This window comes from Desmodus rotundus, chromosome 7, assembly GCF_022682495.2.
Source record: "Desmodus rotundus isolate HL8 chromosome 7, HLdesRot8A.1, whole genome shotgun sequence".
Classification (NCBI taxonomy): domain Eukaryota; kingdom Metazoa; phylum Chordata; class Mammalia; order Chiroptera; family Phyllostomidae; genus Desmodus; species Desmodus rotundus.
Genome location: NC_071393.1, coordinates 60,102,997 through 60,175,085, shown reverse-complemented (window position 1 = coordinate 60,175,085; position 72,089 = coordinate 60,102,997).

Below are 72,089 nucleotides of genomic sequence, written 5' to 3'. Positions count from 1 at the left end.
TAAGTGTGAGTTTGCTGTCATTTTTACTGTTCATATTTTTATCTTCTTTTTCTTAGATAAGTCCCTTTAACATTTCATATAATAAGGGCTTGGTGATGATGAACTTCTTTAACTTGACCTTATCTGAGAAGCACTTTATCTTCCCTTCCATTCTAAATGATCACTTTGCTGGATACAGTAATCTTGGATGTAGGTCCTTGCGTTTAATCTTGGGTAATGTAATGATGATGTGCCTTGGTGTGTTCCTCCTTGGGTCCAGCTTCTTTGGGACTCTCTGAGCTTCCTGGACTTCCTGGAAGTCTATTTCCTTTGCCAGATTAGGGAAGTTCTCCTTCATTATTTGTTCAAATAAGTTTTCAATTTTTTGTTCTTCCTCTTCTCCTTCTGGCACCCCTGTAATTCGGATGTTGAAACGTTTCAAGATGTCCTGGAGGTTCCTAAGCCTCTCCTCATTTTTTTGAATTCTTGTTTCTTCATTCTTTTCTGGTTGGATGTTTCTTGCTTCCTTCTTGTCCACGCCGTTGATTTGAATCCCAGTTTCCTTCGCATCACTATTGGTTCCCTGTACATTTTCCTTTGTTTCTCTTAGCATAGGCTTCATTTTTTCATCTGGTTTTCAAACAAATTCAACCAATTCTGTGAACGTCATGATAACCAGTGTTTTGAACTGTGCATCTGATAGGTTGGCTATCTCTTCCTCGCTTAGTTGTATTTTTTCTGGAGCTTTGAAGTGTTCTGTCATTTAGGCCTTTTTTTTTTTTTTTTTTTTTTGGTCTTGGCATGTCTGTTACTTAAAGGGGTAGAGCCTAAGGTGTTCACGGGGGCGGGGTAATGCTGGTCACTGCGCTGTGATGCTGTACATGGGGCAGGGGCCAAGAGGGAGCAATGGCACCTGCTCCACTCTCCACGTGACCTCAGTCTTTCACTCTGCTACCCACAATCAAACTGGGCCCCTCTGGTGCTGGTTCCTGAGTGGGTGGGCTTGTGCACGCCCTAGGCCCCTGTGGGTCTCTCCAACAACCTCTCCTGTGAGGCTGGGAGTCTCTCCTGCTGCCGCTCCAACCCCCATGGGTGTTTACAATCAGAGGTTTGAGGCTTTATTTCCCCGTGCTGGAGCCCTGGGTTGCGTGGTCTGCTTTTCTCCCTGCCGTTTTTCCGGTTTATCTGTGCACGAATGTGGGGCCGCAGGATCTGCTAGTGGTCAGACTGCCTGCCCCGTTCATCCCACACTCCGCCAGTCTCAGTCCCACCACGGCCAGGCGAGTCCTCTCCGCCCCAGTGCCCGTCTCCGCCCCTCCTACCAGTCTGGATGAATGTTTATTTTTTATTTCCTTGGTGTCGGACTTTCTTGCCTTTCGATTTTCTGTCAGTTCTGGTTGTGCAAGGAGGTGCAGTGTGTCTACCTACACCGCCATCTTGGTTCTCCCCTAATTAGTGATTTTTAAAAAAATTTTCAGATAAATACCCAGAAATAGAATATCTGGGTCTTAGGGTGGTTCTATTCTTAATTTTTTGAGGATTCTGTTTTCCATGGTGTCTGTACCAATTTAAATTCCCACCAAGAGTATATCAGGTGTACCTTTTCTGTACATCCTATCCAACACCTGCTTTTTCTTATCTTTTTGATGATAGCCATTCTGACAGGTATGAGGTGATGTTTCACTATGCTTTTGATTTGCATTTCCCTAATAATGATGTCAAACATCCTTTCATGTGCCTGTTGGCCATCTGTATGTCTTTTCCAGGAAAATGTCTATTTTCTGACTAGCCAAAGCAATATTAAGAAAGAAGAACAGAGTGGGAGACATTACACTCCTTGATTTCAAACTATACTACAAAGTTATAGTAGTTAAACCAGCATCGTATGGCATAAAAACAGATATATAAATCAATGGAACAGAATAGAGCCCAGAAAGAAACTCACACATATATGGGCAATTATTGTATGACAAAGGAGCCAAGAACGTACAATGGAGAAAGGAAAGTCTCTTCAATAAATGATGTTGGGAAAACTGAACAGCCAATAGCAAAAAATGAATTTAGGTCACTGTCTTACACTGCATGCAAAATTAACTCAAAATGGATTAAAGACATGAATGTAAATCCTGAAAGCATAACATTTCTAGAAGAAAACATAGACAGTAAGCTCCTTGACATCAGTCTAAGCAATATTTTTGTGGATCTCATTCCAAAGACAATGGAACAAAAGCAAAAAAAAGGGGGGGGTGGGACTACATTAAACTGAAAAGGTTCTGCATGGTGAAGGAGGCCATCATCAAAATGAAAAAGGTAGCCTACTGAATATAGAGATATTTGCAAATCGCACATTGGAGAAAGGGTTAATATTCAAACTATATAAACAATTTATAGTATTTTATTTTAAATTTTAGTATCTGCATTTGGAACTTAGAGTGGTTTTTTGCAGGCAGAAAGATCTTTTGTGTTATCTGATGCTGATATGGAGGGGGAGAAAGTACAAAGTTAAGAAGGAACTTTCTACAAAAGGAAAAGAGTGACACCAATAAACATTAACTGGTAGAAGTTCCTGCTTAGGAAATATTTCTCTTTGAATGAGATGCACAATTGGTAGATGTAATGCTTAAAGGAATGCTATATTCCTTTCAATGTTATTTCAAATACAATGACAATTTTATAAAGTGCTCTATTTTAGTATGACCTTGAGCAAATCAGCCTAAGCCTCAGTTTCTTCATCTTTAAAGTTAAGAGTTTGGACAAGATGAATGTAAAGTCTCTTCCAGGAATAAATTATGTGTTCTACAATATTTTTCTTTTTATTGAAAAGTTACATATTGCATTATTTGAGGTTCCTTTGCTGGCAATCAAACTATGTGAGGTTTTGTTAACATAATGGGCACAAAGAGTGAACTCTATAAGCATAATACAAAAAATGCAAGTTGAATTAGTGAAGATTTCTAGGATTTATGCTACAGTTATTTGTTATTCTCACTTACAGCTGCTTTTTATTCACTGTGTTTCAAATAGAAAAATGTTATAGCTCAATGTAACCCTGAATATCAATTCATGTTAACAGAGGACAAACCCAAACCTTTCTACCCTTCTTTGGATGCTGGTTGAGGCAGCATGGTCACCAGAGGTTTAGTACTACTTCTGTTGATAACTAACTGGGAGACCTGGAATAGGTCATGTCATCTCTCTGCTTCTTGATTTCGTATGTTTAATACAATACTTACTTTTTAATTTTTACTTTGTCTGTTTAGAAAAGTAAATGTATACTCAGTGTGGAAAGTGCAAATAATACCAAAAGGTATAATTGAAGAAAGAAGAAAGAAAACCAAATTTTACACACACAACATATACTAACACACACATGTGTGTGTGTGTGTGTGTGTATACTTTACTTAAAAGTATCTCCTAGTTGTATGCTAATGATTGAGGCATCTTTGTTAGAGGATACTGACTGTCTCATTTAATGAGATCTATTTCACTAATGAAACATTTAGGTTTTTTTTTTTGCTATTACAAATGACACAGCTGTGAGTATATCATAACACCTTTCTTATAATCTCTACTTACAGTGAACTCCATGGAATAGAGTTGTTGGGTCAAAGGATTTAACATTCAATTCATACTGTCATGTTCTCCAAAATGATGTTCATATTTTGTACTACCACCTACTCGGCCTTAGAGTACCTATCTCCCCACACCCTTGACCACATAAGATATTGTCAATATTTTCACCTTTGTGAGTCTGGTTATGACAAATGATATCTCACCATTATATATTATTATTGTTATTTGAATTTTAAGAGTATATTTTGAGAGTATAAGGTAATATCTTTATGACAATTATTTTTAACTTCTGCTGATAATGAGACCAAGGTTAGAGTGGTTGGGATAAAATTTTTTGTTTCTTTGTAGATTACTTTCAAAGGCATATATCTAGCAATTTTCTTTTCATCCTTTCCAGGGATTCAAGAATGCATTTGCTTCCTCTGTATGTGGCACACAAGTTCAAGATATTTTCCAAAATATATTTTCGGTCACCTCATCATGTCAGAGCACCACATGATTAGGTTGTATTCTTGTAGAGATAATGTCATACAATGTGTGCCCTGATCTGTGGAAAAACCAGATATTGCTTGTTTAAGTATCTTTTTTTATTTGTTATCCTATACAAGTATAAAATAAAGTGTTTATTTCTGCTTTAACAATATCTAATTAGTGACATTTCCTTCACAAAGTTTCTTTTTTATTGGCTCTAGTTACACTGTTTTATATGTCCTACAAAATGTCTCACATTATTTTTTTATTTCTTTAAACTTCATTATCCTTTTGATGACACAGTAATTTTCTTTTCATCTTTTATCTCCTTTTAGCTGACATCTTCACAACTATGGAAGCACTTATCCATTTGTTTTGGAAACTTTTAATGGAAAATTCAATTTCTATGAAGTATAAGCTATTATTTTTAGAAATACTTAATTAAGTTCTGTAAAGGTCAAGTGAGTGGATTAAAGAAAAATAATGTATAAATGTGGCAAGTCAGCTTCTTCATGGGAATCCACGAGGGAGGATTTGGGGTAAACTGACATTCTGTTTTTCATTAATGTCTTTCCAAGAAAGGTTCAGAGAATCTGTTATGTGTTCTTTAAATATGAAATTCAGAAATATTCATACATACTGAAGAAAAACAGGCAGTATAGGTAACCATACAAAAAAAAAAGAAAGGAGCAAAAAATAAAAAGCAGGATGGCCCTGACTGGTGTGGCTCAGTTGGTTGTCTGTTATCCTTTGAAGTGAACAATCACCAGTTTGATTCCCATTCAGGGCACATTGCTTGAGTTGTGGACCTGGTCCTAGGTTAGGGTGCGTGCAAGAGGCAACTGGTTGATGTTTCTCTCACACATCAATGTTTTTCTTCTTTTCTTTCTCCCTCCTTTCCCCTTTCTCTAAAAACTAAATAAATACAACCTTTAATAAAAGTAAAAAAGGGTAGTCAAAACAGCATATTGGTTTCACAAACAATAATTAAACATCTTTGCAAATAACTTTTCAGAAATTTAGGCCTATCAAAAACATATTTGACTTGCAATTAGTTATTAAGGTTCACTGAGCACCTTTCTATTGTGGAAAACATATTGGATTGGGAGCTAGGGAAATACTATATGCCAACACTCATCTGTCTTGTTTCTTCCAAAAGGGCTATTTAATGATATCTTTTTCACTCTTTGATCCTTCTCTTTCCTCCTAATCTGATACCATTTTGATAACAGAAGGCAATCAGATCTGTTAGTTCCATCTGCAAATGTTCATATGTCTTCCAGAAATACACAACTGTTATTTAATTTCAACCAAAAGAAAATAGAAAGGAGAGGAGGAATAGGTGCAGTATCTCCTTTGTTTATGTAGGCAATATTTAATATATTCTGAAAACCTATTGGAACAAAGATGGTCACCTAACTAAATGAAGTAGAAGGGAGGAAGCATTATTGAAAGCAGAGAGTGTTTGAAACCAAATTAGGGTGATGGCTATGGAGACTAACTCCACCAATGATGAAATATTGGAGAAGAATTATAGCATGGTTGTCAAGATTTTGTATTCTAAGGTCAGTAAGATCTTTCTTTGAACACGGTTTTTCCCTATACTAGTTGAGTTTACCTATTTGAGCCCCAATATCCTCACCTGTAAAATGCTGTAATAATACCACTTATCTCATATTGAGAGATTAAAATGAAATAACACATCTACATTATTTAGTATGGTGACTGATACATAATTGTATCCCTAATAACATTCATTCATTCATTGATCACTAGATGTCAGTTACTCTTCCAAAAGCTTTCCATGTATTCTCCCAGTAAATGCTTAATTAATGTGAGATCTTCTAATCCTTATAATTATTAGGAAATAATTATATATAATAATATGCAATAACTATTATAGAGGTTCCCAAACTTTCATCTTTTTTGTAAATATATTACATGTATATTTGTATATATGTGTATGTATGAATAAATCTATGTATATCTATATATTTGAAAAAACTGAAAACATATAAGATCTGAAGTTTCCTAAAATATACAGGTTATTGTACATCAGTTCTTTAGTGTGTTTATTTTCATATTTAATATCTTTGTATAATACTTGACATCTATATACTGAGGTAGACTTTAAACAAACATTTCCAAATGCTGTTCTTATATGCCTACAGTTTTTACTATCTGATCAACACAACTTCTTGGTATCTTTTAGGTCGTAGTCATATTTTAAGATTTTATTTTCAAACCATGACATAGAAGTAGTCTTAAAATGTAATACATTAAAAATCTAATGTTTATATAGACACTTAACTGTGCTCATTTTTTGTAATATAATCTTCTTTAATCATACCACCTCTAGGAACTAGATATTATTATTATTCATAATCATAAGAGGAAAAATTGAGGCTTAGTTATCACAAGTACTTTGCTATAATATGAGATGGGCAAGTGGTGATGTCAGAATTTGAACAAAGAATTGTTCAATTTAAAAGATCAATTTATCACTACCAGTGCTCCTTTAATATTTCCTCTGAAACATCCCCAGAGCAAAGAACACTATACTCTGGAATTACAGGAACATGGTCTGAAGAAGTGTAATACAAATATTTTCTGAAGTCACTTGTCTGTCTTTAAATTGTGTAAATTTTGTATTCTCTCTCTGGTACTTTTATGTTAATTTAATTTTATTTTTCTTAAAGATATTATTTATTTATTTTAAACAGATGGGGAAGGGAAGGAGAGAGGAAGGGAAACATCAATGTGTGGTTCCTCTCCCGTGCCCCCTACTGGGGACCTGACCTGGCCAGCAACTCAGGCATGTGCCCTGACTGGGAATCGAACTGGCGACCTTTTGGTTTGCAGGCTGGTGCTCAATCCACTGAGCCACACCAGTCAGGGCCTTTTATGTTAATTTTAAATAAAACAATTATTTTTCTTATGTACTGTTACCAGCTGACTTATATCCCCTTGAAATTCTTATGTTGAAGTTCTAATCTCTAGTAGCTCAGAATGTGACCTAATAGATAGGGATATTAAAAAAGTAATTAAGGTAAAATAAGGTGATTGAGGTGGGCTCTAATCCAGGATGACTTGGTGTGCTTTATAAGAAGAGGAGATTAGGTCACAGACAGATACACAGAGGGAAGACCATGTGAAGATACTGGAAAAAGATACTAGGCCATCTCCAGGCCAAGGAAAGAGGCACTTGGAAGAAACCAGTCTTGCTGATACCTTGATCTCAGACTTCTAGCCTCTGGAGTGGTAAGGAAATATATTTTGTTGTTTAAGTCATCATGTCTTTGGTATTTTGTTATGGCAGCCCTGGCAAACTAATATATCTGCTATCTGGTAAAAATGATGCTCAAAAAAACTATGCTGTTTTAATAGTAGCTTCATGTGTCTTCAGTTACACTGTTATATTTTTCCAGGAGGTTAATAAAGAAAAGATTATACCTTATCGCCCTCCTTGGAATCAGCAGTCAGTGTGGAAATAAATGGATAACAATACTTTGAGGCACTGTTCAAAATATGCATTAGGTAAACTATATTAACTTGCCATTGATAGTAATGAGTTTTGGTTCAGAAATTCAGACTATCCTTATCAGGACTTGATTTGTTTTTCAGCAGATGCCTTGATGCCTGTTTAAAACTTGAGCATGTACCTAGTGCTGCTACCAGGCCCTTTAGACCAAAGCCAAAAAAGCTAGGTGATAGGGCACTGCAATATCCCTGATACAGAAAGGAATCTTATGCTTATGTATAGAACACTAGAACCTTTTATTCACTTGTGTTAAAACCAATTCATGCAAATATCTGTATGCTGATTTTAATTACTGCCAATCAGACCAGAATGTTCTATCTAATAACTAAATTTTTTTGTGAACTAACATTCAGTGACCATGTATGCTGGCCTTATGTCAAAGAAGCCTGAATATAGCGGTGGCACATAAAAAGAAATCTAGCAAATGGAAAGAAATTGAATATAAGAAATAGCACTGAACTGGAATAATAGTGTTATTAAAGGAGACAGATGTTAGATCAACAAATATGAGAGATATTCCATTTGGATATTTTTAGTAAGCACTCACAGTATATAGATGTGAATTGATCAGCACTTCTCTATAATAGAGTGAATAAACTTAACTTTCCTGCAGACTTGGGAAATTATTCAAAATATAAATATAACAATTCATTTATTGACTTTGCATACTAGGATATATCAAGAAGAATTGTCTAATATGAATGTGGAACTTAGGCTTGCTAAAATCAATATTTATCTCTCAGGTCAATCAATTTATTGATTTCATTTCAATGAGTAGTCAGTATATGTATATTATCACTGTAAACTAAATTTCAACATAGAAACGTTAATACTGAACTTAGTTTTGCTTCCCAGAGAATACCACCCACACCCCCACTTTATATGGTTTGTATAAAGTCCAAAAGAAAAACTTTAAATCTATTAAATATTTTAGGCTTTTTGTTTCTCATTCCATTTAGCAAAGCAAAAAATATTGGCTATAAATTGTTTAAAATGACAACATCCAAAGTAAACTCTCACCAACTTAATTTCTCATAGTGAAAATTTTATAGGGTGCATAAAATTATTCAAAGCTATGAATTAAAAAGAGTTTTGCAAAGAAATGTTGCCATGACTTTAAAATCAGTAACTGAGAGGAAGTGTGGTAAATAGAGGTAAAAACTCCTAAAATACTTTTTTTAATGGCAACCATCAACTGATAATTGCAATGTAGAAATTACGTTTTACATATGAATAGAGAATTCAAGCTAATGTTACAAGCTAATGAAAAGGAGCAGATTTGCAATATATTTACTTCACTCATTTGTTGCTTGAGCTATTCATTTTTATTTTGAAGCTAATGTCTACCTTCATTAGAGAAACTGGTGCCTGTCTTTAAATATATTTGATTTGTTTTCCAAAATTTACTTAAATTGAATGTATTTTTCTTTTTATAGTAGGGAACCAAGTATTTTGAATATTTATGTATATTCTTGTAACTAATATGTGTCTTGCTTAAACTACCCATGATAATAATACATAAGTGACATAATCATACCTGACTCATTAATTACCTATTTATATTTTTCCTTTGTTGTGGATAGTGGCCTCACTTCAATTGCTAGCTGTAAGATACCCACCAAAAATTTACCAATCCATTCTTTTCTGTGGAAAGATCTTAGCTGCTAGAAAGTGAAACAAAACAAAACAAAAAAAACCCAAAAGCACTTATAAAAGCAAATGCACTGTCAAGAGTTCTTATATACTTGATATATCAGTAATCATGAATGTGACGGACTTCAGGTGAGCCCAGTGAATTTGGCATTTACTTGCATATTTCTAGTCATGTGGAAGTGGAGACATCCAAATAGAATCAGGTCCTAAAGTTCCTCTTTTTTTCCTGCTGTAAGCTGTGAGGCAGAACCATTGCCTTACTTCTCCCATTGCCTGCATTTTGACAGTCTGTTTATGTAAAAGGAAAGCAACGCTATTGACTTGACTATACAACTCACATCTCTTTTTCTTTGATTGATTTTGACTACTAGTTTTGCCCCAACTTGCTTTCTTTTATTGTTTCTATTTAACTTCAAATTCTGAAGCTTGTATGATATCACTGTAGTCTTTCAACTCCTCTCTTTGAATGTTTTAACATTGATGTTTCCATCATTCTTGTAGCCTAATTGTAATTAACTTTCCCATATTATATCTGCAGGAAGAGCTAAGAACATTTTCCTGGCTCTTCAGACAACATTGCACAGCAATATCTACATGACACATTATATAAATCATCTATGATTATTTTTCCTTTCGATTTTCATATAAAGTATTTTTTCTTCAGGTTATAAATTTAGCTAATTTAGCTTTAGATTGTGTCTTCTACATAAGCTAGTCTTAATTAAGTTTAGTTAAAACATGTAACACTCATTTAAAGGTCTGTTTTAATTTTTTCTTGACCTTTTTAATGGAATTTGCTAGTTTTTAGTTGATTAACTTGTTTCCTATAGAAACAATCTTAGATTTCAAGCAAAGATTTTTCTGTTTTTCAATACAGAAATTCTGATAAATACAGGGTGGGACAAAAATAGGTTACACTTGTTTGTATGGAAAATAATACAGTAATTATTAAATAATATAAGAATAAAGTTTTCTGCATACTTATACCTATAAAGCTACTTTTGTTCCACCCTGTGTATTTTGTGTGGTGAAGCACTTAAAACATTAACTGATTGAATTGACATGGACAAATAAATTTTGGATGAACAATTTTTGGAAAATTAAATAATGTTGATGCTTTCAAAAATTGGGGTTTTTATATTCCCACTTCTTCCCCTACCTCTACATTGGAATACTTACTTGTATCATTTGATTTCTTTTTGATCCCTACTATTTTCCTTTGATGTAATGATCACAATTTATAATGATATACTTGTTTATACTTTTATTTGTTCAAAATTTGCCTTCTCAACTAGTTTGGTAGTTCACAGAGCTCAGGAATTATGTCTATTTTGTTCATCAGTGTAAGTCCAGGACATATAGAGTACTTGGCATATAGTGAGTGTTCAGTAAATGTTTGTTGAGTGAATTAGTAATTTTAGTGAAGTAGAAAAAAAAAGATTAAGAGAAGGAAAAGGAGGAAGAAGATAAAGAGGAGGAAGGGGAGGATAGTTGAGGATGAGGAGGAAAATGGTGACTAATTTTTATGAGTTCTCATTTTATACTAACTATTCTATCCCCACAACAAACCTTAGATTGGTCTCCTGGAATAAAAAGAGACACAGAAAGTTAAGTAATGTGCTTGTGCTTGTGGTCACACCCAAGGTTACAGAATTGGATTTTGATTGCCGACTGTATGACCCCAGTCTAGCCAGTTATACCCTATTCTGAATGGAAAGACTGTGGCCTTTTCCCTAGATGCTCATCTCATGGATGCCATCTTTTTCTAAGGCAGTTGTTGCTTATGAAAGTAGGTTTGCATACAAGTAGTGGTATGTTGTTGTACAGTTCACTGAGCCAAGTGTAGCAACTGGATTTTCAGGCATTAAATAGATTCACTTTATGCTCTTAGTGAAAAGATGTTAGCTAAGGAAACTTAATTACAGTGGCAGCAATTGTTCTTCTTGGGTCCATTTATCTTCTGAGTCTGTGGGCTATACCCTTACATGCCCAGTTATTTCAGATGACATTCTACCCAGAATTCTCTGCGGTTTTAAAATTGTTGTGTGAACCACTGATAGGACATAAAATTATTACATCTGTATATTACCTTAAAGCCATGAGGTGGTTCTATGTTTTGCTAGTAAAGAAAAAGGCCAACATACTGCCCTCAACTTCCTTCTCTTCCATTAAATTGATTTGTTCTTGGACTTCCAAATTATTTATCCTTTGTTTAAAGTGAATGTGTTCATAGCAGCACAATTTACAATAGCCAAGTACTGGAAGCAACCTAAGTGCCCATCAGCAAATGAGTGGATCAAAAAACTATGGTACATTTACACAATGGAATTCTACACAGCAGAGAGAAAGAAGGAGCTTATACCCTTTGCAACAGCATGGATGGAACTGGAGAGCATTATGCTAAGTGAAATAAGCCAGACTGTGAGGGACAAATACCATATGATCTCACCTTTAACTGGAACATAATAAATAGAAGAAAAAAGGAAACAAAATATAACCAGAGACATTGAAGTTAAGAATAATCTAACAATGGTCAGGGGGGAGTGGGGAGGGGACAGTGAGGAGAGGGGATTACAGGAACTGCTAAAGGACACATGGACCAAATCAAGGGAGAGGGTGGAGGTGGGGGAGGGAGGGGGGTTCACCTGGGGTGGGGTGGAGGGATGGGGAGAAAAGGCACACAACTGTAATTGAATAACAATAAAAAATTAAAATTAAAAAAAATAAAGTGAATGCGTTCCTCATTTCCAAAGCTAGTCCCTTTATTCTTGATTGAATTCATTTTTGTTATTGATCGAATTCATTATTATTCTCAGTTCTATAATTCTTGTCCCATAATTTATCACTCAGTTTAGATCTCATGTCTTTATTTTCAATAGAGTTTCTCCAGTCAACAAACACCATCAAACTCCCATATTTCAAATATAAACAGAACAAAAACTCATTGCCAGGCCCTGTTTCTCTGCCAAAATGCCACCTTGTATCTCTTCTTAACTTTATTAAATTTAATTTTTTGAAAGAGTATTTTAAGTTGCTGTTTCATTTCTTTATGCCCATTAACATGTTTTTTTATTGCCTCTGTCTTGCACACTTTACTGAAACTGCTGTTTCAGAGGTCATTAGTAATGTATTATTTGTCATTTCTAGTCATTCTTCTTAGTCCTCAACTTCCCCAACATTTCTACTGTATTTAGCCACTATTGGCCACTCTTCACTCTTTAAGCTTTCTGCCCCATTGATTCCCTGACATTGATCCTTACTTCGTTTTATTGTATTTCTTTTTTATTATTGATGCTATTACAGATTTTCTGCATTTCTCTCCTCCCCCTCCCCACCCACCCAACCCCCACTTCCCCGCTATGAACCTTCACCACATTGTTGTCTATGTCCATGAGCTATGTGCATACATGTTCTTTGGCTAATCTCTTCCAGTCCCTCCCACACCCCTTCTCCCTGAGATCTGCCAGGCTGTTCCATGTATCCATGCCTCTGGTTTTAATTTGTTTTTAATTCTCACCTGGGGACATTTTTCCATTACTAAGTGGGAGAGGTGGGGGGGAGAGAGAGAGAGAGAGAAACATTGATGTGGGAGAGAAACATCGACTGGTTGCTTCATATATGTATCCAGACTGGGGAAAGAACCCTTAACCTACACATGTACCCTTGTGCCCTGACTAGGAATGGAGCACCAAACCCTCGGTTATGGTACGGTGCTTCAACCAACTGAGCCACACTAGCCAGGGCACATGCCTCTGTTTTTCTTTTGTTTGTCAGTTTATTTTGTTCATTAGATTCCACATATGAGTGAGATCACATGGTATTTGTCTTTCTCTGACTGCTTATTTTGCTTAGCATAATGATTGTCAGGTCCATCCATGCTGTTGCAAAGGTAAGAGTTCCTTCTATTTTTTTTTATAGCCACATAGTACTATATTGTGTAAATGTACCACAAGGATTATATTTCCTTATTCTTGATTTTAAAATGGGTCCTTTTCAGTTTATAATCTTTCTTATCACTCCTTATCTGTCTGCATCACTGTTTCTTCTTCCTTTTATTAACTCTCAACTAGTAATCTTTTCCTATGTTTCTGGCCTAGGTCTTTTATTATTTAACACTTCTTTTCCCTGGGAAATATTCTGCCCTGGCTTCTAGGCAATAACTAGTAACTTTACATTTTTTCCCCCTGAAATCCTAACCCTAATTTCCAAGGATTTGCATGATGTCTCAAAGCCAAATTAAACTCAATCCAGTAGAGCTGGTACTTCACCTTCCCAGTCATGCATAAGAGGAACCTCAATTATCTTTGTGTCTTTCATCACCCTCACCACTGCCACTAATAAATTACTAAACTCTATTTGTTTTACCTGCACAATGCTGCTTCATCAGTTTACTATCTATCCTCTCATACCGCAGGCAGTGACATCATCTCATGCCCAGAGTATTACAATAGCTTTCGAACTGGTATCTCTGGATATGTACTTTTAATATACTATTCCACCTTTTAAGATCATTCCAGAATTAGCTTCTTAAAATGTAGGTCAGATGCATATATTTTTTTTAAATAAAAAACTTAGATGTCTTCCCATGGCCTATAGAATATAGTCAGATTTCCTAAAATGGCATTCACAGACTGCTACAACTGAATTCATTCTGTCTGTTCAGACCATCTCCCAATGAATTATTCCATTAAGCTTAACCATTTTGTAAGTAATTCAGGTACTTTTACACTCATGTGCTTTTGATCCTGTTGTACTTGGAATTTTTCCCTACTTTCTTCCCAGTCACTGAAAACCCATCCTCGAAGGGTTAGGTTGATTATTTCACCTTGTATTATGATTGGTTGTCTATCTCCATGTCCATTTTGTAAACATTTCTAAAACAGAAATAAATTTTTAAAAATTGCATCCTTCACTCTATCTCCTATAATGCACAATACATAAATTCTCAATCTCTTATTGGTACATAGACAGTATTCATTAAAATTTTCTAGAATATTATTATGAAGTTACTAGATTTCATAGATTTGTGAAGTCAGTTTAGTACTTTAATATCTAACTTTTTATTTAGGATTATTACATACAGTACAGATTTTTGGTGAAAAAGGCAGGGTTAGTCCTTTAAGAGGACCCTGTTCATCAATTCTCTTTTCAAGAGTTTGTATGAAGTGCTTGATATTCACATATAACTGGCCTTCACTGCTCATGGCTCTTCACTAGAGATCGTACACCGAAACCATTTCTTTCAGTATATTGCCTGCAGCTGATAATTCTTGACAAACTTTACATGAATCACTGAAACTTCGCAAGTGTTTGCTATTGCTGCTTGTTCTTTGCTAGTGAGTAGTGGAAGTAGTAGAAATAGTGTGCCTGGAAAGGCAACAATGGAAAGATTATTGAACAGAATATTTATCAAATGCCAGAAAACCTTTTATAAACATCAAGCTGAAAATGAATAAAAATCAAACTTACTTGTAAATCCAATACTGCTATTATTAATGAAAACTCATATGTATCATCTCAAAATATGTTTATCAAAAAGTCTTTGAAACTTTTAATTTAATTTTAAACATTTTATTAAAACAATAAGAAAAATTTGAAAAGAGATGAATGAAAAACTAGACAAAAACAGGTTTATTTATTTATTTATTTTAGATTTTATTTATTTGCTTTTAGAGAGAGGGGAAGGGAGGAAGAAAGAGAGGGAGAGAAATATTAATGTTTAAGAGATACAGCAAATGGTCACCTCTTGCACTCTTTCAGCTGGGGATCTGGCCCGAAACGCAGGCATGTGCCCTGACTGGGAATCGAACCAGCGATCTTTCTGTTTGCAGGCTGGCACTAAATCCACTGAGCTACACCAGCCAGGGAAAAACCTTGGTTTTTTAATTATCAGGAAATAACACTCTATATATCTGCAAAGATACTTTTTTAAAAACAATAATGTGAACTTACTCTGAGTTTGCTTTTTTAGTCAACAACATATTTTTAACATCTTCCTACAGTATTAAATGCAATATTATTTTTAGTCATATTATCTAATTACAGTGATTTAATCTAGTTTAGGGAATCCACAAATGGTCAGTATCTAAAACTGCTATCATGTAAATAGTTTTATAAAAATTTAGATAGATAATTTAGTGGAATATATTTGGGAGGACAAGAGTGTCAGGGAGGAGAGGACTTGAGAAGACTCACTAAATCCTGAATCCTCCTAGGGCATATTTCTAGCTCCAAAATCTCTGACTCACCAAAAAATGGAAAAAATATAATATAAATATATTAAGCTTGAACATTCAACTGATTTAAAGTCCTTTGATGACTCAAAGCACAATTCCAGACATCAGAAATAAAATCTCAATCTGTGCCTGTTAAATGTTAAATAACTGTATTTTATTATTAATACCAGTAATATTTTATTCATTACACATACCAAAGAGATCAGAGTTCATTCATTATTTTATTCATTAAACACAGCAAAGACAGCCTTGCTGTACCCCTAGAATGGAAGGAAAAGAGAAAAATGAGTATCATCATTTTTAGTGACTGAAGTAGGAAATGGAAGCAATTTGGGTGGTCAAGTGACTCAGTCCAAGTAATTCTTAATAGTTTCTCTTTTAGTGCCCCGCTGGTCAGATTGTGTTAGCTGGGCCTACTGCTTACCTAATCAGGCTGTCCTTACTTCCTGGCTCCAAAGTGCCTTATGTATCCTGCCTCCACACCTTTGGTCTTGTTTTTTCTTTGCAGAAAAGAAAAACTACATGTTGGCAGTGAAGACTAAACTACTTGTTCAATTTTCCCTTGTTACCTTCCTGAGAGTTTTCCAAACTATATTTCAAGGTTTACTCTTTATGTAGACTAGGTAATTTACAGGGGAAATAAAACAACTTCCATGCTTAAAAAAATCTGACAACTCTTGGAAATCCTTATTCACATAATTTTGATAGGCTTCACTATAGTAGTATTTAAATACCTTTACTCAGGGTAAAAGGGAGTTCTTCAAGTTAAATTTGGCCTCTGTTTTACATAATCCTATTCTAATTGTTACTTAAATACTTCTGTTTAATAACTTATGTATAGTTTGTAAACTCCTTGAAGGCAGGGATCATGTTCATCTTACTTCTCTATCCCAGAGTGAGACATAGTTTATGGCTCAAAGTAGGAACAACAAAGTACAGGTTTAATGAATGAATAACAGAATGGATCTTCAATAGCACGATAGAATATGTAGTATTTCTCAAGTACATCTAACCAAAGAACCCTTCTTTTGTGGGGTACATGTTAGTATTTCATCCTATTTATTCTTCTAGTTGGATCTCCTGCAAGCACGTCAAGGGCATAAAGTCCGAATTAAGGAAAGCATCTGTGTACAGTGTCAGTTGTCCTCTTTTGTTCCCTGTGTCATCAGTGTCATCCCCATTGTTCCAGGTGTCCAAATCAAAATGGGATCATCCTTAACTTTTCTCACTCTCATTCACATTCCATAAACTCTACTTTTTTTGCTTCTATCTCTTTGCTTTTGACAACTGTATTCTCAAGACACTAGTCCAATCCAAGAAAATACATCTCTCACAGTAATCTCAAAAGTGGTTTTTCTTGCTGCCCCACAATCACTTACCACATCATGAAAACCTGAGATTTTTCATATTAATCTCATGTAAAATATTTTTGAGTAAAATTGTATAATTCTCTGCTTACTTCTTGATATTGCCATTTTATTCCCTAGGTCACTCTACACCCTAGTTCTATTCAGTGTTTTGATCTTCAAAGCCAGCATGTTCTTTTGAGCTTCTGATTTTAGGGTTATCATATCAGGCTTCATCACTGCATGATGAATATTATGTGCAGCCCCCTAGAACTGTGCAGCATGACTTCCCTTCCGATCACTAACGTTATTTTCCTATGTGGAACTCTTTTGGACTCTTCTCCTTGTTTCCATTGTTGTTTCTGATTAGCCATCCTGTCTTCCGAGGTGTCCATCATGACTCCATGACTGTTGGGTGCCCCTGCTTTGTGTCTACAGAGCATACCTGTTTCTTTTGTCACAGCACTTCTCACAGCCTTCTAACTATTCTTTTTCATTTTTCTACTTAGACTGGGAAACCTGTGGAAGTGAGCCCGTTTCTATCTCATTATAGTTGAATATTTACGTCTGGCCAGTGTCTAGCAGGGCCTTTGTCTTTGCTATTTCCCTACCTGCAGTGCTCTTTCCCAGATATCCTGTGAGGTTTTTTTTGTTAACTCCTTCAAGTTTTTACTCAAGCATTACCTTCTTAGGTGCTGACATTGTAGAGAATCTGTCTGTCTCTGCCATAGGATACAATTATAATATAACCATTTGTTAATCAGGAAGAGGGCCTTTACCGAGACCCTGACCATGCTGGCGCTTCTAGCCTTCAGAACTCTGAGAAATAAATATTTGTTGTTTAAACCATCTAGTCTTTGTTATTCGGTTATAGAATCTGGAATTGATGAAGACAGTCTCTCACTAGAGCTCAAATGATCTGGAGAATGCTGAGCTGTCAGGTGTTAGAGTAGCCAACTGAGACAATAAGCCAAAATCAAAGTAACAGTCAAACATTTAATTACGTACTGTTATAGCATGAGCCAGAAGTAAACCAGAGAAAACATGGATGCCCTCCTGTTCCATTTTCCCATGGAAAAGTGCACTGGTCGAGGGTCAGGTAGATAACACAGGAATGGAGGTTGTCTGACTACTAAGGAAGCCCTGAACTAAAGGTTCCTACAGTTTGATGGACTTGAGGGGTGGGGAAGAGGGAAAAGGAGAAAGTGACTAAAAGTGGAAAGTACTGAGTTCTGATTCAGACTGGCCAAATGTGTCTTTGCAGTCCCCTACTCTCATCCCCCATAAGGAGTTGTAGGCAGAGGAGCCTGGAGAAAGCCTCAGCATCAGGTTCTTGATCAAGAATCCTTGATCAAGAAATGAAGGTGTCTGGGTAACTATGCAGATATGCATAAGAGCATGGCTGACCAAGGGGGCCCGAGATGTTGACTGCCGACTCCCTTCAGAATGCAATGCCCTAGCTGTGTACCAGGCTTGGTGTGGAAAAGATAGCTTTCCCCCACAAGGCCTGCCAAAGCCTTTGGAATTGCCTATTGTCAGGTCTGAAAAATCACCAATAGATTTTTAACCAGGAGCCAGACATGTCAGTATCCCTAGAAATTATCATTTTTAACACGCTGTATGTTACTATGTGTTTTATTAGATTACATTAGATTAGATATACTATATTGTAACCTTCATGAAGGCAGAGGAATTTTCATATTTGCTATTGTACTGCTAATGTATAGCAAAGTACCTGGCACATTAATAAGTAATAATATGTAATAATAAATATATAAAATATGTGGTAATTAATAAGTATTGTTCAATGAATGAATTAATTTTATTTTATATTTGCATTTTTGTCTTTGCAATAAAACTGTAACTTTCCTTGAGAATTGAAATGTTGACACATATTTCTTTAATGTGTATCCTACTTCTTATCTAAATTAGATGGTTTAGCTGTTAAAAATATTGTTCTCTAGATTCATTTGTAATGTTTACCCTGCATCTTAAGGTAATACTTCAGAATTATAATGGCTTGGGGTAATGCCCTCCTTCCTTAAAAATTTGAAATCTTTTGAAACAGGTGCCATATATATGCTTAACTTTTCTCTTTTTCAAGTAAAATATTTCTCTTCTCCTTAACCAGTTATCATATATCAGTGGGGTTGTGACATTAATTTTATGTGTCAACTTGGCTTGGGCATGGTTTGCAATATTTGCTCAAACAGTAACCTAGATATTGATTTCAGATATTTTTTAGATATGGGTAACATTTAAATCAGTAGACTTTTAGTAAAGGAGATCACCCTCCATACTGTAGGTAGGCCTCATGTAATCAGTTGTAGGCCTTAGGAAAAAGGCTGGTGTCTCCCGAGAAAGAGGGAATTCTATCACCAGACTGACTCCAGACTTGAATTTCAACATTAACTCTTCCCTGTGTCCCCACTTGCCAGCTTACTCTATGGATTTTGCCATCTCCACAATTGTATTATTGTATAAACCAATTTCCTTTTTATTCATTTATTTTTTTTAAATTTTAAAGTGTAGTTGAAATTTAATATTATATTAGTTTCAAATGTACAGCATAGAGGTTAAATATTTATATAATTTATAAAGTGACACCACTGATAAGTCTAGTACCTGCTTGTTATTGACTATGTTTCCTCTGCTATACTTTACACCCCCCTGACTATTTAGTAACTACCAGATTTGTACTTCTTAAACCCTTCACTTTTTTCACCCAGCCCCTTGCCCACCTGGCTCCTATCAGTTTATTCTCTTTATCTATGAGTCTGTTTCTTTGTTTGTTCTTTAGATTCTACAGGCAAGGGAAGTTGTATGGTTTGTCTTTCTCTGTCTGACTTATCACACTTAGCATGACCCTCTAGGTCCATCCATGTTGTGGCAAATGACAAGATTTAATTCTTTGCATGGCTGAATAATATTCCATTGCATATACAAACCCCTCTTTATCCACTCATCTATTTGTGGGCACTTAGGTTGCTTTCATATCTTGCCTATTGTAATTAATGCTGCAGTGAACATAGGGTTGCATATATCTTTTTGAATTAGTGTTTTGGATTTCTTCAAATAAATACCCAGAAGTGGAATTGCTGAGTCATAAGGTAGTTCTATATTTAGTTTTCTGAAGAACCTTCATACTGTTGTCCATAGTGGCTGCACCAATCTGCAATCCCACCAACAGTGCAGGAGGGTTCTTTTCTCTATGTATTTGCTGACACTTGTTGATCTACTGATCCTAGCCATTTTGACAAGTGTGAGGTGATAATCACATTGTGGACTTAATTTGCATTTCTCTTGATGACTAATGACATTGAGCATTTTTCTTGGTGTTAAGGTGTATGAGTTCTTTCTATATTTTGAATATTAGCCCCTTGTCATTGGATGTATCATTAGCAAATACCTTCTTCCATTTGGTAGGAATGGAAATTTTTGGGTTTTGCCTCATTTGGTTGTTTTCCATGTTTGGATTAATCAATCAGTGTTGTCAGGAGATGGAGTATGTGAACATGAATACCCTTATAATCATAAGGATGGCAGGAGAAATCCCAGAATTAGAGGTAATGTACAGTGCAGTAGGTATCCATTACAGATGGTGTCCCATTTAGGTATGCAGAGATGAGAAACGAAGGATGCCCAGTCACTTGAAGCCTGGAATTGGAAAACCATTATCTAATGCTACTCCCTATCTTTCTTGGGATACCTGGTTTTTCATCTATATTTTTCTCTATATTCATGCCTTATCATCTTGCTGCTCTTAGAATACTTGTACTCTGGCTACTTATGGTCTTCATTCCTAAATGATATCAGTGTACAAAATGACTCATAATTGCCATAATGCTGACCCTGGCCTGACTTAAAATGACTTTTCAGTTTAACTACTTACCTTTATCTGCCTGGTTACTATTTCTGAGTCTCCTAGTTTAGATTCCAAAGAGAGAATCTTCTTGGTTTCCGGTTGCCAGTGGATCAGTTGAATATCTTGTTAGATGCACACTGCTGAGAAGCGGACAAAAGCAGGGCAAACATATTGACATTTTTAAAAATATTGAATATGATATGTCCATGAACACTTAAATTTACTATTTATTATAGGTATGGCCACTTAATGTCTTTTATTTACATTTGGTTTATCCTTACTAGTATTAAGTATGATTTCATCATAGAGAATGGGAGCATTAACTAATTATGCTTATTTACTATTTTTGGTTAATATAAAGTGATCGGTGTCAAGTACTAGAACTAACAATTTCTCTTTTTTAAAAACTGCTTTACACATGGCTGACAGATCTTTTTATTATCTTAGTAACTATATGCTGGATTTTATATTTCTGGATTTTCCTTATTCTTCTTAAGCCTCAGTTTCCTTACCAGTAAAATGGATATAGAAACACCTCTGTGTGAACAACTTAGCATTTTGTTTCCACATAAAAGATGGTCAAAATATAACCTTTTGCCTTTCCTTTTATTACAGTGCATGCAGTATATGTACATAACTAGGTTAGTTTCCTTTACATATACTTCCCTTTTGTTTCCACCTTGTTGTAGCCTTGCATAATTTTCTTATTAGAATTTGTTTTTCAAGTCCTCCAGTCCCTTTAAAAGACTAAGATCATAAAGTCACTCAGATCTCCTCTCTAAAGTTTTTGAAATTTGCTTTTCTAAAGTATAAGGTACCTGTCAGATGGTGCTGTTTCCTTTCTTGGCTATTTCAAACATTAAGGTGACAAGTTCACATTCTCCCAAGGTTCCTGTCACTTGAATTTCATGATTCAGTTCTTTCTTTTGGTCAAAGTCAAGTCAAGAGAAATAGTCCCCCATTGCTTCATCAATTAAGTGAGAGATGGAAGTTTCAGTGAAATGCGACTTCTAGTAGATGTCTGGCTCATTGACATCTCATTTACAACCCGTCTGTCTCTAGTACATTCTCACATCAAAATTATTTATGCCTCTAAATCCTTTAATACCCAGCATGGTGTGTAGTGCACTGTTTCTCCAACTATGGTCAGAGAATACAATTTTATGGTCCCTGAGAACACCTTAGAAAATTAATTTTTTTGTGTGTTTTATTTTTATAGTAATCTAAAACTTAATGTAACTACATTTTGGGTTATGATTTAATTCCTGGATCTGTATATGACTTCATAGATATCAAATGATCACTTAAATTGACACTAATATTATTGCCCTCATCAAATAAGTAAGGCTGTGATTAAGAGAGCGTGTGTTAGTGTCAAAATGAGAACAATAATTTGATGTATGTTGTTGCCAAATTATTTTATCTGTTAAAAACACATACTTTTCCCACCAACAGTGTACTAGGGTTCCCTTTTCTCTGCATCCTCTCCAACATTTGTTTGTGGATTTGTTTATGTTGGCCACTCTGACTGGTGTGAGATGGTACCTCATTGTGGTTTTAATTTGCATCTCTATGATGGCTAGTGATGCTGAGCATCTTTTCATATGTCTCTGGGCCCTTGATATGTCTTTGTTGGAGAAGTGTCTGTTCAAGTCCTTTGCCCATTTTTTAATTGGGTTGTTTGTCTTCCTGGAGTGGAGTCGTGTGAGTTCTTTATATATTTTGGAGATCAGGCCCTTGTCGGAGGTATCATTGGCAAGTATGTTTTCCCATACTGTTGGTTCTCTCTTCATTTTAATGCTGTTTTCTTTAGCCATGCAGAAGCTTTTTGTTTTGATGAGGTCCCATTTGTTTATTCTTTCCTTTATATCCCTTGCTTCAGGCGACATGTCTAATACTGCGTGAAATGTCTGAGATTTTCCTGCAGACTGGTGAGGCCACTGTGGAAAACAGTATGGAATTTCCTCAGAAAACTAAAAATGGAACTGCCCTTTGACCCAGAAATTCTGCTGCTGGGTTTATACCCTAAGAGCCCTGAAGCACCAATCCAAAAGAAGCTATGCACCCCAATGTTCATGGCAGGACAATTTACAATAGCCAAGTACTGGAAGCAACCTAAGTGCCCATCAGCCAATGAGTGGATCAAAAAACTATGGTACATTTACACAATGGAATTCTACACAGCAGAGAGAAAGAAGGAGCTTATACCCTTTGCAACAGCATGGATGGAACTGGAGAGCATTATGCTAAGTGAAATAAGCCAGGTGGTGAGGGACAAATACCATATGATCTCACCTTTAACTGGAACATAATAAATAGAAGAGAAAAGCAAACAAAATATAACCAGAGACATTGAAATTAAGTACAATGTAACAGTAGCCAGAGGGGATTGGGGAGGGGATAGTGGGGAGAGAGGTTTACAGGAGCTGCTATAAAGGACACATGGACAAAATCAAGGGGGAGGATAGAGGTGAGGGAGGGAGGTGGGTTTGGTTGGGGTGGGGTGGAGAAATGGGGAGAAAATGCAGACAACTGTAATTGAATAACAATAAAAATTAAAAATAAAAAAAATAAAAAAACAAAAACCCCACATACTTTTTAAATTGCAAAATAAATTAGTAATTAAAGACATTTTGTAGAATAAAACTTTAGTTTCTTAAGTTTTTGAATAGATTAAAATATTGACTTGACCTCATGAAAAAGATAGTAGTGCTAGTGTAATTGTTACTGGCTAAGGCAAAAAGAATGGAAGTGTACTTAGCATATAAACAATGCATCCTCATCAAATGAAGGCCATGCTGTTTTGAGGAATAGAGATGTCTATCGTTTGAGGGGAAGAAGTGAAAGAAAAATTGAATCATCACATGGCACAAATAAAATAACCTAAGGCATAACAATATATTTTGTAACTACTTTGATTTTATTTAAGGAAAACAAGTATTTCATTAAATAATGTTGAATGTTGGAATTGACCATTGTTCTAACTTAGTCTGTACTTTAAAAATCTTAGCTTTATAATTGTGCTATAATTGGGATAGGTGTTGGAGCTTCAATGGTGAGAATAAGGAATTCTTTGTTTCTAGAGGAACTTTTTTGAGAATGTCATGGACATTATTTAAGTCTTATGATTGCTGCCCTGATGCTTTTCACCCCGTGAAGGATTACAATAGTGATATAGATACTTCTGATTACAGGTGTATTTAAGAGAAGTCTTGTAGCAGCCAGCTATATTTGTGGGTGGTCTCAGATTGAATGAATGGGGAAGAAAATGAGGCCTGGGTGAAGAAATTAAAGTTCAGGAAGAGAAAGAAGAGAAGATAGGATAAAAATATGGAAAAAAAGAAGATGAAGGAGAAGTAAAGAGAGAAAGAAATGAAAACACAAAGAAAGAATGCAAATTCAATATGAAATTGAGATTAATATAACCTAAAATAATTCTGAAACTAACACTATTAATTCAATGAAGATGGAATATATACTTGATTATTTTCTAATATTTTATTTTCTTTTAACTCCTTGTTTTTTTCCATTATAGAATAATATTTTATAGTAATTTAATTTAGAGTCAGAACTATTTAGATTATGATATTTTAAAATTAGAACTATTTAGATAAGTAATCATTTAATTTTATTGTGTGTACAGATACCAGTTAAAATAATAAAAGACGCATTTCTTTTGAAAACAAAGAAAAAATTTTAGGGCAGCATATGTGAATTTATTGTGATAAAAGCAAGTTCCAAAAGATACCAGTTCACACTTTATTCTGATAATTGAATAATATGCTTTAAAATATTGTTTAACTTTATAGTAATCATAAATAAAATTTAAAATAAGATATATTTTATCTAAAACACTGGTGAGTATAAAAGTAGAGAAAAAGTAGTGCACTTATGAAAGTTTACTGGAATAAAATAAAATAAAATAACAAATATGAATGAGATAATTTACTTATTAAAACACATAATTGTAGTATTAGTCAATTTTTAAAGACCCATTTGCTACTTATAGATGTTTGAAAAACAAAGTGATTAAAAATATAAGTACATTTAAAAAACAAATGCTTAATAAAAGACATGAAATTGTATTAGTAGTAATAATATCAAGTAAATTAGGTCATTTTAGTTGAGTGAAATTTAAATCAAAGGGGTCACTGAACTATGAATGAGAGTTCTTGTAAGGTGGCCTGATAAAATTTTAATATGTAAAAAATAGCTAAAAGAAACCAAAACTATAAAATATATAATAAACATAAAGAAAAAATGCCTTTGATAAAGACAACAAAATTCCTATAGGCATAATAAACTGAACAAAAATATAGTGGTTCTCAAATCTGTGGAGAAAATCATGATTTTGGAAGAGTTTTAACTATTAGAAAATAAAATCAACTTATATCTGTTTTTGATATATCCAAAATAGAAAGTAAATTTAGGATGAATTAGTGATCTAAATTGGTTAAATAATTTGTGGATACACAGCTAACAATATTAGATTCTAGGAGATTCACAGTAAGTATTATTTTAAACATCCTTAAGCTTTATTCACTAATGAGGTTTGCCCAACAAAACCTATTTTTCATGCTTGTTTAATAATGGAATATTTTTCCACATAATATTGGGTTGGCCAAAAAGTTCGTTTGTTTTTCCCCCATAATATGTATGGCTTTAGTAGCACTTAGTTGTCTTTAACTTCATTCAAAGCAATTTTATTAGATTGTATTGTGACAGCTGTCATATCAGCATGCATTGAAAAAAAGCTTATCAAAATTGATGAATTCTTGTGTAGCTATTTTGTTCTATTTTATGATTTTATTTATTTATTTTTAAAGAGGGGAAGGGAGGGAGAAAGAGAGGGAGAGAAACACCAATGTGTGGTTGCCTCTAGCATACCCTGTACTGGGCACCTGGCCTGCAACCCAGGCATGTGCCCTGGACTGGGAATTGAAGTGGAGACCCTTTGGTTCACAAGCTGGCACTCAATCCGCCAAGCCACACCATCCACGGATGTGTAGCCCTTTTAATATTGAAGATGGGAGAAAATACAGAACACTTTCAGCATGTTATGCTATATTATTTCAAGAAGGGTACAAATGCACCTGAAACACAAAAGAAAAGATTTGTGTAGTATATGGAGAAGGTGCTGTGACTGCTCAAACATGTCTAATGTAGTTTGTGAAGTTTTTTGCTGGAGATTTCTTGCTGGGTGATGCTCCACAGTCAAGTAGATCAGTTGCAATCATTAGAGAGAAAATCGAGATATTAATTGAGAACAATCAACGTTCTACTACATGGGAGATAGCGTACATACTCAAATATCCAAGTCAATAAAGTTATTGATGAAAATGAAAAATGTGTCTTTTATTTTAGGGAAAAAACTAAATGAACTTTTGGCTAACCCAATGAAATTGTGTTAACATAGGATGTAACTAAAACTGTTCTGACATAACCTAGGCAAATGCTGTGCTGGAGATAAAGCTGACCATTACTATCACTGTTACTTTTTTTTTAATAGAAAAGATAGCTACACCATAAAATAAAGTACAAAATGCCTAGATTTTTGACTGAATGTTGCCTGAATCATTATTGGTTTGCTGATAAGTTACGTACCTGAGAAACCCTAGAGAATCAACTGAAAATCTCCTAGACCTAATGTGTAAGGTCTATGAAATGGCCTGTTATAAGTCAATATACAAAGTCAATATCATTTCTATATACTTACAAGAAACAATTAGAAATTTGATAAACATATCCTATTTATGATATCACTGGACCTCAACTTCATGAGAAATCTTGCAGGACTCTCTATTAAAACAAAGAAAAACTTTGCAAAACTATATTTAAAGACATTATAAATAAAATCTCACTAATGGTAGTAACATGAATGGCAATAAATATCTAGAATCCCATTCAAATTCTTCCTAGCCCACTTTCTTAGTGCAGTCAGAATATCTCCCTTTAATTTGGCATTTTTTAAAAAGATACTCAACAGAGTAAGGTTAACTTCCTTCCAACTTTCTTCTACTAGGAAAGAAAGATTCATCTCTCATTGCAGTCAGTCAGGGGAGTAAGGATCTAATTATAAACAGGGTTAGTAAATTGATTTCCTTCCCATATAGTCTAGATGTCCATAAACCATTGATTTGTAGCTGTGTTCTGGGTGGGTGAGTCGTCTGCAAATGGGACCCTGAGTGATATCCCCCTCCCACCTGCTATTGCAGGTCACTGCACTGTGGATAGGGTTCCCAGGATACCATGTCTTCTGTTCTCTTCTACTCATTCCTCTGTCTGTAGTCCCACTCTCATTTGTTGTGCAGAAGCTGTTCAAGCAGCCCTCGGTTCTTTACCAGGAACATGTAGATTCGGTGGTTCCCTGGGAAAAAGTGAATTCAGGGTATTTATATACTTCCATCTTAGACCATTCTCCAAAACGATTGAAAAGTCTATAAATAATATGATTTTATATTTTGTTGTTTTTCCAAAAGGAGAAACGTCATAGTATATTGCAGAGGACTTTAATAATAGAGTCATCAGTGCCTATCATTTGCATTGCATAAAAGTTTCCTTGTAATTTCAGTCAAAATTTAAAGTCTTGTGTGGGTAAAACGATAAAATGATTTTAACATGTACTCTGAAGATTATAGTAGAATAACCAAGGAAACAATGAATATAAAAGTATTAAAATTAATAATTAAATATTCAAATGAGCAAGCATATCAGTGAAGACAATAGTGCACGATATAAAACCATACATATAAAGAACTTTATAATACTGACCTCTCAAGCAGGATACATGAACGGATAAAATATCCAATAAATGGTGTTGGATCAATTTGATAGTCATTTGGATGAAATTACTGTTTAACACCTCTTATCTTTAAAATAAACATTAAAGTTAAGCAAGTACAAATGCTTTTCAGTAATGTAATATTGTTATGAGCTTACACTCTATGTGTTCACTTGCTTTACAGTTGAGAGTTTGCTTTGTAAAGAACATGTGTCAAATAATGCATGTGTGTGTATACAGGGTGTGACACATAAGGCTAAGGTAGCATACACACTTGTACAATTTTATACTGAAGTCATGTGCAAGCCTGCATGGAAAATACACAGTTGTGAACCATAACCTCCCTAATCACTGACCCCACCATAAGAACTTTACTTACATGGTTTGTTCTGAGGGTTGCACAACAAATGGCTAACTTAGCTGCAAAATCCATTGTTGATGTTGTAGTGATTTGAAATTTTAACATATGAAGCAAACTTTATGTATTTAATTAACAAGTAATTTAAACTTCACAAGCTTCAGTGTCCTCCTTTATATAATACACATAATGAAACCTTCTTCATTGGAATTAAATAAGACTGCATGTGTAAAAATACACTAATATGTAGCAGGCACTTATGTTTGAATTTTCTTCTATTTCTCTCTCCCCTGAATGGCCTGTCCACTCCCTCTGAATGCCTAGAATAAAGTAACAGTAGGATAATCTGATACTGTTCCATGCAAAGAATGGATTTTAATCTTTCAGATGGGACAAATGGAAATTAATTCTTTTTTTTCCTTTTAAAATATTAACTGATTAGACCAATTAACCTAAAGAATCCATACAAACAGCTACTATTGTATGTCTATCAATAGTATTTTCAGCAATACAATAACGGAAGAACACTAAATCCAACATCCCATTTTGTTTATCTGTGTCTAGCTTACTGAGATAAATATGCTATATACCATAATAAAAATTGAAAAGCATACATTCATTTGTAAACTGTTTTAGCCTATTGTATCCTTTCTCTGTAATGAGGATTTGATTTTCTAAAGAAAACTAAGCGATATCTTTTGAAAAACATTTATTACTATATAAATGTTTAATGGACAGTTTTATCACCAGCAAAACTATCAGCTTGTGATATTTGGAACCAAATCCTACCATCCTTCATAAGCACTTGGAGGACTCCAGAAATGTTTTACTCAAGCTTTCATGTTTTTAGTGACAGAAATTAGCACAGCTGACTAACACAAAACAAACTAGTTTTGCAGAGGTGAGATATGGTGTCAGTCAGGAAGCCATGTGCTGGAAACAGTACTTACTGTTGAAAGGCTAATTGCAACTGTTCAGATCTTTGATGAGCAAAACTTTGTCTTTAAAGGAGATTTGATTGCTTGCAGAACAAATAATTTTTAGCTTTCCAAAACTTCCGTATATTTGATTTCTAATCTAGGAAGTAAAAACAACTGTATTCAAAACACTTTAGCAATTCAATGATTGCAACAATTCAAGAAGGAATGTTAAGGGGAATTAAAAGAACCCTGTGCTACCACTGAATTTTAGGTTCATGGATTAGCATTCTCAATCACCTTGTATTTTATTCATGCAGGAAACACAATTGTTGAAATATTGAGCTAATTTTGCAGGTCTTTTTTGCTATGGCAAATGACATACCTGATTTAGGCAATTGTAGATAAAATTTCCCCTAAGCATTGCACTTGTCTGACTGCAATTGTGTTTCTGGGTGACTGCAATTTGTGAAGGTTGGTGGTAAAATAAAAATGATTTTTTATACTTAATCAGGGCCTATCCTCCATTATATTTTTCTATACTGAAGGGAGTTGTCACTAAAATATTGAGAAAATGATGAAGTTGATGAATATAAAGATGGAAGAAACTCTTACACTAAATATCTGTAATTGTACATTAATTAAGTAGGAAATGGCCAAGTGAACAGGCAAGTTTAATACCACTCAAGTGCAGTTTCAGGTGTGTTAAATAATCTATTAATCAGGAGATTTATATTACTAAGTCATTATCTGTAAACCAGAATCCTAGCTTTTTCACTGTATATGACATTTATTGGTATTCAATATATACTGAATTTGTGTTTTAGAGAGAAACACGGTATATAGTTCTTGAAAGAAAAAAATGCAGCACAGGATTATTTTATGCCTTTAGAATCTGTAATTTAATTAGGAACTTTTTTAAAATTGATTTTTTATTGTTGACACTATTACAGATGTCCCTCATTTTCCCCTTCTTTGCCTGCCTCCACCCATCCCCCACTCACCTTTCCCTCTGGCCATCATCACACTGTTGCCTGTGTCTATGAGTTATGCATATATATTCTTTGGTTAAAACCTTCCCCTTCTTTCATTCAGTGCCACTTCCTCCCTTCCCTGTGAAGTTTTTAAATGCCAAAACTGATTTTCTGTAATTTTAATCATTATTAGTGTGGATTATTGCAGAATACCCTACTATTCTGCTGCTTCATAGCTGAAGAAGCAATAAGGAAAACAGAAACTCTCAAGTGAGATCATACTTAAAGACTTTCAGAGGAAGATGAGATTTCTACTTGAGTGGTAAATCATGTAGGTAACTTCCATTGCAAGTAACAGAAAACTCAAGTCCAACCATCTAAGAAAATAAGAGGGATTCATTGGCTTCAGTAACAGAAAAATTCGAGGTACACATGGTTTATGAAAAGGATTGATCCTGAAGTACATAATGTCATCAGAGCCTTGCTCCACTTCTTTGCTATCTGCTGCCCACAGAATATTGGGGTCATATTCAGGCACTCCTTTTAGTACCTGAAACAATGATTTCAGAATTCCAGACTCATATACTCATCTCCCTTTTCTGACAATGAGTTATCCTGGGGTAAAATCTGGAATTCTGAGAACACCTCTGAATTTCTGAGTCAATTACTATGATTAGGGGAAATGGAATGCATATATGCTCCATAACTGCTAGTGGGAGAGAAATTCTTCAAGAGCCACCTATGTCTCCAATGGAAATAAGAGACTATTCAGAAAGGGAAATGGTGAATAGATGCTGAGAATGCAACCAACTAACATTGACTGGACCTGGATTTTAAAGAAATGAAGAACATAGGCTTGTAGAGAAGATAGGGTAGGATTCTAAACAGCAGGAGTAAGCCGCAATCAGCAACTTAGGTTAGATTATGAAGATTACCTTAACTAGCATGTAAAGAAATAGTGAGATACTGGTGAATTGCATGATAAAAAGTTTTGAGGTGTTCTTGCTGACTAGCTTAAGGATATTAATGATATCTTGTTGTATAAGTTGTTCCAGCTGAATCTAATCATTCTCCCTCTCCAAACACCCTCCATGGCAGTTGGAAAAAGAGCTATTTCAATGATACAAGCAAAATTACCAACATAAAACTTTTGGTTATGCATGCAAAAAGCAATAATAATCTTAGGAAAGGCTGAAGTTCCATGAGGACAGGTGTCATGAACTACGAGATTAAGTCTAGATTTGCTTGGTATGAATTTTAACTGTACTGATAGATTTATGTGAAAGTTCCCCAACTCCCACTGAAGAAAATGCCATGGAACTTTTGTTCCACAGTTGGTGATATTTTAAAGACTACACAATTTGATTTTTACAGATTTTATATAATTTGATTTTTATAGATATAGAATTTATAGAATAAAGAATACAGATTTTAAGTAATATAGAATTTGCTGTTAGATTCTATATTCTTTTTAAAATTTTTTTAATGTATTTTATTGATTATGCTATTACAGTTTTCCCAATTTTTCCCCCTTTACCCCCCTGTACTGGTACCCTTCATTCCCTCTGACAATCCTCTCCCTGAGCTCATGCCCACTGGTCATACATATAAGTTCTCTGGCTACTCCATTTCCTATACTGTTCTTTTTTTAAATTTTTTATTGTTATTCAATTACAGTTGTGTGCCCTTTCTCCCCATCCCTCCATCCCACCCCAGGTGAACCCCCCTCCCTCCCCCACCTCCACCCTCCCCTTCGATCTGGTCCATGTGGTGAGGGACAAATACCATATGATCTCACCTTTAACTGGAACATAATAAATAGAAGAAAAAAGGAAACAAAATATAACCAGAGACATTGAAGTTAAGAACAATCTAACAGTGGGCAGGGGGGAGTGGGGAGGGGACAGTGGGGAGAGGGGATTGCAGGAACTACTTTAAAGGACACATGGACCAGATTCTATATTCTTGTGTGATTATCTTCTTAAGCTAAATTTGAGTACACTCCTATGAAAGGTAGAGGGCTTTGGTTGAAAAGAATGCTTATTCTGTCTGTCTGTCAGCTAAGAGGGTGTCCTACACCATGGAATAAGATCTCAGAAAACAGAACTTAGACCCTTTTGAGGAAAAAAATGGGTCTTCTTGTTGCATCGTTGTGATTGTTTCATTCTGATTACATATTCAAAGTAATCCCAGCACTTGGTAGGAAGCTGGTTCTTAATTCATTGTGACAGCATTGGTGATGGTTGGGGAGAAGGGCCTTAGCATGTTGTCTCTGAGAACAGTGGTATACAGTAGTCCTGATAAGTAGTTTTTTATGCCTTACTTACCTTGAATTTACCCAAATTTTTGTAAAATATACACATTTTAAATATATAATTTGGTCTTTGCTGAGCTTTGGAGAATTGGAATGGGCTTATATCAGGTCTGGAATGGAGTAACCCAAGTGATAGTTCTGACTTTGCCCTTGGTAACACAGGAGTGGTAATAGTGGTGGTACTTTTTGTGTGGGGAGCTGTGAAAAATGGAGCCATGGTTTTAGAAGGGTTGGTAGCAGCAATGGCAGCAGTGGGGTGACCTGATGGGGAGACTAGAGGGAAAGAAATATCCCTGACTACATTCAGACACCTCAGATATATTCCTTAGTAGAAGCAGGAAAATATCCCTTAGTAGCAGTTGGGGACACTCTGGTGAGTGTTATTAAACAAGAATGTAAAGTTTTATTGTACTCAAAGTTTGCAGAGGTAAGAACAATTTAGAAATATTGTAAAACAGCCAGGGTGAAAATGGTGTAAGAAAAGTATTGGAGGGATATCATACAACACTGTTAGCCATGTATATATAGGGTGGATCAGAGGAGTAAGTAAACTAAAGATCAGAAGAAAGAGTGAATGAGAAATAAATTACTTTAATGAATTTTAAATTCCTCTGTATCAAAAGAATCTGCAAAAATTAGGGTTGACCAAATGTGTGTTGTGAGTGGTATGAGCTAATAGTTGTTGAAAAGGAAGCAATCAGTTGTACATGAAAAAGAAATGAGAGAATGGACTTGAAAATTCTGGTTCTCTTTTTGTTTGTTGTCCACACATTTCAGTCTAGATCTGGAAGTGACATCATCTTCCCTTTCAAGAACACTGCCCTGTGATTCTCAAACACCCCGTTTTCATTTGGTCTTCACTTTGTCTAGAAGCAAAGCTTGATCAGAGAAACAAAACTGGATGTTTCCATATGCAGCCATGTATGTAACTTCTTTACACTCTAAAGATAATTTTAAGAGGCATATAAGGTACGCCCACTTGTATTTTATAGGTAAGATAAATTTTGGCATAATGAGACATACTTCTAAATGCCTGGTTATGTCTCTCCCTCTTAACACAAAGCGAACGTCTTATTAAAGCAGTATATGTTTCCCTGGAATTATTTTAGACTCTCTAATGTGTTTTTATTGTTAACGTGTGTGTTAAGTGGGTTTTATGCATCGCTTACTAAGTAGTGTGGTGAACCAGAGGGAGGACTGAAGAGCTTGGTGGTCTTGCTATGATGAGAAGACAGCAGTTTGATATGTGGTGATGTATAAGGTTTAATATCAACAATTACTTTTGACAAATTTTGAATGACTGGTTATTTTACAGCTGCCCATGTGCTTTGTTAGCTAAAGAATGTTTAGCTCCAATTTCAGGGATCATTTTCAGTTTTAGTAATTATAATCATTCTATGATTTAATTTGGATCATTTGTCCATGGGTCCCTGTTACAGAAAAATGGATAAAATATTGTATGTAATTATAGTAAAATTACTTTTAAATAATTTAATCACAATGGAAAATTAAAATGTATTCTCAAATAGGAAAAAAATCCTTGTGTTACTGGTATGAGTTTTGTTTTTTAAGTAGTAATATGACTTTTAAAATATCAGCCTAGAACCACTGAAGATTTCAAATAACATCCTCCTTCCAAATCTTGCTTCTTTAGAAGAATTCATATTTTTTGCTCAAATATGTTTATTGAAGATATAATGTTAAAATTCTCTAAGTTGTTGAATAACATTAGATAATTTGGTGGTTTACTATTCTCTCTAGTGTTGACGTTAAGTGTGATAGATCTTTTAAGGTTTTTAAATTTTAAATTGTGTGTAAACATTTATTTGAACAGTTTCACAATATTTATACTTATAAAGATAGGTTTTTTAAAAATGAACTTGATGAGATCTGCTAATCCTTTATTATGAGTTATGTTTGGGAGATGTTTGGTAGGAAGAGCTCAATAAAAACAAACTTTATTGTTTACAAGTTTCATATCAAACTTGGTAGCATAGTTACTTGTTTAGAGGGCAAGTTGTTCTCCTGTTCTCCCCTTCCCTTTTTTACTGTCTCCCCCCTACATCTATCTTCTCTCTTTTCTTCTTCCTTCTTTCCTCTTCCTATTAATTGAACATAACAACATTGCTATTCAGAAATAAAAATGGCAGTTACAGTGTTGTAGTGTAGAGGCGTCTTAGATATCGACAGTTTTTTTGCTGTTGCCATGTGGAAATAACAAAACTCATGGATAGCAATTTCCTCGAGGGTATGAGGCCTGTCTGTTTTATTTATTATGCTTCCTGTGCTAATACAGTAGAACATAATAGATACTTTTATTATAAATTTTAGTATAACAACCATGTAAAACTGATCCTGAACCTCACTTATGATTGCTAGTGTATGTTTACAGTAAAGTTTAGGACTTTAGGATTCCTTGACTCCTTTTATAACATTAGTTACCTTCATAGTATTTTCCTTGACCATTCAGTTTAGTTATGATATCAGTAATTTCTAGTAGTTTTCTATTAATATTTATGTTTTTAAAAAATATAACCATGGAGTTTTCTGGACCTTGACATCTAAAAATAAATTTCAAATTTTGAAGTGGTTTGTAGCTTTCTTTTAAAAAATGTTAAAGGTCAGTTTTAAGTAGATTTTAGTTTTGATTTATTTTTTATGGTAGAAAAGCAATTAAATTGCCTGAGAATACATCACTAAAAAGGTTTTTTGAGAATTGCATTTTCTTTCATATTCATGATGGATGAGAGAGTGGGCACACTGGCTGTGGATGGCATAGATGAAAGGTGAGAATCTCACAGTCTTGATCCCACTTGGTCGGAGAAATAAATCCTTTCTGTATTAAGCTTCTAAGTATCATGACTGACATTTAGCTATCCTAATGGTCTCCCATCAGGTTTTGGAAAGAGTTTTTATTTACCTAACTCTCATATGATTCCAGGTAAGATCATGATTAAGTATTACAATACAAAAGTATTTCCATAGATATCTGGTAATGAGTAGCTGATTTATTTTCAAAGCCTATTTTGTTCTTTGCTTTGCTGGAATCCGGCAATGTATCTGTCTAGGCAACGAACCAATGCAAACAGTAAAAAAACTGTACTCTTTTTCCTTATACTTCAAATGTTAGTATTTATAAACAGGGATCAATTTGGAATAAAATCACTTTGCAAATTAATATAAATTGACATTTTCATCAATTGCCTTATATGAAATGACTTTTTTTTAATATTCTAGGAAGTTTTGGCACATGCTCTAAAATTGGGATGCAAGGTTGATGATCTAATTCCACAATGAAAATGTTAGAAACATTTTCACTGTATTAAATTTTGTTTTAGATATTTGTGTTCACAGTTTATTCAAAGGTGTGACATTAATGGTTGTCAATTTATATTCATTTTTTTTCTATAGCTGGAAATTCCTTGTACAAGGAAAGTAATAATTGGGACAGTACTCCCTCAGAGCCAGGGAAAATACACAAATGCTTACTTTGGAAGGCTCTTCATACATCAGGACTGTAAAATGTTTGGTATTTAAATATGAGGTCACTAGTATTGAAATATTTAAAGAATATGAATACTGAAAGGCTTAGAATTGTAAATGCTGAAGGATGAATAGTTTTTATAACTTACCATCAGGATTTAATATTATCACAATCAGTATAATTATAAATATGAGATTTATGAAGATCTTACTTATTAGAGCAAAGTCACAAAAGCAAGGATTAAAAATTCAAGCTGACAAAGTTGGGAAGTTGAGAGTGACCTGAATTCCTTTAAATTAAGCAGTAGCCAAAATAAGCACATCCTAAGATTCAGTTAAATTGACACTTCAGATTTATTGGCAATATAGATAAAAATGAGAGAGTTGAGTGAAATTATAAATATTGATTGTGCTATATCAGGGCAGGGAGAAGAAATAACAGGTTCAATGCAAAACTTTTAAGTATATTTGTATTCACTTGAAGAAGACAAATACCATATGATTTCACTCATATGTGGAGTCTAGTAAACAAACTGATCTAAGAAGCAAAACAGAGACAGACTCATAGATGGAGAGCAGATGACAGCTAGTGTGGGTGGTGGGGACAGAGAGGGGAGGGACGGAGCAAAAAGGAAAAAGGACTCATGGACATGGACAACATTGTGCTGATTACTAGGTGAAGGGTATAAGGGGACTAAATGGTAACAAAAAAATACAATAAAGATTAAATGAAAAAGGATCTACCTTTATATTATATTTAAATATGTGAATATTTAAATATATAAATAAATATACAAATATAATTTTATTTTATCTGTGCTGAGTAGCACCCAGACCCTCTCCCAACTTACTCTAATAGGTAGAATTTTTGTAGTTCTTAAAAATCTCTGAAATAGCATTTTAACCTGAGGATAATAATTATTTCTTGGTTGACATTGTTGATGTGATGGAAAAGGAACTAAGTTACAAATTTAGTTTTCCTTGGTTCATGTCATATTTTGATAATATGTTATAAATTGGTACAATGTAGAAAAAGGAAAAAATATGTGTGCAAATTTGTAAAGGCTTCTGAGTTCTGATAGCATAGGCCTCTGTTTTGAAATCGTACATTAGATTCTCTTGGTGGCTACATAGTTGCGATAGGGAGGGAATATTGCCATACAAGTTATGTAATAGGGTTTATCTTTGGGGTGCAACTAACACTTTACAAAATGCAAGCACAAGTAAATGTGAACTGGAACCACAATTCTGATAGAGCAGGTTATTGATCTGATCACTTGAGAAATATGAAACAGCAACAAATGTATTAGACAGTTGTTATCCTCTCTTAATATGTGCCCTCTTTAACAAATGTCATAAATTATAATCATGTTACACTATTTGTGTACTCTTCCTTTGATATTCTATGCACTTTGATTCTTTCTTGCTGTTCAGTCTGCCTTTCTTCCTGTTTCTTTTAATGGTCAGCTAAACAGCTAAAAAAGTTATTCCTGATCCAGAATCAAGCAAAATTGACCACAGAGCCATAATTACTTGGTTATTTTATTTTACTTTATTTTTTATATTTTATTTAATCTTTATTGTATTTTTCCATTATTTTTTAGTCCCCTTATAACTCCCTACCACCAGTAATCACCACACTATTGTCTATGTCCATGAGTCCTTTTTCCTTTTTGCTCAGTTTCTCCCCTCTATATCCCACCCCTGCCACCCACCAGCTGTCATCCTGCTCTCCATCTATCAGTCTTTCTCTGTTTTGCTTGTTACTTCAGTTTGTTCACTGGATTCCACATATGAGTGAAATCATATGGTATTTGTCTTTTTCTGATTGGCTTATTTCACTTAGAATTATGTTCTCCAGGCCCATCATATTGTCACAAAGAATAAATTTTTCTTCTTTTTTATAGATGAGTAGTATTCCATTGTATAAATGTCCCATAGTTTTATCCACTCATCTACTGATGGACACTTGGGCTGCTTCCATATCTTGGCGATGGTAAACAATGCTGCAGTGGACATTGGGGTGCTTATGTTCTTTCGAATTAGTGTTCCTTCGGATATATTCCCAGAAATGGGAGATCTGGATAGAAAGGGAGATCCACTTTTAATTTTTTGAGGTATCTCCACACTGCTTTCTACAGTGTCTGCACCAGTCTGCATTCCCACCAACAGCGCAGAAGGGTTCACTTTTCTCCACATCCTCACCAGCACGTGTTGTTTGTTGATTTATTGATGATAGCCCTTCTGACAGGTGTGAGGTGGTATCTCATTGTGGTTTTAATGTGCATTTCTCTGATGATTAGTGATGTTGAGCATCTTTTTATGTCTATTGGCCATCTGTACATCCTCTTTGGAGAAGTGTCTATTGAGGTTTTTTGCCTACTTTTTAATTGGGTTGTTTGCCTTTTTTTGGTGTTCAGTTTTTTTGGTACTTTGTAAATTTTGGATATTAACCTCTTATCAGAAGTATCAGTGAATATATATTCCCCTTCTGTGGGTTGTCTTTTTATTTTGTTGATGATTTCCTTTGCTGTGCAAAAACTTTTTAGTTTGATGTAGCCCCATTTGTTTATTTTTTCTTTTGTTACCCTTTCTTGGGGAAATATATCCAATAAAAAGTTTTTACAAGCAGTGTCCAAGATTTTTCTGCTTATGTTTTCTTCTATGATTGTTATGGTTTTGGGGTCTAATATTTAAGTCTCTCATCCATTTTGAATTTATTCTTGTACTCAGAAAATTATAAGACTCCAGAGAAAGAAATTGAAGAAGATACAAATAAGTGGAAGCACATACCGTGTTTATGGATAAGAATTAACATCATTAAAATGTCCATATTACCCAAAACAATCTATAGAAACAATACAATTCTTATCAACATTCCATTGACATATTTCACAGAACTAGAACAAATAGTTCAAAAAGTTTTATGGAACCACAAAAGGCTGCTCGTGTAGCAATAGGTATCCTAAGAAAGAGCAGTTTGAAGAATCATGCTACTTAATTAGAAACTATGTTATAAGGCTATATTAATCAAAACAGAATGGTACTGGTATAAAAACAGACACATAGATGAATGGACTAGAAGAGAGAGCCCAGAAATAAACCCACACCTTTATAGTCAATTACCATTTTACTGAGAAAGCAAGCACATAAAATGGGCTAACGATAGTTCATTCAATAAATGATGTTTGGAAAATTGGACAAATACATTCAGAAAAATGAAACTAGACCACCTTCTTACACCACACACAAGAATAAATTATTTGGTTTTTTAAAAAAATTATTTATGTATGTGTCTGTCTTTACTTTTAGCTTATATTTATCATAAGCGCAGAACATTGAAATTTTCTATCTCCAATCCCTCTTTTATTTTTATTTTTTAAATATTTTTTATTGTTGTTCAAGTACAGTTGTCTCCATTTCCCCTCCACTCCCCCACAGCCCAGCCATCCCCACCTCCCACCCTCGATCCCTGCACCCCTTTGGCTTTGTCCATGTGTCCTTTATCCATGTTCCTTGACAACCCTCTTTTAAATATCTGTTGAATTAAATGAAATAATTTAATGTCTAATAATTTTGTAACACACATGTATTGCTAATTTATTTCTATTATTGCTGTTTATTTAGTTTTAATATTTTTTGTGCAGAAAACTTCATATTATTTTCAATTTCCTATTATATCTTTTTTTCCCTGAAATTTTCTTCTTATGCCTTGCCTCAAGTCTTTGCCCTTAAACTCCCAAAGAGGAAAACTTTCTTTTGATAACCCCTTAAAAAAACTCTTATTGAGAACTTGTAAAAGTTTTTATATTCACAAATACTGTATATTTCCAATAATAATTCAATGTTAAGAAAGATTATTGGCTTCTCTTTTCTGTACATTTATATACCACAAAAAAAGGATCTAATCTTGGCTCTAAGCCCCTAACTAGTTTGTCAACAGCTTGCTGCTTAAACCTAATGCCCTTGCCTCCCATTCATCTTAGATGAAATAGAGTTATTGACAGAAATGATTTCTGGAGGGAAATTAAGAAAGATAATTAATGTGGTGCCCCTTACAGTTACTAAATAGCATGTCAATCTTTATTTGTTTGGGGGAGGTGTGGTAACTCCATCCCATATAAATGAATTTGTGTAAAATTTGGCACAGGGACTCTAAACTCCAGACCTGATTAAATATAAGCGTGATACTACATTACATTTAAGCAGCACCTGTTGAAAATTAACACCTAATAGAGTGCAATTACTTAACAGTTTCCTCAGGAGGAAAACTGCCTTTTCTCTTTAGTGTAGTTAGCTTTGCCTAGAGCAATATGATGTATATTTTTTCAGACTTTGGCTCTAAACAGAGGTAAAATACTTATTTGTTAGAAAGTAAGCATCTAGGTTGTTGAACTGTTCTGTTAGACAGCAGAAACTTTTTTCCTTGCTATGCACTTTTGTTCGAATACTTACTAGCATTTTACATATGTCATGCAGTGAATTCTTTAGCTTCACATAGATGTGCTAGGATTTAAGGACTAAATGTAACCAAATTATTTATTTTTAAATTAATTTTCATTTTTATTTGACATGATCTACACATCATGTCAAAACACATCATGTCTACACATCACTGAAAAGCTCAGAAAGTACTCAAAGGCTTGTCACAAAGCAATAGCGATCTCCCAGCTTTCTTTTTCCTTCCAAATTCCCCTCCCCAGGGCTTATGTTCAGTGGGTAAATCCTGGCATGGCCTACAGGTCGTTTATGGGCAGAGAGTATTGGATTAATTGGTGTCTCTATGTTATTGGTTGTTAAATACTTTGAAATTTATCCTTATTCCTACCTACCCTTAATTCTAACTCCCTAGAACCAATTACCTTTAATTATTTTGTAAAGAATGAGAGATAACTTATGCAGAACCACACAAAAACAAAGACAAAAAGATAAGATATGCAATTTCAATAAACTGTGGTCAGCAACAAACATTATTTATGTATTCATAATATTGTTAAATCTGAATACTGTTTTACCTCAGAACTATAATATAACTACACTGGGAGGATGCAAGAAGGAGAAATGATGTGTGGATGACATAAAGGTGTAAGGTAACATAAAACTCAGTTAATAGTGTCTAAAATTTATAAGGCAGACATATATAAATAAAACAAATTGTTTAGAAATATGAAAGCAAATAGCAGAAGAAACATCTAAAGAATTTATTTTTTCTGCTCACATCTTCTATACTTTTAGTGATTACCCTAGAAATTGGAATTTGCAAACTTACCTCATTAATGTTCAAATATATTTCAACAATGTTGTTCTCTCAGAAAATATAAGAACTGTAGAACAATTTATTTCTTTTTAACACCCCATCCTCAAACTTACATGTTATTGATTTAGTATATTTTAATCACAAAAACATATTATCATTGTTTTTATGGCTGTTATTCATTTTTCACTTGTCTTAGGTGTCCATTTCTGGGGTCTTTGTCCTTCTGCCTATAGTACCTCCTTTAGAGTTTCCTTTGATGAGGCAGGCGTACCTTAGCTTCGGTGGAGGTCAGTGTCATGCTGGACAGTTGGAATCTTTTATGCGTAAAGAATCTTACATGGAAGCATTTAAAAATAAAATAGAAAAATTTCTTTGGTTGAATCTGCTTAGACACATAGATCTTAGCCTGTGATCTCTGATCTTATTTTGGCTTCCATTTTCTTGCCTATAAATTGAAGCAACAGAACAAAATGGTCATTTTCTAGTCTACAATTCCCAGTCCTTTGACTATCTGAGAGCCCTTTCTCTGTTAATACAATCTATCAATTTATGATTATCCATAAGCAGAATAACCTGCCATTTTTTTGCTTTTGTTCATACTGATATATAATTTATTTGTCAACTGTTTCCCCAAAGCAGTAGCCATAGGATAAAACAGAAGGGAGTAAATGATCAGATATAGGATGTAAAATTTTGTCCAGTGACTTGTATTCTTATCTCAGACTTTACTATTTGTACTGTTAGAAGGAGAGTGGTGGTGAAACTAGGGTCTTTGAGCTTCCTTATTTCATTGGGCCTCAGGGTTTCTAGGGACTCTCATACTATGCCCCAAGTGATACTGGAGTGTCCCTCAACACCAAGGGGCAACATTCACGTTGTTTTCTATGTGAATAGTGCCCTCTGAAATTCCTGGGAATTCAAAAAATCTATATCCTGGATTTTGCTACATTTTGAATTACAGTACTTGGAATTGTGCAACATGGATACCCCTGATATCAGGGGAAAAATCTAACTGCCCAAATATAAAGATCTGAACAAATCCTATTCTCATAAATTCCAAGAAAAAAGCTACCAAAGGAGAACAATTGTAAAGAAGGAGCAGTGTTCAAAAGGAAAGAGAAGCCAAGAGATTTGATTCCTGCTTATAGTTCTGGTTAAGAAAGTTGAATTCAGGCAATCAGTAGGTATAAGTTTAACTATATAATATGGCGGCATCCACAACAGTGAGCATATATTATCTGTTGTATCTGTGTTTTCATTTTTGTGAATTGATCTAATCCCCAAATGGTATAAATTACTTGACCTCCCTTTCCACTCCTGCCTAAGCATTTTTCTTGTTTTGTGAAAACAGAAAAAAAAACCAATGTTGATGCTCATGGTAAATGATGCAACTGAGTTCATTTTTACTAATAATTTCACTAAAGGAAAATTTTTGAGGGTTGGGAAGGCATTTTTACAATCAGATTCAGTTTTAATTTTATTCTATATAGTAGAGTTAGAAAAACATGTCCTGAAAGGCTATGCTAATGACATCTTTCTATTTATCTATGTATCAATGTCCTCATAGTTATGGGCTTTTAGAAATATATGACAAGTACTCACCATTTGTTTGACAACATTTTTGTTCTGAAAATTTTTGTAATATCCTATAGAAAGAGGGAAAATTGGTATGATACATTATAAGGAAAAAGTAGCTTTCAATTTCTTTCAGTTAAAGTTATTATTCCCAGCTTTTAATCCTTGTAGGGGAGTAAGGCACCTATGTGCTTTCACGTTGCCACCTACATTTCTTTCCCTTTCCATCCTTAAGGGTACCTCATGTGATTCATCATTTAACCATTACTGAGAAAACTTCAATTCCTTAAGTTTATGTAATATGTTTGCTTCCCATCTCTTCTGATTCTGTACTTATTCATTTTCATTTGAAGTTAAACGGAGTTAAAGCCCTTACTCATTCTCTAGTAAATTTAAAAATATATAAAACTTACACACTCTTGTTCTGGCTAGTACTACATGGTATATGTGCATTTAATTTTGTGGTTAAAAGGTATGTGTTTTGAAAATACAAGTGATGAATTGTTCTCTGTTAGCTGTCTCCATTAATTTGAAAGGCATCACTGACTCAAACATGTGTACACATATCTAGATTTCCTTCATGACTTCCCCATTGATTAAAGAATTTTTTAGTGACTCCAGTCTCAAACTAATCATGTAACCCTATAGCGGTTAATCATGTACTGGAAATAAAACTGGAATATCTTTTAAACTCATCAACATGATTCTTTTTTCCACTAACCTTTAAATTATATTGTTTGAATGCTACATATGATCCTGCCATTATGAAATTTAACTTTTTTACTGTAACTAAAATTAGTGCAGTCATATTACAGATGACTGTGTCATTTAATGACCAATAATATAATTTTATTTCAAATATAAACTATGCATACATTTCTTTAAAAGTTTTAATGTTGTTTATAAAATGGCACTAAAAAGAAACTTGTTTCATAGTGTTAATAAATATTTGTTAACTGTCTTCTGGTAATTTATTATCCCCCTCTCAGTTTTTAGTAGCCCTCAATGTCCATTCAGTGGTCTTTGCAGGTTTAGAGAAACTCCTTCCACCCTGAACTCCAGGATTTGAGTATGTAGCTAAAATAATTCCATATCCCTAACCTACCTCAGGGATAGTATGTGACTTAAGATGTTCCAATTACAGTAAATAAGGAATTCTGTTGGGAAAATAGGGATTATGATGCTTGCATTATTACTAGTTTTTAGAAACAGGTAATACTTAATACACAAAATTATCTGATCTGAAGAGGTAGAGTGGCTCATAGTTAGGACCAGAACTACATGACTTAGTGAGTGTGCATGAAGTTATGATATATAGCAAACATCTCTCAAATTCAGTTGCTATAACAACAAAGTTATATTGGTTGCTTTTGTTACAGGTCAACTTCAGGCCACTGCTAGTCAATGACTACTGTACTCTTTTTTCCATGTTTCTTTATCAACAAGTATGTGAAGAAAATTTTACTTTTTTAGTTCATCATATTTGCCCTCTAAGAAGGAAAAGAAAATTGTGATGCAAATTTAAAATTCTTAAGGCATATGCAAGTCCAGATTTAACTATTGCTTGTTTAAATGTAATTTCTTGAATCAGATTCACTAAATATATGTCTGAAAATTTTGCTTGAAATTTTGTTACATCAGTTAGTGACAGAAATAGGCAATAAGCTGTTTTTATTGCTTTGTGTATTAGTTCAAAATGACAACAATTGTATAATCAGATAGTAGAAGGTTTGGAAATAGGTAGCAGGATAGAAAGTCATGGAACTACCCAGGAAGCAGAGGAATAGTTTCTGCTTAATTTATGATGAAAAAGGTATCAGGTGCCTCATATAATCAATATGAAGGATGAGAACCAGGACTGGGTAGGATCTAAGGAAATCTGCATAGACAAGATCTTTCTACAGGAAATGTGTGTTCAGGATATCACCATTGTCATATTTGCCATTGGGCATATGACATTGCTGGTCCTTATGCCATTTGACAGTTAGATGATATGCTACTTTACTCCACATCTTTGAATATTTGCTTTATGCCATGTAATTAGCTTCTCAACTCCTTGGTGCCTCCCTCATAGAACCTTTAACTGACCCACTATATTTGTCACTCCCCCAATGTTCATTTTCCAGAGTAGCAGCTCTAATTGGCTGCATTGTGTCACATGCCTAATTCTAGCTGATAAAGCAAGTTGAGAGAGACATCTTTTCACATACTGAAGTATGTACACATAACTGATAATCAACTAAAAACACAAAACAATTATCTAATCACATTTTTGCCTATCAGACTAACAAATATTAAAATGACTGATAATATTGAATATAGCTAAGAGCATGAGGAAACTAGCATTCTTATAGTAAATTGGTACTTTCTATAGAGAAGTTTGTTAAGAAGGAACTAAAATGTGAGTGCGTTTTAACACAGACATTTTTTCTAGAAATTCATCATAAGGAAAACATCAAATAAACCTGAGATGGTAGATGTCAAAGGAATTTATAACATTGTTTACAAAAAAGAGAAATAAAATAAATGCCAATAAAGAATGAGATAGGGTTAGAAAGAGAGAAAGAGGGAGAGAGTGAGAGAGAGAGAGAGAGAGAGAGAGAGAGAAAGGAAGAGAAAGATGTTTATAAGTTTGTTCCAAGAAAATATATAGTAATTACTTCCTGCTTGTGGAACTGTGGGTGAATTTTATTTTCTCCTTTGTACATTTTCATATTGCTTAAATTTCCTATATGAATATGTATGGTTTTCATAATTAAAAAATAATCTCATTTTGTCTAGAATTTTCATGGAGATTATTAAAAGAAATCTTACATTCTTTTTATGTTTCTGAGTCTTTATTTCTTCCTCTTTAACATGAGAGGATAAGAATGTATGATGTATTATTTCATGGACCCTTAAAACATCCAAGATATTTACTCTATAGAATACTTCAAATCATAATATGTCTCCTTTAGAAATAAAGGTGGAATAAGGTAGACTTGAATGAGTGGTGTTTAGTTGGAAGGTCGACTCTGACTTACAATATTTCTAGAGGAGCTTAGAAATAGTATAGTGTTGTGAAATCAGATATGTTGGTGAGGTGGGAATACATGGTGTCTCTTGACACTTCTCTTATGAACTCTTGAAAAGGATTTTAAATGTCTGTATACATCAGAAAGCTAATATCAATGACAGTTTTTATCCTCAGAGAAAGTGTCATGGAAAGAGTGAGGGTAGAACACATCCAAAAGAATTCTAAAATACATTACATGACCAGAAAGGAAATCCAGACACCTAATAAACATATAAAAAAGATTCTCAACTTTGTTAGTAATTAGGAAATTGTGATTTTATGTCACAATGAGCTATCACAAAATGTGTCAAATAGTGGAAATTAGTCAGAAATATCAAATGTTGGTAAGAATATGAAGCAATGTGTACTATATTGGTGGAGTATGATCTGGCACAATCACTGTAGAAAACATGTTTGACATTATCTAGGAAAATTAAAGATGTCCATATCCTATGATTTAGTACTCTAATCCCACTTCTATTTTTATACCATAGAAAAAAACTTATGTGTGTAACATATGTTCATAGTAGCATTTAAAAATAATAACACAAAGCTGGAAACAGTTCACATGTTCATCAATAGTAGGATTTCAACATTTTGCTATATTCATAAAATAGAATACTATATGATAGGTTTCCTAATATGGATGAACATATACATTATACTGAGTGAAAAAAGAGTCAAAGGATAGGTGCAGTATGATTTGAATTTTGTGCAGTTGAGAATTTGGAAAAATTAAGCTATTATTTAGGGATTCATAAATAGTAAAATATAAGAATGAATAATTCATGGAAATCAGAATAATGGTTATATCTAGTGGGAAGGGAGAGAAATATAATTAGGGAGGGACACACAGGAGACTTCTAAGACACTGGCATTCTGTTTCTAAAACCTGAGTGGGTTATAATTGTTTTTGTAATTTACTTGTATATTTTATATATGTTTATGAAATTTTAACATTATTTTAAAATTAAAAATAACAAAATAGAGCTATGGAGGAAAATACAATAATTATTTCTATATGCCTCTCTCAACTTTTCTTTATCTGGTACTGGCAGTTCTTAAGAGATGTGGAAAGGTTGTGAGCTGGGGTGAAGGAAAATGGTTTAAGTTAGGGGAGAGTGATGGTACAGCTGAGATACCCCTGGGGCATCTCCAACTCAGTTGAGATATGTGTCTATACCTTGAGAGAACACATGTGAGAGGAATACAAGCATGACTGAAGTTATAATACCTATGCAAGAAAAAGTGGAGAGAAGATATTGAAAAGTATGTATATTCTGCTGCTGTTGGGTGAAGTGTTTTATAAATGTCAATTTGATCCAATATGTTGATGACATTGTTCATTCTTGTATATCCTTAGTGAATTTCCATCTATATATCACTCAGAGAGAATTGTTAAAATCTCCAGTTATAATTGTGGGTGTATCTGTTTCTTCCTATACATCTGTAAGTTTTTGCTCCATGTATTTTGTAGTTCTGCTGTAAGGTGCATAAAAGTTTAGGCTTGGTATATCTTCTTAGTGAACTAAAACATATAGTATCATTATATAATACCCCTCTTTAACTCTGGTAACTTTTTTGCTCTAAAGATTGCTTTTTTCTGATTTTAATATAGCTACAATTGCTTTGTCTGATTTTAATAGAGCTGCTCCAACTACCTTGGATTACTGTTTAAGAGTATATCTTTCTCCATTTTTTTACTTTAATCCATCAATGTTAGTATATTTGAAATGAGTTATTTTAATTCACAGTTATAGGTGAGTCATGTTTGTTTATTCATTATGACAATTTCTCTTAATTGTATGTTTAGATTATATAAATGTAATGTTATTTTTGATATATTGGAGTTAGGTATATTAGTTTATTATTTTTTATGTTTGTTTATGCTGTTTTTTCATTCCTTATTTTACTTTTCTTAACTCATTTGGATTACTTGAACATTATTTAGCATTTAATTTCTTTTATCTTTTGTGATATATCTCTTTATGTTATTTTTCAGTGGTTGCTCTAGTGATTACAAAATACTTAACTTTTCGTGGTTTACTTACATCAATATTTTATTGTAGTTGACCATTGAATAATGCAAGGGTTGAGGACATTGACTACACCCAAGAGTCAAAAATTTGAGTATAACTTTTTAAAAAGATTTTATTTATTTATTTTTAGAGACAGGGGAAAGGAAGGAGAAAGAGAGGGACAGAAACACCAATGTGTGGTTGCCTCTCACACCCCCGCTACTGGAGACCTGGCCCACAACCCAGGCATGTGACCTAACTGGGAATCAAACTGGCAACCCTTTGGTTCACAGGCCAGAACTCAATCCAGTGAGCCACACCAGCCAGGGAGAGTATAACTTTTGACTCTCCCAAACCTTATATTGTCCTTTGGTATTCATGGGGGGGGGGGGAGTAGGTTCCAGGATCCTCTGCAGACACCAACATTTACAGATGCTCAAATCACCTATATAAAATAGTGTAGCTCAATGTATATAGTAAGCCCTCTGAAGCTACAGACTCCCAACCAGTGATCAAAAACAGTACTGGTATTTATTAAATAATAAAAGCTGGATGTCTGGACAAGATGGAGACATAGGTAGACATGCTTCACTTCCTTGCACAACCACAAGAAGGATCACAACTAACCCTAAAACAAAAAGTGCCAGAACTGCCAGAAAGTTGAACTGTATGGAAATCTGACAGCTAAGGACTTAAAGAAGCCATATTCATCCAGACAGGTGTCCTGAGACAGGGAGTCAAAGCAGCTCTACCTAATATATAGAAACAAATACAGGGAGGCTGCCAAATTGAGGAGACAAAGAAATCTGGCCCAAATGAAAGAACAGGAAAAAAAAAAAAGCCAGAAAAAGAACTAGACGAAATGGAGATAGTCAACCTATCAGATGCAGAGTTCAAAACACTGGTGATGAGGATGCTCAGAGAACTCACTGAGTACAACAAAAGCACAAAGGAAGAAATGAAGGCTATACTAAGGGAAATAGAGAAAAATGCACAGGGAAACAACCATGAAGGGAAGGCAGCCGGGGCACAGATCAATGATTTGGAACATAAGGAAGAAACAAACATTCAACCAGAACAGAATGAAGAAACAAGAATTTAAAAAATTGAGAATCTGAAGATGGCAGACAAGTAGGTGGAAACCGAGTCCACTTGCTCTTGAACCAAACTTGGCATTTAGTTGATCTTCCAAAAAATAAAGTGAACAGTCAATGGAATCTTAGCCAATATGAAGTTTGGAAGCAAAAGAGAACAGACGGCACTTCAAAACAGGTGATGAGGACACTTTTATAGGTGGATGGGGAAAATCTCTGGGCATAACATCAGCAGGCAAGTACCAGCAGCCGTGGTGCCTGCAGCTGCAGTGCCTGCATCTGTGCAGGGCCTGGTAAGAGATAGCAGGTGAGTGGTTACCGCCCCTGCCAAGGCAAGGAATCCCCAGACCCTGGCAGGTAGCAACTTGGATACTTGAATCCATCAGGGAAAACCAGGGTACATACACACACAGCTAGTGACACATCCATAGCCACAGTGGCAGATGCCAATGGGGAGAGTGCCAGAGAATGAGAAAGATACTATCTGCACCTGGATTTGGTGGAGGAGGAGGGCCACGGTCAGCCATGACTGTGATAGACTTGGCTTTTTGGAGAGATGGAATATACAGAAAGCCGGACAGTGACTCAGTGCTACAGTGGGAGTGCCCTGAGAGACTTTTTAAAAAGGGGAGCTGAGGAGTTCCAGTCAAGATGGAGGCATAGGTAGAAACACTTCCCTTCCTCATACAACCAGAAGAGGGATAACAACAAATTTAAAAATGAAAAAAAAAAAAACAAAAAACAAAAAAAACAGAACTCACAGGAGAGTCCACTGGAAAGGGATCCTAGAATATACACAACCCACCCACCTCGGAATCAGCACCGGAAAGGGCACAATCCACTTGCGGAAGCAAGAGAACTGAAGGAAAGTGGGGAGGGAACCAAGCCAGCCAACAAGTGGCATTGTTCCCTCTCTGACCCCTCCCCCATATATGACACCACAACACAGCAAAGAGGGTTGCCCTGCACTGGTGAATACCCAAGGCTCTACCCCTTACAACATAACAGGTGTGCCGAGACAAAAAAAATATATATATATATATGGCCTAAATGAAAGAACAGATCAAAACTATAGAAAAAGAACTAAGTGACAAGGAAATAGACAACCTATCAGATGCAGAGTTCAAAACACTGGTAATCAGTCTGCTCACAGAAATGATTGAGTTTAGTCACAAAATGAAGGAAGAAATGAAGGCTATACAAAGTGAAATAAAGCAAAATATACAGGGAACTAACAATGAAGGGAAGGAAACCAGGACTCAAATCAACGATGTGGAACAAAAGGAAGAAATAAACATTCAACAAGAATGCAATGAAAAAACAATTCAAAAAAGTGAGGTGAGGCTTAGAAACCTCTGGGACAACTTCAAATTCTACAACATCTGAATCATAGGGGTGCCAGATGGAGAAGAGGAAGAGCAAGAAATTGAAAACTTATTTGAACAACTAATAAGGAAAACTTCCCCAATCTGGCAAAGGAAATAGACTTCCAGGAAGTCCAGGAAGCTCAGAGAGTCCCAAACAAATTGGATCCAAGAAGAAATGCACCAGGGCAAATCATCATTAAGTTACCCAAGATTAAAGATAAGGAGAGAATCTTAAAAGCAGGAAGAGGAAAAGAGAAAGTTACCTGCAAAGGACTTCCCTTAAGACTATCAGCTGATTCCTCAAAAGAAACCTTACAGGCAAGAAGGGGCTGGAAAGAAGTATTCAAAGTCATGAAAGGTGAGGACCTACATCCAAGATTAGTCTAATCAGTAAAGCTATCATTTAGAATGGAAGGGCAAATAACGTACTTCCCAGAAAAGGTAAAGTTAAAGGAGTTCATCATTACCAAGCCCTCATTATATATGAAATGTTAAAGGGACTTACTTAAGAAATAGAAGATCAAAAACTATGAACAGTAAAATGACCACAAATTCAACTATCAACCACTGAACCTAAAAAACAAAAACAAACTAAGCAAACAACTAGAACAGGAACAGAATCACAGAAATGGACATCACATGGAGGGTTATCAGTGGGGAGGGGAATGGGGAGAGTGGAGGAAGGGTACAGGAATAAGATAATTGGTAAGCATAAAATAGGGGAAGGTTAAAAGTAGTATAGGAAATGGAGAAGCCAACGAACTCATGTGTACAGCCCATGGGCATGAACTAAGGGGGATGGGGAATGCTGGAGGGTGGGGGTAGGTAGAGGGCAGAGGGAGATAAAGGGGAGAAAAAATTGGGACAACCGTAATAGCATAATCAATAAAATATACTTAAAAACGGAGGGGGGGGCACTGAAGTGTGCTGAGCAGGGACACCACACATGCAGCAGCCCTGCCAATGAGGAAAAAGAATGGAGGGTGCAATTTGCTCCCACTCAGGGAAGATGGAAAGATTGATAAAAAAGGTGCAAAGTGAGGTGATTTTCTGACCCCAGCCCCATGCAGCTGCACGGAGAGGAGAGTGCAGGCTGCTATGTGCTGTTAGGGCAGTTGGCTGGGAACTGTGTATCTGAGATCATTTAAAGCCAGAATGAACTCCCTTCCTTGATGGAACCTCCAGGAAGGAAAGGTTGCATCCAGCCCCCAGCTCCTGCAGCAGCAGGAGAAGATCAGCAAAACTGTCTGGGCTGGCTTAACAACACTACATGGGGCATTTCCACAAGAGAAAGAAATAAGAGGAATGCCTAAAAGTGTCCATTTGGAACTCCTCACAGGAGACGTGTGCACTAGGTTCTCAGGCCCTATTTCTCCGAGGCCATCAAAACAGCAAATTCAGAAAGTGGTGCCGCAAGGGGGATTCAGGGCTCTGCCCAGTCTCTGTCCACACACAAAGCCTCCATCTATACTAAGCAGGAGACAGCTGACATGCTTACACAGATTGCCACCTCCCCTCTACCACCCCGCCAAACTCAAAGCTATTTAGTCAGATACTATACATTATTGGAAATAAGATGGTACAGACTAAGACGGGAGGTGTAGGGGCAGGGGAACACACCCACGTTTTTCCAGAAGACTGAATAGTGCCCCCCAGGGAAGACACAGAGACCCCATCCTCTTGATTCTAATAGAAGCTCCTTCTAGATGCATGTGAAGGAGATACAGACAGTCCTGCCCGAAGTTGAACAACCCACCCTGGGACTTTCAGCTCATAAAAAATAACAGGGACGGATCCAAAAAGAAGGCAGAAGGTAAACACCAATAGCTGAGATGAATTTCACCTAGCTCTTCCTCAGAACTTGTGTTTTTTTTCTTTCTTTCTTCTTTTTCTTTCACATAGCCTTTTAGTATTTCTTCTTTTGCGTCAATTGTATTCTAACTAACTCACTACTCTTGGTCTTTTATTTTTTATTCCTTTTATTCAGATTATATATTTCTTTCATATTATTTTTATTTCAAATCCCACATAGCACCCTTCCCTGATCTTATTTCATTTTGCCTTCTTCCTTACCTTTTTTATTGTTGTAAAGTCTATTTTCTCCCACACTATGCCATGCTCCTATTCCTTACTCCATTTCCCTTTCATCTATCCTTGCAAAAGCATTCTTCCTTCCTTAAGTCAGCTCGCATTATTTTCCCCTCTCTTATAATAGTATTATTTCCTTGCCACCTTTATAAATTGGGCTAGTTGGCCAAGGATATCATGGTTATTGCTGTTCTTTTCCAATGGTATTCCCATTTATTCACTATTTATTTGTACTTCAAATCCCATAGGCTACTCTCTACCTGTCTTACTTCATTTTGCCTTCCTCTACCATTGATCAGTTGAGTTAGGGATTTTAATTTTTTTCCACTTTCTTAGCCTGGGTTCCTTTCCTTACTCTTATTAATTTTCCTCCCCCATCCTCTCAAAATCATTTCTTCACTCTAGACATCTCATATTTACTTTTCTATGTTGTATAATATTCTTATTCCCTTTCTACCTTCATTATTCTTTGCTCAGCTGTTGTTATTGACCCTGCTGTGGTTTTTCTGCAATTTCGTTCCCATTGGCTCAATACCTTTTTAATTTTACTTCAAACCTCATAGTATACCCTTTCCTTTTCTTACTCCATTGTTTCCATCACCCTTTCTTGTTTTACTTATTTTTAAATTTAATCCTCTCCCTTTCTTTGCCTTGATTCTCTTCCCTAGTCTTATTTCTCTTGCCCTTTCTCACTCAAAATCATCATTCCCTCTTTTAGTCATCTCATATTCCCTTTTTCCTATCTTATAATATTTTTAATCTCTCTCCACCTTTATTAATCTTTGCTCAATTGCTGTTGACATTGCTGATGTGACATTTTTTTCTTTTTTGCTGGCATGGGTATGGTTTTCTGCTAATATCACTTTGTTAACCAACACCTGTACAACAGCATAAAATACGTAGCAGGAGTTGTGACTACCAGTTTATCAGTTGGAGGGAAGACCCACCAACAAATGAGCCACCAACAGGCAAAGTCCAAATACAACAAGAGAGTCCACACAAACTGAATAAAGGTCAACCCTAGAGCATCCAGATCAGGAGATCAAAGAGACTGTACCACTGAGTCCTACAGAACACCTACCAGAGAAGTCCACCTCACAAAGATAGACAGGCAAAGCAGAGCATCCTGAGACAAAGAAACAAACAAAAAGAGTAACTGAAAATGGGGAGATAAAGAACCCCCAAGCAAAAGGAATGGAGGAATCCCCCTAAAGAGGGCTAAATGCAATTGAGGCAAGCAATCTGTCAGACATAGAATTCAAAAAAAATGGTTGTAAGGATGCCTAAGCAATTCAGTGAAAATGACAAGGAACTGAGAGGGAAATACAGCAGCACGAAAAAAGAAATAGAAAGTATGAACAAGAACCAGGAAGAAATGAAAAATACACTAGAAGGAATTAAAAGTAGGCTGGATGAAGCAGAGGAAAGAATCCTTGAGCTGGAAGAAAAGGTAGAAAGAAATATCCAGGCAGAGCAACAAAATGAAAAAAGGTTAAAAAAGAATGAAGGTAGTTTAAGAGAACTTCAGCATAATATGAAACTTAACATTTGCATCATAGGAATATCAGGAGAAGAAAAGGAATAAGGGATAGAAAACCTGCTTGAAAAAATAATGACAGAAAATTTCCCTAACTTGATGACGGGGAAAGTCACACAAGTTCAGGAATCATCAGGGTCCCAATCAAGATGAACTCAAAGAGGCCTACTCCAAGAAACATAATTAAAAGGCCAAATGTTAAAATCAAAGAATCTTAAAGGCAGCAAGGGAGAAACAGCAAGTAATATACAAGGGTGCTCCAATAAGGCTGTCAGCAGATTTCTCAACAGAAACACTACAAGCCAGAATGGATTGGCACAAAATATTCCAGATGATGAAAAACAAGGACCTATAATAAGACTATCCAGTAAGTTTCTCATTTAAAATAGATGGTAAAATAAAGAGCTTACCAGATAAAAGAAGGCTAAAAGAGTATTCTCCTCAAAGCTACCACTGCAAGAGATGCTAAAGGGACTGCTATAAAAAGAAGAAAGAGAAACAGAGAGAGCAGGTGAAAGAGAGAGAAAATGAGAGAGAAACACAGGTATGGAAAAAACGGCAATGAATAAGTACCTATCAATAATAACCTTAAATGTAAATGATTAAAATGCTCCAAACAAAGGACACAGGTTAGTGAATGGATAAGAAAACATGTCCTGCATATATGCTCTAACAAGAGAGTCACCTCATAAAAAAAGATCTATTCAACTGAAAGTGAAGGGCTAGAAAAAATACTCCAAGCAAATGAACACAGCAAAAAAGCCAGGATAGCAATACTTATATCAGACAATATAGATTTCAAAAGAAAGGCCATAAAGAGAGACAGAGAAGGACATTTCATAATAATTAACAGAATCATCCATTAAGAAGATACAACCATTGTAAACATATATGCACCAAACATAGGAGCACCCAAATACACAAGGAAGATCTTTTTATTTATTTATTTATTTACTTACTTATTTACTTATTTTATTGTTGTTCAATTACACTTGTCTGCATTTTTCCCCACCCCTCCACCCCACCCAAGTCAAATGCACCTCCTTCCCCCACCACCACCCACCCCCTTCGTTTTGTCCATATGTCTTTTATAGTAGTTCCTGAAAACCCCTCTCTCCACTATCCCTCCCCCTCCCCTCTGGCTATTGTTAGATTGCTCTTAACTTCAATGTCTCTGGTTATATTTTGTTTGCTTTTTTCTTCTGTTGATTAGGTTCCAGTTAAAGGTGAGATAATATGGTGTTTGTCCCTCACCGTCTGGTTTGTTTCACTTACCATATGCTCTCCAGTTCCATCCATGCTGTTGCAAAGGGTATAAGCTTCTTCTTTCTCTCTGCTGTGTAGAATTCCATTGTGTAAAGGTACCATAGTTTTTTGATCCACTCATTTGCTGATGGGCACTTAGGTTGCTTCCAGTACTTGGCTATTGTAAATTGTGCTGCTATGAACATTGGGGTGCATAGGTTCTTTTGTATTGGTACTTCAGGGTTCTTAGGGTATAATCCCAGCAGTGGAATTGCTGGGTCAAAAGGCAGTTCCATTTTTAGTTTTCTGAGGAAATTCCATACAGTTTTCCACAGTGGCCGCAGCAGTCTGCATTCCCACCAACAGTGCACTAGGGTTCCCTTTTCTCTGCATCCTCTCCAACATTTGTTTGTGGATTTGTTTATGTTGGCCACTCTGACTGGTGTGAGATGGTAACTCATTGTGGTTTTAATTTGCATCTCTCTGATGGCTAGTGATGCTGAGCATCTTTTCATATGTCTCTGGGCCCTCTGTATGTCTTCCTTGGAGAAGTGTCTGTTCAAGTCCTTCGCTCATTTTTTAATTGGGTTGTTGGTCTTCCTGGAGTGGAGTCGTGTAAGTTCTTTATATATTTTGGAGATCAGACCCGTGTCTGAGGTATCATTGGCAAATATGTTTTCCCATACTGTTGGTTCTCTTTTCATTTTAATGCTGTTTTTTTTAGCCATGCAGAAGCTTTTTATTTTGATGAGATCCCTTTTGTTTATTCTTTCCTTTATGTCCCTTGCTTTAGGGGACGTGTCTGTGAGGATGTTGCTGAGTGGAATGTCTGAAATTTTCATGCCAATGTTTTCCTCGAGGACTTTTATGGTGTTACGACTTATATTTAAGTCTTTTATCCACCTTGAATTTGTTTTTTATATGGTGAAAGTTGGTGATGAGTTTCATTTTTTTTGCATGTAGGTGTCCAGATCTCCCAACACCATTTGTTGAAGAGGCTATTTTTGCTCCACTTTATGTTCCTGCCCCCTTTGTCAAATATTAATTGACCGTAAAGACTTGAGTTTATTTCTGGGCTCTCTGTTCTGTTCCATTGGTCTATGTGCCTGTTTTTATGCCAGTACCAGGCTGTTTTGATGACAGTGTCCTTGTAATAGAGTTTGATATCGGGTATTGTGATCCCTCCTGCTTTGTTCTTCTTTCTCAAAATCATAAGGAAAATCTTGGAGGACTTTAAGAAAGTTATAGACAGCAACACAGTTATAGTAGGGAATTTCAAGACTCCACTGTCAACAATGGATAGACCTTCCAAAAAGGGAATTAAGGATATTGTGGCACTGAACAACACTTTAGATCAAATGGACTTAATTGATACATATAGAACTTTTCACCCCAAAGAAGCAAAATATACATTCTTTCCCTATTCACATGGGACATTTGCAAAGCTAGACCACATGGTAGGATGCAAATCAAGCTTAAACAAATACAAGAAAATTAAAATCATATGAATCATCTTCTCAGATCACAATGCCTTGAAACTAGAAACCAACTTCAAGGAAAAAACTGAAGACACTTAAATTCATGGAGACTGAATACCATTCTATTAAGTGATGAATGGGTTAATAATGAGAGCAAACAATAAATCAAAAAGTTTCTAGAAGCAAATGAAAATGAACACACTGCAACCCAAAACCTATGGGAGACAATGAAGGCAGTTCTGAGAGGGAAGTTTATAGCAATATAGGCCTACCTAAAAAAAAAAAAGAAAAATCTCAAATAAACAGCCTAACCCTACATCTACAGGAACTAGAGGAACAACAAACAAAGCTCAGAGAGAGTAGAAGGAAGGACATAATCAAGATCAGAGTAGAATTAAATGATATAGGACTAAAAGAATAAGTCAAAGGGTCAAAAAATCCAGGAGCTGGTTCTTTGAAAAGATAAACAAAATCAACAAGCCTTTAACCAGAGTCCTGAAGAAAAAAAGAGAGAGGACCCAAATAAATAAAATCAGAAATGACAGTGGAGAAATTGCAAATGATCCCACAGAAATACAAAGGCTTATAAGAAATTACTATGAACAACTATATGCCAAGAAATTTGACAACCTTTGTGAAGTGAACAGTATTCTAGAAACATATAATCTTCCAAAATGGAATCAAGAAGAAGCAAAAAGCCTGAATAGATCTATAACAGCTAGTGAAATTGAAACAGTGATCAAAACACTTCCAGCACACAAAAGCCCTGTACCAGGTGGCTTCAGAGGTGAATTTTACCAAGCATTTAGGGAACAGCTAACTCCTATCCTTCTCAAACTATTCCAAAAAGCTCAGAAAGAGGGAAGACTCCCAAATACTTTTTATGAGGCCAGTATTATCCTTATTCCAAAACCAGGTAAAGACACAACAAAGAAAGAAAACCACAGGCCAATATTGCTGAAGATCATAGGTGCTAAAATTTCCCCCAAAATATGGGCAAAGTATATCCAGCCATACATTAAAAAGAACATACACCATGATCAAATGTGATTCATTTCAGGGATGCAGAGATGATACAATATTCACAAATCAATAAATGTAATACATCACATAAACAAAATGAAAAACAGAAATCACATGATCATATAAGTAGATGCAGAAAAAGCATTTGGTAAGGTGAGGTACACATTTTTGATAAAAACACTCAGCAAAGTGGGAGTAGAGGGAGCATACCCCAACATAATAAAGGCCACATATGAGAAACCTATAGCCAACATTGTATTCAATGAGCAAGAACTGAAAGCTTTCCCTCTAAGATAAGACACAAGACAAGGGTGTCCGCTTTCACTACTCCTATTCAACATAGTATTGGAGGTTCTAGCCACAGCAATCAGGCAAGAGAAAGAAATAATAGACATCCAAATTGGAAGAGAAGAAGTAAAACTGTCATTTGCAGATGACATGATAATATGCATAGAAAACGCCATAGACTCCATCAAAAAACTACCTGGCCTAATAAATGAATTTGGCAAAATGGCGGGATACAAAGCCCATATTCAGAAATTGAAGGCATTTTTGTACACCAACAATGAAATATCAGAAACAGAAATCAGGGGAAAAATCCCATTTAACATAGTAACAAAAAATAAAGCACCTAGGAATAAACTTAACCAAAGAGGTAAAAGAATTATATTCAGAGAACCAGGGAACACTGAAGAAAGAAATTAAGGAAGACACAAATAAATGGAAGTATATACCATGTTCATGGATTGGAAGAATTAATATCATTAAAATGCCTATACTACCCAAAGCAATCTATAGATTCAATGCAATCCCTATTAAAATATCAATGTCATATTTCACAGATCTAGAACAAATATTTCAAAAATTTATATGGAACCATAAACAACCTCAAATAGCCTCAGCGATTTTGAGAAAGAAGAACAGAGTAGGAGAGATCACAATGCCTGATATCAAATAATATTACAAAACCACTGTAATCAAAACCTTGTGGTACTGACATTAGAACAGACACATGGATCAAGGAGAAGAATAGAGAGTCCAGGAATAAACCCTTATCTCCATGATCAATTAATATTCAAGAAAGTAGGCGGGAGCATAAATTTGAGTAAAAATAGCCTCTTCAATAAATGATACTGGGGTTCTGGACAGGTACATGCAAAATAATGAAACTCAGCCACCAACTTACACCACACATGAAAATAAACTCAAAATCAATAAAAGACTTAAATATAAGTTGTGTTAACATAAAAGTCTTAGAGGAAAACATAGTAAAATGTCAGATATCCCATGCAACAGTATCTTTGCCTATACATCTTCTAGGGCAAGGGGTATAAAGGAAAGAATAAACAAATGGGACTACATCAAATTAAATCTTCTGCATGGCTAAAGGCAACATCAGCAAAATGAAAAGGGAACCAACAGTATGAGAAAACATATTTGCCAATGATGCCTTGGACAAGTTTGACCTCCAAAATGTATAAAGACTCATATGACTCAATAGCAGGAAGACAATCCAATTAAAAGATCAGCAAAGGATCTCAACAGAGACTTCTCCAAGGAGGACATACAGAGACCCTCTAGACATATGAAAGAGTGGTAAACAGTACTAGCCATCAGAAAGATGCAAATTAAAACCACAGTAAGACACCATTTCATACCAGTAAGAATGACCATCACTAACAAATCAACAAACATCAAGTGCTGTCAAGGATGTGGGGAAAAGGGCACCCTGCTTCACTGTTGGTGGGAATGCAGGCTGGTGCAGCCACTGTGGAAAACAGTATGGAATTTCCTCAAAAAACTAAAGATGGAACTGCCTTTGATCCAGTAATCTCACTGCTGGGTTTACACCCTAAGAATCCTGAAACACCATTTGAAATAACCTATGCACCCCAATCTTCATAGCAGCATTATTTATAATAGCAAGGTGCTGTAAACAACCTAAGTGCCCATTAGTTAATGAATGGATCAAAAAACTGGTACATTTACACAATGGAATACTACACAGCAGAAAGAAAGAAGGAACTCCTGCCCTTCACAACAGCATGAGTGGAACTGGAGAGTATTATGCTGAATGAAATAAGTCAGACGGTGAATGACAAATACCATTTGATACCACTTATAAGTGGATCCTAATGAACAAAACAAAGAAGTGAGCAAAATAGAACCAGAGATGTGGAAATAAGGAACAACCTGACAGTGACCAGAAGGGTGGGAGAGAGGGATAATGGGGGAAAGAAGAGGAAGGGTCAAGTCAAGGAACATATATATAAAGAACCCAGGGACAAGGATAATGGGGTGATTGAATTTGGGAGAGTGGGGGTGGGTGGGACAAGGGTGAGCAATGGGGGGAAATTGGGACAATTGTAATTGAAGAACCATAAAAAATCATATTAAAAAAAATGAGGAGAGTATAAGGAGAATTGGAGTAGCTCCAAAAGTACCAACATCCGACTCTTAGGGATGCCAGAAGGAAAAGTGAAAGAGGAAGAAATTGACAACTTACTTGAAAAAATAATGAAAGAAAACTTCCTTAATTTGGTGAAGGAATTAGACATACAAGTCCAAGAAACACACAGATTCCCAAACAAGTTGGACACAAAGAAGACTACATCAAGACACATCATAATTAAAATGCCAAGTTTTAGATAAAGAGAAAATCTTAAAAGCATGAAGAGAAAAGCAGATAGTTATGTATAAAGGAGTTCCCATCAGACTATTAGATGATTTCTCAAAAGAAGCTTTGCAGGGAAAAAGGGACAGGCAAGAAGTATTCAAAGTGATGGAAAGCAAGGACCTACCAAGATTACTTTATCCAGCAAAGCTATCATTTAAAATTGAAGGGCAGATGAAGTGCTTCCCAGACAAGGCGAAACTGGAGTTCATCATCACCAAGCCCTTATTATATAAAATGTTAAAGGGACTTATCTAAGCAAAAGATCAAAACCATGCACAGTAAAATGACAACAAACTTAAAACTATCAACAACTGAATCTAAAAAACACAAATACAAAAGCAAATCAAACAAGTAGAACAGGAATAGAATCATGGATATGGAAATCATATGGAGGGTTATCAGTGGAGATGGGGAAAGGGGAGAACTGGGGAAAAGGTACAGGGATTAAGAAGCATAATTGGTAGGTACAAAATAGACAGAGGGATTTTAAGAATAGTACAGGAAATGGAGAAACCAAAGAACTATATGCACAACCAATGGACATGAACTAAGTGGGGGGAATGCTGGAGGGAGTGAGAGTACTGGGTGGAGGGGGTAAAAGGGGGAAAATTGGGACAACTGTAACAGTGTAATCATAAAATATAGTTTAAGAAATAAAAATTAAAAAATAACATCTGCATGTAAGTGTACCTATACCATTCAAACTTCTGTTGTTCAAGAGTCAACTGTACTTCAGTTGGAATTGGGAGATCTTACTACATTATTGTTTCTCATTTTTGCTATACTATAAACTATATACTATAGTTATACTATAAACTATATACTATAGTTTATAGTATATAGTATATAGCTTATAAACTATACCTACATAAACTGAGAATGCCTTTATTTCACTTTTATTCCTGAAGGTAATTTTCAATGTATATAGAATTCTTGTCAGCAGTTTTTTTTTTTCTTTCTTTCAGAACTCAAAAATACTGTGAAAACTGTGCTGTGTTCTTTTGCACTGTGTGGTTTCTGATGGGAAATCTCCAATATTTGAGCCGTTGTTCCATAGGTAGTATGTTCTTTTCTCTGGCTGCTTTCAAGATTTGCTTTGTCTTTAGCAGATGTTGTTTTATTATGATATGTAAGGACATGGATTTCTTTGTGTTTATCCTGTTTCAGACTCACTAAGCTTCTAGAATCTACAAAAACCTTTTGCTTAATTTAAGAATTTTTGGACATTATTTTTTCAAATATTTTTTTAGTTCTCCACTTTCTCCACTTTTTGTAACTCTGATGACACAAATATTAATTTTTTTATTCTCCCACACTGTCTGTGGCTCTGCTCATTTTAACAACATTTTTCTTTGTATTGTTTAAATTGCATAATTTGTTAATCTTTCTTTAGGTTTTCCGACACTTATCTGTCATCTCCAGTGAGCTACTGAGTCTATTCACTGAGTTTTTTTTTCAGTTCTTCTATTATTCAATTTTAAAATACCCCATTGGTTCTTCGTTGTAACTTCTATTGCTTTGTCCAGACATTCTATTGTAAAATACATTTCGAGAGTATTCACAATTGGTGAACAAAGTTTCTTATAATGGCTGCTTTAAAGTCTGTCAGAATATCTCAACACCTGTACCCTCTTGATGTTGGCACCTGTTGTCTCTTCTCATATGAGTTGAGATTTCCTGGTTCTTCGTATGCCATTTAATTTTGGATGTTATCCTGGACATTTCATTTTTTATTTTTAGAAGACTTTATTTATTTATTTTTAGAGAGAGAGGAAGGGAAGAAGAAAGAGAGGGAGAGAAACATCAATGTGTGGTTGCCTCTCATGAGCCTGGTACTGGGGACCTGACCTGCAAACCAGACATGTGCCCTGACTGGGAACCAAACTGGCGACCCTTTGGTTCACAGGCCTGCTCTCAGTCCACTGAGCTACACCAGCCAGGCTATCCTGGACATTTTAAATATTAAGTTATGAAACTCTGGGTCTTATTTAATCCCACTGGATATATTGATACGTTTTTTCTGCTTATATTGAAGCCACCAGTTCCACCTAGACTGGGGGGGTGCGTTTCTAATATTAGCTCAGTTCTTGAAGGTTTTGCAGTTTGTTTTGGATTTTCCTGGCTATGTACTACACAGTGCTCGGTTTGGAACTTGAATGTCAGTCTTCCCATTAATTTAGTTCTCAGTCCTTGGTATACTATGTAGGATCACATTTATACCTGTGCAGCTGGAATGAGTCCAGAAGTTCATAAACAACATTTTGGTTTGCTTTTTTGAGTTAGTTCTTTATGTCATCACTGTTAAACTTTTTAATTCCCCGCCATGGGTTTGTTGGGGGCTGAAGCATGGTAGAACAGAGAAATTTAGGGGTATTTCTGTATGATCTGTGAGCATTTGGAGTTCTGTTACTGTTGTTTGAGTCAGAAATAAAAGGTTTTTTTTTCTGGCATTCTGTCTGTACAGTAGGGCTCATGTCTGCACTTCTGGCTGCATTAATATTCTGGCCAAGAGATGCCAAAGGGGAAAAAAAAAGGTAAATTAACCTCTAGCTTGCTGGGCCTCCTTATTCTGGAATTCTCTCTGATTGCTGATATATGACTGCTGATATCTACTTTTTAATTTTATTTTTTAATTACAGTTTATATTCAATATTATTTTGTATTATTTTCAGGTGTACAACAGTGTTTAGATAATCAAATACTTAACACAGTTATTCCCCCAGTAAGTCTAGTAGTCACCTGGCATCATAAATAATTATTACAATATTATTGACTACATTCCTTATGCTGTGCTGTACATACCAATAACTATTTTGTAACTACCAATTTGTACTTCTTAATTCTTTCACCCTTTTTACCCAGACCCCTAAATCTCTCCCCTCTGGTAACTATCAGCCTTTTCTCTGTATCTATGAGTCTTTTTTTATTTTGTTTGTTCATTTATTTTGTTCTTTAGATTGACATATATATTTGTCTTGCTCTGACTAATTTATTTCACTTAACATAAAGCTTCTAAATCTATTCATGAAGTTGCAAGTGGTAAGATCTCATTCTTTTTTATGGCCAAATAATATTCCATTGTATATGTGTATCACCACTTCTTAATCCACTTATATCTATTGATGGGCACTTAAGTTGTTTCCATATCTTGCCTATTGTAAATAATACTGCAAGAAATTAGGCGTGTATTTATTCCTTCAGATCAGTGTTTTGAGGTTGTTTGTATATATTCATAAAAGTGGAATCACTGAGTCATAAGGCAGACCCATTTTTAATTTTTTTGAGAAAACTGCATACTGCACCAACAATACACGAAGGTCCCCTTTCTTCTATGTCCATGCCAAAATTTGTTGTTTGTTGATTTTTCACAAACCAAGATGGCGGTGTAGGTAGACACACTGCGCCTCCTTGCACAACAAGAACTGACAGAAAATTGAACAGCAAGGAAGTCCGACACCAAGGAGATAAGAAATGAACATTCATCCAGACCTGTAGGAGGGGCGGAGACGGCAGCCGGGGTGGAGAGGACTCTCCTTGCCGTGGTGGGACCAAGACTGGTGGAGTGTGGGACAAAAGGGGCAGGCAGTCTGACCACTAGCAGACCCTGTGGCCCTACATTCACGCACAGATAAACCGAGAGGGCCAGACTCAGAGTGGCGGAGAACGGGGCAGGCAGAGTAGCAGGTAGCACCCCGTAGCCCCACATTCCCGCAGAGATAAACCGGGACTAATGGCAGGGAGTGAAGCAGACCTTGTAACCCAGGGCTCCAGCACGGGGGAAATAAAGCCTCAAACCTCTGATTGAAAACACCCGCGGAGGTTGGGGCGGCAGCAGGAGAAACTCCCAGCCTCACAGGAGAGGTCCTTGGAGAGACCCACAGGGGCCTAGAGTGTACACAAGCCCACCCACTCGGGAACCAGCACCAGAGGGGCCCAATTTGATTGTGGGTAGCGGAGGGAGTGACTGAAATCTGGCAGAGAGTGGAGCGGGTACCATTGCTCCCTCTCGGCCCCTCCCCCATGTACAGCGTCACAGCGCAGCATCACGGCACAGTGACCAGCGTTACCCCACCCTGGGGAACACCTAAAGCTCCACCCCTTTAAGTAACAGAAGCACCAATACAAAAAAAAAGATGGCAGAACACTTCAAAGCTCCAGAAATAATTCAATTAAGCATTGAACAGATAGCCAACCTATCAGATGCACAGTTCAAAACACTGGTAATCAAGAAGCTCACAGAATTGGTTGAATTTGGTCGAAAACTAGATGAAAAAATGAAGGCTATGCTAAGAGAGACAAAGGAAAATGTACAGGGAACCAATAGTGATGGGAAGGAAACTGGGACTCAAATCAACGGTGTGGACCAGAAGGAAGAAAGAAACATCCAACCAGAAAAGAATGAAGAAACAAGAATTTGGAAAAATGAGGAGAGGCTTAGGAACCTCCAGGACATCTTTAAATGTTCCAACATCCGAATTATAGGGGTGCCAGAAGGAGAAGAGGAAGAGCAAGAAATTGAAAACTTATTTGAACAAATAATGAAGGAGAACTTCCCTAATCTAGCAAAGGAAATAGACTTCCAGGAAGTCCAGGAAGCTCAGAGAGTCCCAAAGAAGCTGGACCCGAGGAGGAACACACCAAGGCACATCATAATTCCATTACCCAAGACTAAACAGAAGGAGAGAATCTTAGAAGCAAAAAGAGAAAAGAACACAGTTACCTACAAAGGAGTTCCCATAAGACTGTCAGCTGATTTCTCCAAAGAAACCTTGCAGGCAAGAAGGGGCTGGCAAGAAGTATTCCAAGTCATGAAAGGCAAGGACCTACAACCAAGATTGCTCTATCCAGCAAAGCTATCATTTAGAATGGAAGGGCAGATAAAGTGCTTTCAGATAAGGTCAAGTTCAAGGAGTTCGTCATCACCAAGCCCTTATTAGATGAAATGTTAAAGGGATTTATCTAAGAAAAAGAAGATAAAAAATATGAACAGTAAAATGACAGCAAACTCAGTTATTAATAACCACACCTAAAAGAAAAACAAAAGCAAACTAAGCAAACAACTAGAACAGGAACAGAACCACAGAAATGGAGATCACAGGGAGGGTTGACAATAGAGGAGTGGGAGGTGGAGAGGGGGGGAAATGTACAGAGAATAAGTAGCATAAATGATAGGTGGAAAATAGACAGGGGGAGGGTAAGAATAGTGTAGGAAATGTAGAAACCAAAGAACTTATAAGTATGACCCATGGACATGAACTATAGGGGGGATTGTGGGAGGGAGGGGGTGGACAGGATGGAGTGGAGTGAAGGGGGGAAATGGGACATGGGTAATAGCATACTGTAATAGCATAATCAATAAATATATTAAAAAATTGTTGATTTATTGATGATAGCAAGTATGACAGGTGTGTGGTGTTATCTCACTGGGGTTTTAATTGACATTTTCTGATGATTAGTGTTGTGGAGCATTATTACTTCATTAGTTAAATACATTCCTAGGGTTTTTTTTTTTAAATGCAATTATAAATGGGACTGTTTTCTTAATTTCCCTTTCTGATGGTTCATTATTGGTCTAGAAAAATGCAACTGATTTCTTAATATTTATTTTGTACCCTACCAGTTTCCTGAATTCATTTATCAATTCTTGTAGTTTTTGATGGAATCTTTAGGGTTTCCTATATACAGTATCATGTCTTCTGCAAATAATGGCAGTTTTACCAATTTGGATGCTTTTCTTTCTTCTTATCTGATTGGTGTGGCTAAGACTTCCAATAATATGTTGAATAACAGTGGTGAAAGTGGAAATCCATGTCTTCTTCCTGATCTTAAAGAAATGCTTTTAGTTTTCACCCATTAAGTATGATGTTGGCTGTGGGTTTGTCATATATGACTTTATTATGTTGAGGTATGTTCCCTCAATTCCAACTCTTCTAAGAGTTTTTATCATAAATGTGTGCTGGATTGTGTCAAATGCTTTTCTGCATCTGTTGATATGATCATATGACTTTATTTTTTTTTATGTGGTATAACATGTTTATTTGTGGGCATTGAACTATTTTTGCACCCAGGAATAATCCTCACTTGATCATGATGTATGATCTTTGTATTGTTGGATTCACTTTGCTAATATTTTGTTGAGGATTTTTCATGTATGTTCACCAGAGATATTGGATTATAATTTTCTTTCTTTGTAGTGTCTTCATCTGGCTTTGAAATTAGGATAATTCTAGCTTCATAAAATGAGCTTGAGAGTCTTTCCTCCTCTTGAATTTTTTGGAATAGTTGGAGAAGGATAGGTGTTTGTTCTTCTTTAAATGTTTGGTAAAATTCACCAATGAAGCCATCCTATTCAGGATTTTTGTTTGTTGAGAGTTTTTAGAGTACTGCTTTGATTTCATTGGTTGTAATTTGTCTGTTCAGATTTTGCTTCTTCTTGATTCAGTCTTATTAGATTGTATGTTCCTAGGAATTTATCTTTTATATTTCAAGATTGTCCAATTTTTGACATATAATTGTTCATAGCCTTTTCTTATAATATTTTGCATTTCTGTTGTGTCAGTTGTTATTTTCTCTTTCATTGCTGATTTTGTAAATTTGCTCTCTCTCTTTTTTCTTGATGATTCTGGATAAAGTTTTATCAATCTTGTTCATATTTTCAGTAAACCTACTCTTGGTTTATGGATCTGTTGTATATATATTTTTGGAGTCTATTTCATTTATTCCCTCTCTGATCTTTATTATTTCATTACTTCTGCTCATTTTGGGCTTTGTTGCTATTTTTCTAGTTCCTTTAGATGCCAGATTAGATTAATTTAAGAACTTTCTTTTTTCTTGAGGTAGTCCTGTATTGCTATGAATTTCCCTCTTAGAGTGCTTTTGCTGTGTCCCATAGTTTTTTCTGTTTGTTTTTTTTGGTGGTTGTGTTTTCATTATCATTTGTCTCAAGGTAGTTTTTATTCTTTCTTTGATCTCATTGGTAGCCTATTAATCATTTAGTAACTTGTTATCTGGCTTCCACATGTTTGTGTGTTATTCAGATTTTTCTTGTAATTGACTTCTTGTTTCATAACATTGTGGAAGGAGAAGATGTTGAAATGATTTCAATCTATTTAAATTTGTTGAGGCTTGTTTATTGTCTTACATGTGGCATAGCCTAGAAAATGTTCTGTGTCACTTGAACAAAACGTGTACCCTGCAGTTTTGGGCAGTAATGCTCTGAAAATATCAATTATCTATCTGGTCTAATTAGTTATTTAAAGCCACTGTCTTTTTTGGTTACTTTTTGTCTGGAATATCTACCCATTGATGTCAATGGGGTTTTGAAGTCCTCCACAATGAATGTATTACTGTTGGTTTTTCCCTTCCTGTCTATCAATATTTGCTTTATATATTTAGGTGCTATTTTGGGGGGGGTACATAAATCTTTTCAAAGGTTATTTCCTTTTGTTCTATTGATCCCTTTTTCATTATATAGCATTCTTCTTCATCTCTTCTTATAGCCTTTGTTTCAAAGTCTATTTTGTCTGATAAAATATTGCTATCTGGCATTTTTGTGTTTGTTCCCATGTGTATAAAATACCTTTTTCCATCCCTTTTTCCAATACCATACTGGGAGAGTATTTGACCCAGGAAAGATGGCATCTATGGGCAGTGTGAAGAGAGGGACTCAACACAGGGACACTGGCAGCTTTCCCTCCAGTCCCTGAAGACACAAAACTTACTCTCTCCCTATATGACTCTGATAACCTCTGAGCCACCTTTTCTCTCTTAGAGCCCAGGTTGAGTGCCTGCAGGTAAGATTTTGTGCATTTTCCTTTTAAGAGTGCCTGGGTTTTCAGCAGTCTCTCTTTCACCAAGGCAGATAGAATCCTTGCTGGTTTTCACTGCTAGATGTTAAATGGACTCCTTTTCTCCACACTGCTGCCTCAGGCTAGGGAGCCTCACATGGGGTTGAGATACCTCACTTCTCTGGGAGTATATATGCAGTTGAGGTATTCTTCTGCATTTTCAACCAGCATACATGGGTGTGGGGCCAGCCACTTTCATTTGTCTGCTCCTTCCCCTCAGTTTCAGTGTGGCTTCTTCTGTATATCGTTTGTTATAAGACCTGTGTTCAGCTAGTCTCAGGATGGTTATCCAGGTTGATTGTTCTATAGTTTAGTTATAATTTTGATGTGGTCATGGAGGAGGTGAGTGCATTTCTACTTACTCTGCCAGCTTAGATTCTTCCTGATACTTGCATTTAAGAGTTCTCAAAAATCTGTTCTATGTTTACTGTCCAGCTTTGATAGTTATATTAGTGAGACAGGGAGAAGTGTGCTTACTCTATCTTCCTGGAACCTAAACCCCAATACAATAAACTGATTACTTTGTAATTTAGAATTAATTTTTTAAAACTCTGTAGAATTTCTTAGAGTTGTTGATACTATTAGAGAGAGGCAAAAGGAAGGTCTAGTGTATTTCAAAAAATTTAAACCTCAATAATATACATTCTGTACTACTTTGCTCAAATAAACATGGGATCATTTGGGGAAACAGGGAGCAAAATGTATTTAGTAATAAGCCCCTTTTTAATTTGAACAAAATTATTAAGTTGTAATAGGAAGACCATAGCCATGTCTATGCATTGAGTCTGAGAGTTGGCAAGTGTTGAGCTTGTTTTTGCAGTAGGTTCTGTGTATTACCCAGTGTTCTCCATAGAAACAAAAGTCAATAGAATATATGTGTGTGTGCGTGTGGGTGTGTGTGTGTGGAGAGAGACAGAGACAGAGACAGAGAGAGACACAGCGAGAGACAGAGAGACAGAGATTATTTTAAGGAACTACGTGATTGTTGAAGGTGAGAAGTCCAAAATCTGCCAGAATTATCTGGCAGGTGGAGACACAGAGAAGTGTTGATGTTGCAGTGTAAGTCCAAAGGCAGACTGCAGGCAGAATTCCCTTTCCTCAGGTCTATCAGTCTTTTTTCTTCTAAAGCCTTCAACTAACTGCATGAGAGTCACCCATATTTTGGAGGGTACTATGCTTTACTAAAGGTCTACTGATTTAAGTGTTAGTCTCATCTTGAAGCAATATCTTGACTAGTATTTGACCAAAAAATCTGGGCACCATGTCCTAGCCAAGTTGACATATGAAATTAACCATTACATTCTGACAGGTAAAAATTTAACTCCTTAGATAATATTTTGTTTTCTGAGTATCTTCATTGTAAGGGTAGTCAATTGACAATCAAAGACTGCTTTTTGAGGAAAACACCATTTCTTATGGATTCTCCATGTCAGCTTAGATTAATTTATCTGAAATTGAATTAAATAAACATATTTAAATCTATAACTAAGTATGAATGGCTTAAATTATAGCTCTTTGGCAATTACATATTCATACCAAATCTTCAAATTAGGACAGAAAACCATACCACCAATAGTTAAAATTAACAGCATTGATTTAATTGATAGTGAATGATGTTTCACTATGCTTAAGTGTTGAATAAGTAAAAATCCAGGACTTTCCTGTAATCAAACTGTTTTTTCATTTCTGCTTCAGCGATGCTATTTAGCATCAATGATGCTTCTTAGTGTCTCAGTGTTCTCTGTGTACCTGGAGTGCAGCCTAGTTGCATACATTTAAAATTATGTCCCCAGATAATCTAATGTTCTTGGTCTATAGGTCTACAGTGCAAATCCTATAAAAGTGAGTAAAAACATATATAACTTTCAGTCAAATTGTCAGAATCACATGCAACATTTTTAAAGAGTATAGATTTAACGTCACATACTACCCCTAATCAATCAAAATTTCTAGTGGTGACTCTCCGATATCTGGTTTTATAAGTCCTTCAAAGGACAATGTGGTCATCCAGATTTTAGAATACCTGATCTATATTATTTTTCTTAAAAATTAGTAGCTTTTTGAGACTTCATTTTGGTTGGTGAGCATACAATGCAGTACATGGATGATATATTATAGAATTGTATATCTGAAACCTGTATAATTTTATTAACCAATGAAACCCCAATAAATTAAATAAAAAAGAACAACAGTTTCATTTAGAAGGTTGTCAATACCTAGATAATGAAAAACTATTGTTTGAGATCACTGGGAGTGGTGGGGGGTGCTCCCCATCCGCCACTGATGAGAATAAGTCTACCAAGACATGATCTGCTTGGGGAGGAAAGGTGGCCAATCTCTCAAAGGAGAAGGGCCTGGAACCTGTTCCTCAATGGGCTTTTATTGGGTTTAATTTGCATAGGAATACAGGGCATATATATATGTTAATATGTAAAGCTCATCAGTCATTGTCAGGCAGAAATGATCAAATAACAGCTAACATTCAAAGAACTCTGAGGGATTATTCTGAGTCAGAGTCAGATAGTTAAAGGGCCATAAAACTTTGGAGAACAAACTCATTCCTTGCATGGACCCTTATCAGAAAATTGAGGGTATTAGCAAAGTAGGTTTCATAGGATTTTATGTAGTCTTTCTTAGTCCTGATTCTCCTAGGGAACCCACCCTTTCCAGCACAGGGCCACACCCACCTCTGGCATTGTTTCAGGCTTAAGTCAGGGAGGGGAAGTAAGGCAGCCAAGAGATTAGGAGACTTCATGCAGACAGAATGAGAACTCGGGCTATGTCAAAGCCAAGGGGTGAGGGTCCATCACCTCCTTTTTCTATAGCCCCCCAAGTCCTTCCCTGAGGGCCTCTTCATGGCTGTGTCTGTCTTAGGTCATCCCTCCCTTGAGGAATCTTACCCGTCACTAGCTAACTGGTCATGCACTGGGGGCCAAACAGGGTGAAGTACAGTGGGCAGAGGCAGTGCCCCTGCCAGGGAGATAAGCTTTGTCTCCTTAGTGGTTTATGGTCCCAAGTTCTGTCACTCAGCCTTAGCTGTGGGGGTTTACAGCTTCTGAAACCAGGCAGGGAGGTTCCCAACAGGGGATTACCTATATAACAGGTATTTTTATATTTAATTAAGTGGTAGAAATTGTACATTATAGATTTAATAGGGAAACTTGATACTTTTTTTGTATGTTAAAAAAACCTTTACCTTAGTTTCTTATTCAAATAGACAGCATCTTATATCCATTCATTATAATCAAGCCAATCACAGGCAGAAGATTGTTTTCCATTTTACAAAAATATATGCCTTTATTTAATCTATTTCATATATCCAATGTTGGAGATACAAATAGAAGAAAGGGAGAGTTAAGGAACATTGTTCCTTTGTGTATTTGTGCCTTTATTGTTGGAATCTTGTCAGTCTACACATGGGATGCATGTTGTGAAGAATAATGAGACTGGGTTGTTGCCAACCATCTCAGTTTAAGAAATTTGTCAGCTTTGGAGTCCCTTAAGTTTTATAACTCACTTAGTCTCAAAGGCTTTCAAATTTATGAATCTAGTTCCCATTTTTTTGGTTACACATTATTTGATGAAGAGCCTTTTTCATAAAGTACAGTTTGGTTGGCAGAGCATAGCATTGGTCAGATCTTGAGTTACTGTTGAAGTAAGAATTTGGTAAGTCTTCAGACATCTTTGAAACTAGAAAAATGGTTTCAAACTAGCTGTTAATTCTTTTAAAAACATTCTTCTGTTTTTCTGTATTTTTTTTCCAGTGGGAATACAGTTCCCTAAAATTTCTAATATTAATACCTAATATTAAGGCTATTAAAATTGTGTTGATGACAGTTTGTGTATAATAATGATTTATAGGAAACCCTAAAAAGAGTGGATAAAAATATAGATTGTTTCCTACCACATTTAAAACAGCATAATTCTATGAAGTCAAATGAAATAAAAAGTCCTGTTATAGATCCAAGTATATGCTTGGATTTAGGAGGAAATAATTTAATCTCATTTTAGTATAGAATACATATTTATAAATACAGTGAGATAACTAGCCATTTGAGAACAAAGATGGACCATTACATTCTTTATACCAAAACAAATTTCAGGTAGATTAAATTTTTACTTATACACAATTAAGTCTCAAAGTATTAAAGGAAAATGTTTTTTCTTAATGCTAATATAGTAGGGAAGACTTATCAAGGCACAATGTGAAACTCAGAAGTGATTTTAAATGTTAAAACTTTAACAATATGACAACATAAAATAAAGCAAAATGATATTCAAACTTGGGGAAGTGTGTCACAAACATAAGACCTCTGTAATTCAAAGATCTCTTAAAA